Raw genomic sequence first — 72,089 nt, 5'->3', positions numbered from 1 at the left:
TCCAAGCTTTGGTGATCCTAATTCCCAATACTTCTTTGCACACACTCTTAGTAAAGGAGTAATCTCTTATTTTGTGTTTCCAGATTTCAAATAAATAAAAAGAAATCACGGTCTAGACAATTAATATAGTGCTCACTTTTTCCTGAAAATGAATCGTAGACTGAACTACTTATTGGTAATTAAAATGAAGTGAAGTGAAATTCAATATAAATAGCAGTTCCAAAATTTTCTTTCACGAATTTTAAGGGAGAAGATGAATAGTTTGGGCGAAACGTAATTTCTGACTAGATTGGCCTGACTCCAATTCTTTACTTGTCCTCTACCTTTTGGGCTTTTTTGCCAATATTTTTCAAGGGAAATTCTCTGTCATCAATGACAATGATGTCAGCCTTAGTAAGGACCATAAATCTCTTTATATTTATTTGGGAAAACTCCAACACTCCCTCTAGAATGATGTAATTGCACCTTACATCAACCTCACAGCACATTCAATCATGGAAAGCGATTAGACAATATCAACCTATTCAAGGACCTGACCTACCTTAAGATTTCAAGTTGAATGGTTCTTTGAAATGGCATCAGAGCCACTTTGATCAAGTGGTTTAGTGTTCGATCCTCATTACCCCATTATAATTAATTAAGTTTCAACATAAGATATGGGTGGCCTTGTGCTTGTTCACACTTCAAGCCCAATAGGCTTTCATGTGAGGGGGCATGTTAGAGAATGCCAACCTATTTAAAGACGTCACCTAAAAGTTTAAGCTTTTAAGTTGAATGAATTTTAAGAGAAATATAGTCTTGATGCACAGTAATATGGACATATGGAGTTTTTCTCATTTCTTTCCGTTGTTTGTGCATCTCTAAATATCTACTAAGCTTCTTTCCTTTTTTACCCTTTTATGTTTTTTGTCACTTTAGCAAGATATGTTTTCTTGGGTATTGTAATAGTCGTAGGTAAGCTACTTTCATGGTAATTTTCATTGAATGAGCAAGCTAGTACCTTGGGGTAAGCTCTTCTCATGTGCTTTTTAATATTATTCTTATTAACACTGATGTGATTTATTTGTTTAGGATTATTTACAACAAGAACCATTGAGGACTTCTCATGTCCTAAATGGATGACAATATTGAGGACTTCCTATAGATTCACAACAATCTCATGCCAATCAGGTATTCTTATGCAAGCATCAAGAAGATGACTAAAGGTTTTAAAGAGAATCTGGGTCAAGGAGGTTATGGTTTTGTGTTCAAAGGAAAGCTAAAATGTGGCCACCTTGTGGCAATAAAAATGCAGTCCGAATTTCCTACTCACTCAATTCAACAATCTGCTCTACTAACCCAATAGAACAATGTCACCTATACCTAAACATGCTTTAGAATCCTAACTTGTGCAAATAGTTAACAATTGTTATTGCCCTTCCATTAGACATCTTTTCCTAAAAAAATCTTTTTCTTGTGCACGATTTTTTTGTAATTCCTCTCACCCTCTCCTTTCTGGTGTTGTGATCGATGCATGGCCCATGCAGGTGTGTGATGTGGCGTAGGGAGAAGAGTAGCAGATTTCCTCCCTTTTATCTTCATTTTCTTGTTAGTTTATTTCTGTTCTATTTCCTTGTAACCTGTACGTAGGAATAGGTCAATAAAGCCAAGGTGTTGGCCTTAGGAAGTAGTAAATTTGGTTAAGTAGTTATTACTTAAGAATAGGTCAAGTTGTTAGTGGTTAAGTAGTTATGTTCCTATGGCTTAGGGATAGGCTAACTACTAGAGAAGCTAATCCCTTAATCAGTGGCTATGTTTGTGGAAGGAAGTTGAGAATTTTCTTGTATTTAAACACCACCCATCCAACATGGGAGGGCAGTTGAAGTTAAATAAATCTTATGGTTTTATTCTCACCTTAAGAAGAATAGTCTTTCCTTTCTAGCTTTGACTGGGACCTATCAATTGGTATCAGAGCCACAGGTTACAAAGAAATAGAACAGAAATAAATTAACATGAAAATGAAGAGAAAAGGGAGGAAATCTGTTGCTCTTCTCCCTACGCCATGTCACACACCTGCATGGGCCATGCGTTTATCATTGCCCCCGTTTTTCAGAGGGACCTTGTCCTCAAGGTCCAATTTGATGTATCTATTCCATAGCTCGTCGAAGGTTGGTGTGAGCTCCTTCTTTGTAATCTGTCTCACTTTCGTCATAATTTCCTTCAAGCAACAACAACTGCGGCCCTTTGCATTTTGTGACCCGGTACAAATTTTTCATCGCAATTAAAACAAAGGCCTTGAGCACACCTCCTTTGCATCTCCGTCCAAGTGAGTCTTTTCATTAGTGAAGCGAACTTCAGTTTCGTTGGATAAGAGTCGATAGTGGTCCTCTTGAATGGACATGTAGCCTTCTCTTGACGGTTTAGCTGTTCATCTTGCATCCTAGCTAAACTGATGGCTTCCTTCAAAGATTTTGGCTTAAACATCCAAATCCCATCTGCTATTTCAATTTTAAAACCTTTCATAAAGGTGCCTATCAATACCTTTTGAGTCCACCCTTGTACCCGATTTCCCAGCCGTTTGAACTCTTTTTGATAATCACGTAAGGAGCCCACCTGTGAAATCTTTGACAATGCTTCGTCAAAGTCTTCACATTCGGTAGGACCAAATCTTGCCCAAAGTTCCTCTTGAAAAATTTCCCATGTCACCTCTTTGCCTTCTTCCTTATAGGATCTTCTCAACCATTGCCACCATTGATTAGCCTCGCCTTCCAAATGGAAAGAATCCAAGGACACCTTGTGAGATTCATGAGTGTCTTGGTATTCAAAAAATTGATCTACTCTTGTGAACCATTCGGTGGGGTCATCTCCCGAAAATCGAGGAAACTCCAATTTGGCTAGTTTGGAAGAGAACAATTGTCATCCCACTTCGGAGTTGTCTCGAGATTCTTCTCTCATGTTGCGAGAATGCCCAGTAGCAGAGTTTGTCTTAAATTCGAGGCTGTTGGCAGTCGATGCAGCACGTTTGGAGAGTAGAGCTTCCGATAATTTGTTGATGGCATCTTCTAACTGATGGAACTTATCAGCTACTCCCGCCTCCATACGACTAAAGCTATCTTGGAGTCCTCTAAGTCCAGCCTCTAAGGTCTCAATTCTTTCCTTGTTAGTATTCATGGTGCCTAGCTCTGATACCAATTGATAAGTCCCAGTCAAAGCTATAAAGGAAAGACTATTCTTCTTAAGGTGAGAATAAAACCATAAGATTTATTTAACTTCAACTGCCCTCCCATGTTGGATGAGTGGTGTTTAAATACAAGAAAATTCTCAACTTCCTTCCACTAACATATCCACTGATTAAGGGATTAGCTTCTCTAGTAGTTAGCCTATCCCTAAGCCATAGGAACATAACTACTTAACCACTAACAACTTTACTTATTCTTAAGTAATAACTACTTAACCAAATTGACTACTTCCTAAGGCCAAGTCACACACCTGCATGAGCCATGCGTCTATCATGTTGCCAGAATTTGTTATATTCACCGATGAAGAACTGAAAGAAGTTTGAACATTGTACTTTGGGTTGGCATTTGGAGCCTGATTAATTATTTCAAGATCACAACCTTTAATGAAAACGGGTGGGATATTTAAGGGCTAAAGAGGGGGAGGATTTCGACACTGAGGTAGAAGACCTGCCACGATAAGTGTTTGAAGCAGTGGTCCTGCTTATATTATAGGCTGGAAGAGTCTCCCTTTTGGCGAAGCTGCTTTCCCTTAACCAGATTATCAATTACTAGAGAAGCCCGATCCACTTCTGTTGAACCTTTAGACACGATACCACTATTTCCCGCAAATACCATATCCATGGGGATTAACTTGTTACATTCTTGGACAAAGGGATGATGTTGCACGCCCGTGTTACTTGAATCAACAATGTTCATGTTTGTGAGCTCAGATGATGAAATTGCATCAATGAAGGAATCAACAGGGGAGGAACCATGGGAGTGATGATTGAATGTTTCAGAGAGACTATCAGACTCAGTAACACTTGGGAAAACAATGCAGATTTTAGTTGGACCTAATGACAGGCATTGTTAAGTAGTCTCTGCAACTGATCTTGTGCTTCATCTCTTTCTTGGCAACCTACCTTCAGGAGATCAAGCAACTTCTTTACATACTCCTCGCTTTTTCTCATCACCTCCTGTGCATTCATCCTGGTTTATTCTAGTTCAATGGTTGTGTAGTGAAGCTTATGCTTGAGGTCATCTAATCCGGTGAATATAACAAATTCCAGCAACACCAGAAAGGAGAGGGTGAGAGGAATTACAAAGAAATCGTGCACAAGAAAAAGAACTTTTTAGGAAAAGATGTCTAACAGAAGGGTAATAACAGAGTTGTTAACTATTTGCACAAGTTAGGATTCTAAAGCATGTTTAGGTATAGGTGGTATTGTTTTTTTGGGTTAGTAGAGAGGATTATAGAATTGAGTTAGTAGGAAATCTGAACTAATAAAAATGTTAGACCAATCCAAAGGTAATGGCCAAGAATTCACTTTTACAAGAGTACTTTATGAAAGTACTTTTATAAAAGAACTTTTATAAAAGTATTTTTACAGAAGTACTTCTATAAAACAACTTTTAAAAAAGCACTTTTACTAATGCACTTTTATAAAAGTATTTTATAGAAGTGCTTTTATCAAAGTATTTTTATATAAATACTTTTACGATTGCACTTTTATCAAAGTGCTTTTATTAAAGTACTTCTATGAAAGCACTTTTACAAAAGCACTTTATAAAAGTACTTTTATAAAAGTACTATTATAGAAGTACTTTTTCAAAAGCACTTTTATAAAAGTATTTTATGGAAGTGTTTTTTATCAAAGTGCTTTTATGAAAGCACTTTTGTAAAAGTACTTTTATAAAAGCAATTCTATCAAAACACTTTTATTCATTCACCTTGGATTGGATGTTTTGAAACTTTGAAAGAAAATGAAGGACAAAAGAGTCACAATTGCTTATTTAAGTGCTTATTGGTGAAAAAGACCACCAAATGCCTAATATAAAATAAGTTGTGTGCCAAATGCAAATAAGTACTTATTCGAATAAAATTTTGTTTTTAAGCACTTATTTTTAACATAAACACTCCCAAACATGACCAGACTGTTTAACTTAAATACTTAACAAACTTATTACCTAAATTAACTTATAAATAAAACAAACTACTTCAATTGTTTTATTGTTGTCGAAAAGAGGTTTATTGTTGTGGGGTCCTTCTATATATTTGATTTGATCAAGTCAAGTCAATCAGTTAAATTTCCATGTCTATTGGCCAAGCCCCTCCAAAGACTTTAATTTAGAGAGAATGACGGTTTAGCCCAGGGTCAAAATTTGTAGGGTCAAAGTACATTTGGGGTAGGTGTTAGCTTGGAATTGATGCCAATTCACAGGCGAATATGGGTGCGTAGAGTGTGGTTTTTTTATCTTTTGAATGTTTATAGCTCTACAATGGAAATCAGAAATCTGCATTGAACTTGTTCGTACTTCTCCATTTAATTTATAAAGTGATGGCCATCCGGTCAAGTCACCTCGTACCTATCAACCCCACTTGGGAATTCATATGGAAAATTTGGACCAGGGAAAACCGGTATGAGGGTAGGACCGAATCGATTAAATGATACTATTTTTTGATTTTTTTCCAATGGGTTTTCAATTGTCTATTCTGAACCAATTCAGACCTACAATAGATTATTTTATATAATTTTTATAATTTTTATCATATTTTAAGTTTGAAACGGTAATGTTATTTAAAAATGTTTAATATATAAAAAATATAAGTAATTTGGTATTTTTCTATTTTTTATAAAGGTTATGCTATCCAAATTTAAATGTTAAGTTATTATTACATGGGACGAATTTAATTTAAAATGTGTCTCTTCATTTTCGAATTTAATTTTTAAAATCAAAAAGCGTTTTCTCCTGTTTGTGTCTCTTCGAACAGTGCCTATCTGAAAGGGCACATCTATGTCCATTCGGGTCTGAGACCCATCTATAGAAGGGATATTGGTCGATCTAGTTTTCACACAAAATTTTCGACAGTCTTCTTCTCTGTCCTCTCTGTGAAATCTAAGCATCATTCATCTGTGGTTTGTGGAGGTATGGTAAGTGAGTGCACACCTACGAGTGGCCTATGGGCTATTTTATCTTAGTGACCTATTTGCAATCACTCGGCTGCACCATATGGGGAAAATGCGGTTTTAAGGAGAGTGACCAAGTGGCACGACTCAACCCTCCTTCTCCCTGCAATTCCTAGTTTTGAGTTTCTGCAACAACATTACAACACTGCAAGTTCGGTTTGGAAAGCGATTACCGATAAGTTCCATTTTGCCTTTTTTATTATTTTGGTGACATTCTTAAAATTGCATTTATGGAACCTATCTTTGCTAACCCCTTCATGAGGAACCGAATACTGTCAATAGTTCCCGATTTCTCTAATATTAAACCCTTCAATGGAACCAACTACAAGCATTGGAGACAACGCCTTCGCTTTGACCAAACCAAACCCACTAAGCATTGAGAAACCAACCCATTCTGTTGTTGCAGAGCCAAGGTTCAAAGTATTGGATACACTTAGCGTATCGTGAAGGCAATTTTAAGATACGTATTGAGATACGCTTGAGATACGCATGCGTATCGGAGAAAAATTAAGATATGCATAGATACACAAAGATACACATAGAAACACTATAAAAACTTCAATATAACACAAAAATACACCAATAACACTAAATATAAGGCTTTAACAATATATATACATTAAATTAATAAATTTTAATAGAATTTATAAGGAACCACATCATATTCAAGTACTCAACATATGTGAAGCATCTAAACAATGTTTATTAAAATTATAATCACTTCAATATTTAATAATTCAATTCAACACACACAACCTAATTCAACACAAAATATTGTCTAAAATTAAAGAAAAAACATCTAGTAATAGAAGTGTAAAGTTTACATTCATGAATGATGGTGTCCGTGAATAACCTATATAACATATAATTTAAAAATAATTAATAAAATAAATATTAAAATCATAATAAAAATTAATTATTTGATAAATTATTTACTTATATACCTGAAATCATGTGATGACAAGCAATAACTTAGTACCAGAGGGAGTTTCTTGCAGGCTCATAATTGCTTATATATACATTGTATCGATCTCTAATCAAAGCACAATATTCGCCCAACTCACTCTATTAGTGTATGATGTTGTATATATCTGTCTAAAATGCTCAAATTGCTCATAGTACAACATTGTTGATAATAGGGTTGAGTCTGATAATTTGATCCATATCCTTCAGCAAAACCACCAAAAAACCAAGAACTCATTGTAGTTCTAGGGGTTGTAGCTGTATAACCCATGTCATATGATTCATATCCATACTGAGAAGAGTTGTAGCCATAATTAGAAGTTGAACACAAACTCATCCTATTTAATCTAGGCATCATCTCATTACTTTCCATGAATCTTCCATAATGTTGGTTCCATTCATTTGATGTTCCATTACCATAAGAACCATAACTGGAACTATCCATTAATTGCATGTCTCTGTAACTTGGACGGTTTTGCTCTTGATTAGGTGGCATTGAATCATCCATAGGTGGTATATATTTGACAAAACTACTAGTAGCATCACCTTCATTGCGACCACTTGTTCTATCATAGCCACCTCTATCATATTCACCACCATTACCACCATTATCATCAGTAAACTCATTTCCATTACCAGTCCCACTATTGCCTGTCTATTTTCTGACCCAATCATCAACATTTATTCCCATTTGATTTGCAATATAGGGATCAGGTCTAAGAGGATTACCTGGATCATATAGGACTCTTGCTTCTATGTCTTTATCTTCTAACAAAGATATCACTAGATCTTCTTCATCATATATATCATCAAGATCAATTTGGTTGAAGTAACCTTTTGGATGCCTTCTATCTCTAATGAAATGTCTAACTCTTAGTCTCATGTTATAGTGAACATATACCAACTTCTCCAAAGTGTCATAGGATAGATGATTCCTTTGCTTTGTATGAATAAGGCCGAAGGTACTCCAATTATGTTCACAACTACGAGAAGAAGTCGTTTGTGATAATACCCTTATTGCTATTTTACGAAGATGTGGGGCATCTTAGCCATAAATCAACCACCATTCAGTTGAAAAAACAAATATATATATATATACATTTTAATATAAATATAAAATGTATAATATTAAAAATAAAATTAATTAGTTATCAATTTGATAATTAACATTAAAGAATAGACAAATCAAGAATATATTAAAATTTTAATTTACCTAGGTCAGTTCTTGTTCTTGCTTTAATGGCCATAGGATCTACAAAGCCATTTAATGCTTCATGGAATATTTTTGCCTAAATTAAAAATAACAGATATTAGTATCATATTATTAAAATATATTTATTATATAATTTATCAACTTACACAATCATTTACACTTTACCTCTTGTAAGGCAAGGGCAGCTCTGGTTTCATCTGGCTCCAGCGTTGTAATGACTTTTTTCAAAGATGACAATAAATCCTCATTCACAGCAAGATCATGATCATATTGAAAAGCTGGATTTAAATAATATGCTGAAATTTAAGAAAACAATAACATTGTTAATTGACATCTCAAAAACTCATTTAGCAATTAGCATAAAAATATAAAATATTGGAAATTAATGATATAATTAAATAGAGTAAAAAAATACCTACTTTATGTAAATGATGAACGAGCTGTGCATTCCATCTCTTCTTTATAATGTCCAGGATGTGTTTATTTAAATTTAGAAATTTATCTTCAATCATCTTCTTCGGTCTACACATTGCCTCATATACAATTCTCATTGTTGCCCTTTTTTTCACCATCAACAATTCGAAGCATTTTACAAGGGGCTCAGTCATCAAAGCATATTGTTGAACTAATTTCCAAAAGTTGTCATTGATAATTTTCTCAACTTCTTCCCCCCTTTTTGTTCTTGCTTGTGGCAGTGATTTCCATTCATCTGAGTCAATCATGCATCTCAATGCTATCATTTAAGAATTTAGATTTTCAAGAGCAATATAGTGAGTAGCAAAGCGAGTTGGCCCTGTACGTATTAATTCTCTATTGTTTGTAAAGCTCCTCATCAAGTTGAGAACAATTGAGTGATTATAAATGAAATTGGTAATCACTTTTCCCCTTTCAATCACTCTGGACACCATAGAAAGTTTAACAATGTCTTCTAACATTAAATCAAGGCATTGAGCTACACACGGTGTCCAATATAAGTGGTTTCTTTTTTTGTTTTAACATTCTACCAGTTGCTTTATAAGCACTTCTATTAGTAGTCACAACTTATACAACATTTTCTGCACCAACTTCATCAACCACTGCATTCATTAAATCAAACAAATACAATGCATTATGTCGATCACTAGATGCATCAATAGATTTATGAAACATTGTTTGCCCATTACAATACACCATAAAATCGATGGTCGACAATCTAGTTGGTCCTGTCCAACCATCACACATAATAGTAAGCCCATATATTTCAGCTTTTCGGAAGAATGTTTTGAAATGGCTTTTCAACTCTTCAAATTCCTTATCTAAGAACCTCCCCATAATTTCATAAGGTGTAGGCCCCCGTACACCTTTTCCTGCTTTTGCAATTTCATCTATCATGATTTTATAATATGGAGATGTTGCATAATTTGCAGGGATATGATTGTATAGAAAAAAAACTTTGAGACAACTCTTCTAGCACCATTTCCAAATCCATGGTCATAACACTCCTTAATTTTTTTTGCCCAACATCTTTGTCTCTATACAAAAATCTGTCAATTTCTTCTATATTAGGAGTGTCACTTTTTGAGGATTTTATGGACTTGAAGGACTTAAATATGTTAAATGCTTCTTTCCAACTCTTTGCTCGAAAGATACTACTCTTGCTTCTAGATAATTATGGTTGTGAAGAACCCCCCTCTTGATGTTGTGATTCTCTAAATTGGGCCCTAGTGCTATGGAATCTTCGCAATTGTTCTTATTCCCATTGAGAAGCTCGTGATGCATATCTACCCATATTGAATGCCCTTTTCACTGCATCATCATCATCATCATCTTTTTCTTCTTCCTCATCCCCATCATCCCCTCTGGGCCTCAATGTTCTTCCTATCATTTTTTCTCTCTTTGTTTTTGATTATTCAACATCTCCTATTCTTTGAGATGTTCTTTCATTGCCTTGGAAATTTCCATTGGTCACTTTGGACAATCATAAACGTTGGGATACCCTCTAGCAAAGTGATGTTTAAGACGGGTTACACCACCACCTTTCGTAATTTGCCCACAAAAATTACATTTAGTATGAAGTCTATTATTATTTACTCTAGTACCATATCTCCATTCAATATCTAGGTCTTCTTCCCTTTTAGGTGTCATATCGACTACTTGGTAGAGAGCACTTCATAATTCACGTAAACCATAACAATAAATTAGAAAACACTTCATAATCATATTCCTATTTATTCAATATAAATGTCATATTTATTCATAATCCACATTTCCAAATTATTATTCAAATTTAAATAAGAAAACCAAATGATCTACGAAAATGGTAAATTAGCCATATCTTAAGGATATATTTAGTGTTTATGATAAAAAATTACAATAAGAAATAAATAATTATTATTCATTTTTATTTTTAAAACTGATATATCAGGCATATATTAAGAACCTATTCAGTTTTCATGGACAAATCATATTAAAAATTAATTAATTAATATTTATTTTTAATTCTAAAAATTACAAAAAAATCATATTTGAATGATAAATGTCAAATAATCTTTGGATATGATAGATCAGGCATATATTAAGAATATTTTCAGTGCTTATGGACAAATCATATTAAAAAACAATTAATTAATATTTATTTTTAATTTTGAAAATTACAAAAGAAAATTCAAAAAAATTATATTTGAATGATAAATGTCAAATAATCTATAGATATGATAGATCAGCCATATATTAAGAATATTTTCAATGTTTATGGACAGATCATATTCAAAAATAATTAATTAATATTTATTTTTAATTCTAAAAATTACAAAAGAAAATTAAAAAAATCATATTTGAATGATAAATGTCAAATAATCTATGGATATGATAGATCAGGCATATATTAAGAATATATTCAGTGCTTATGGACACATCATATTAAAAATTAATTAATTAATATTTATTTTTAATTCTGAAAATTACAAAAGAAAATTAAAAAAAAAATAATATTTGAATGATAAATGTCAACTAATCTATGGATATGATAGATCAGCCATATATTAAGAATATGTTCAGTGTTTATGGACAAATCATATTAAAAAATAATTAATTAATATTTATTTTCAATTCTGAAAATTACAAAAAATTAAAAAATAAATAAATATTACATAGAAAATTTCAAATCATACATGGATATGGTAGATCACCCACAGGTTTCTAACATATTTAGTGATTACAATCAAATAAAAAAATAAACAATTTTTTAAAATTTTTTTCTTTATTTTTATTTTTCCATATTTCTTCATAAAAATCCATAAATCTACACATACAATAAAAAAAATGTGATTTTTGACATGGGAAATGCAGATCAGGTAGGTTTAGAGCATTTTCAAGCATTTAAACAAGAAAGAAACAGTAAATCAGAGAGATTAGATGAAAAAAATTTGGAAAACTCACCTGTTTTTGCAATATTATCCAAGACCTCAAGAATCTTCCCAAATCTTCAGGTTTGATGCATATTTTATGTTTTTTTTTTTTTGCAGATCTAGCAGTGTAGACATGTATAAGAGAGGTTTGGAGTTGTTTCGGACGATATGGCACCGAAACGCATGATAAGGCCCTGTATCAATACGGTACGGTACTTATACAGGCGAAAAGATACGGCATTTTTTCTTTCATACCATATCTTGTATCGTATGCTAAAAGATACGATGCGATACACCCAATACTTTGAACCTTGTGTAGAACATTGGACTACACCCGACCACCTCTACACCAACCATATCCTCAACTACTTGTCCAATAAACTATATAATGTTTATTCTTCCTATAACTTTGCCTATGAAATCTGGAACGCATTGGACAATAAGTATGATCTGGAAAGTGCCGGAAATAAGAAATATGTCATTGCCAATTTCCTGCACTTCACCATGAAAGAAGATCTGAATGTGTCTACCCAAATAGATGAGTTCTAGATTCTTGTGGGGGGACTAGCAAAAGATGGCATGATACTGCCAAATGAATTCATTACCGGTTCTCTCATAGAGAAACTACCATATACATGGAATGATTTCAAGACTAGTATGAAGCATAAGAGGAAGGACACTACTTTAGACCAAGTAGTAGTCCAAATTAAGATAAAAGAAAAGAACAGAAACAAAGATGAGGGCTGGTTTTCCAAAACCAATCTAGTAGAGGAAAAGACTGTTAAATCCAAAAAGAACTTGAATGTGAAAAATGAACAAAAATTCAAAAAGCAATGAAAGAAAGGAAATTGCTATGTATGTGGTAAAGCCAAACATTACAAGAAGGATTGTCGATACGAAAGGACTCTGGGAAACCGAAAGTCAATTTGATTGAGGATGTTATCACAACCATGGTAACTGAGGTAAACTTAGTTGATAAGCTAAAGTAGTGGATACTAGACACTGCTTCTACCAAGCACATCTGTAGGAACTGCAGTTCCTTCTATGAGTATACAACTCAGACTGAAGGAGAGCAAGTCTTCATGGGAATTGAAACTTACAAACTTCGAAGGTCATCGGCAATGGAAATGTGCTCCTAAAACTAAATTCAGGAAAAATTCTAATGCTGAATGATGCATGATGAATGTACCGGAGATCCGACGGAATTTAGTATCGGGAGCACTCCTCAACAAAGTGAGACTGAAACTCACATTTGAAGCAAACAAGGCTGTGTTGACTAAAAATAATGTATTTATTGGAAAAGGATACAATGCTGGAGGGTTGTTTGTACTAAATTTTTCTGATATTGTTTTGAATAAAAATGCTTCTTCTTTTGCTTATATTGTTGAATCATTTGATATTTGTCTTGCTAGACTAGGATATCGTAGTGCTCCTTATTTAAAATGATTATGTAAATTAGAAGTTTTGAATGTTCCTATTAATTTTACAAACGAAAAATGCCAAGTATGTGTAGAAGCAAAGTTCACTACGAAACTTCATAAAAGTGTACAAAGAGAAACTAAATTACTATAACTTATACACAGTGATCTAGGAGACCTTAAATGTCATGAAGTTAGAGGAGGAAAAATATATTATATAACATTTATAGATGACTTCTCTAGATATGCAAAAGTAGTTCTACTTAGATCAAAAGATGAGGCTGATCAAGCTTTCATAAACTACAAAACTGAAGTAAAAAACCAGAAAGAAAATAAAAAGACTTAGAACAAATAGATGGACTAAGTATGTTGGACAAATAATTAGAAAATTCTTTGAAGAAAATGGAATCATACATGAAACCATACCTCCCTATCAAGCTGAATCTAATGGAGTTATAGAAAGACTAAACAGAACATTAAAAAAATGATGAATGCAATGCTAATTAGTTCAGGTGCATCTCTGAATTTGTAGGGGTAAGAAATCCTAATGGTTTGTCACATATATAATAGAATACCACCCAAGAAGAAAGGACAAATACCCTTTGAACTTTGATATAACAAAAAACCTAGTTTGAACTATCTAAAAGTTTGGGGCTGCCTAGCAGAGGTTGGAATACCTGAACCTAAAAGAAAGAAAATAGGACTGAAAATCTGTGACTGTGTGTTCATTGGATATGTACAAAACAATGCGGCTTATCAGTTCATTATAATTAAAACAATTGAAAATATTATAGAAAACAACACAATAATAGAGTCCCGAGATGTAGAGTTCTTTGACATCTTTCCTTGGAGCAAAGAAACAATAAATAGGAAACCTTTCCAAAACTAAACCAGAAACCAAGAACAATTGAGTGCTCAAGGAGTCAATACTTCACTTAGGTAAGAACTAGACTTAAGGAGAAGTAAAAGACAAAGAAGAGAAACAAACTCGGGTGACAGAATGCTCATATTTCTAGTGGACAAGGACCTAATAACCTATCAGGAAGCCATAACTTCAAATAATGCAGTATTTTGGAAATAAGCCAAAAAAAGTGAAATAAATGCTTTAGTCACTAACCATACCTTGGAACTTGTAGATCTTCCACCTAGAACTAAGTCTTTGGATTGTAAATGGATTAAAAAAAAAATTAAAACTAGATTGTACAATAGACAAATTCAAGGCCAGGTTAGTTGCTAAAGGGTTTAGACAAAAGAAAGATGTAGACTTTTTTTATACATACTCTCCAGTTGCAAGGTTAACAATGATTAGAGTTTTGTTTGCTATAGCATCCATCTACTAACTAGTAGTTCATCAAATGGATGTGAAAGCAATTTTCATAAATGGAAAATTAGAGGAAGAAATATATATTAAGCAACCTGAAGGCTTTATAATGTCAAGACAAGAAAATAAAGTATGTAAATTAATTAAGTCTCTATATGGCTTAAAACAAGCTCCTAAATAATGGCATGAAAAAATTGATAATGTGTTAGTAACTAATGGATATAGCAGAAACGATTCTAATAGATGTGTCTACAGAAAATTTGAAAATAATAAATGACTCATAATCTGTCTATATGTTGATGATATGCTAATAATAGGAACTAGTCTAGAGGTAGTAAAAGAAACAAAACAATTTCTAATGTCCAAATTTGATACCAAGGACTTAGGTGAGGCTGATGTAATATTGGGGATTAAAATCCATAAACAAGGAAACTTTATTCTCTCCCAATCACATTATGTAGAGAGTATTCTTAGGAAATTTGGACACTATGACTGTAAACTGGTTAAAACACATTTTGACTATAGTATTCACTTAAGGAAACATATAGGAGAACCTGTTTCAAAAAAGGAGGTTGAGTGGATAAAAACGAATTGCTAGATGACTTGGGAAAGCACTATCAATTTGTGTCCCATTTCAGATGTTGAGGTAAGATAGTGCTCACTATAGTTTGAGGAGGTTGAGCATGAGGCTCTTAATCATTTAATAATGGTGTGTACAGTGCACGCTAATAACTGACCTAAGTGAGTGTGAAGTGTGGCCGCTTCTAAGAGAGATCTAGGGCTGTTTCTCCAAAACACTCATGATTCCAATAGGGAAACAAGGCTGAAATGTTACAAAACAAAAGAACCACTAAAGAACTAGTGAGTTGAGTTGGTTGGCCAGTTAGCTAGTTACAACAAAGAAGAAAGGTTAAAGGAGTCTAACTCCACCCGTATTCTATAACATAGCCTGTCATACCAAAGTGTTGATTGAAGTCCAAAAGACATCACCATGAATACTTTTCTCATTGTGATGCTCAGATTGTTCGATCTTCTTGTAATTTTGAATCTTGTGGGGGATTGTTAGAGGGAGATTCAAATTTTCAAGAACCTCTCTCCTCCCACTCTTGTTTTTTTTGTCTTTTCTCTTCCCACTCTTGTGTGCATGGGAAGACTCCTTATCCCACATTTTTTGGGAAAGGAGGGGAAGTTGAGTATATTTGTTGTTTTTCTCTCTATATGGGTAATGACCCATAGGAGGAGAGCACTATAGATATTCCATGCATGGGGGGGGGTGCTTTTCACACGCACGTGCCGAGCCGGGCCGGGTCGGGTCGGGGTGTGGGCATGAGCGCGAGGGCGGGGGCAAGACGGGTACGCGTGTGTGTACATGTACATGTAAATGTACGTACGCACGATGCACTAAATCATTTTGTTTTAACTGAATTAAACCTTTTATAATGTGTCTCTTCATTTTCAAATTTAATTTTTTTAATCAAAAAACATTTTCTCCTGTTCATGTCTTTTCTTCCTCATTGTGCCTCTTCGAATAGGTGAACTGTTTTGAAGAGGCTCCTATCTAAAAGGACACATTTGTGTCCATTCGGATCTGAGACCAATCTATAAAAGGGATATTGGTCGACCTAGTTTTTACACAACATTTTTGATAGTCTTCTTCTCTGTCCTCTCTGTGAAATCTGAGCATCATTCTTCTGTGGTTTGCGGAGGTCTGGTAAGCGAGTGCATGCCTACCAGTGGCCTGTGGGCTGTTTTATCTTGACCACCAATTTGCGATCACCTAGGTGTACCATAGGGGGAAAATGCGGTTTTAAAGAGAGTGACCAAGTGACATGACTCAACCCTTCTTTTCCTTGTAATTCCCAGTTCTGAGTTTCTACAACAACATAATAGCACTATAAGTTCGGTTTAAAAAGCGATTATCAATAAGTTCCATTTTACCTTCTTTATTATTTTTACAACATTTTTATAACTTGAATCCTACCATAATTTGGTTCATTGGTTGTACTGTCAATCCTGCAAGCTTTCTGTCATGGTAAAGTCGTTCACCATTGGAATATCTGGCAAAAGAGCAAAAATTAACAAAGAAAGAGCACATTAATATGGTCCTATTACAATATATAGAAACTACCATTGCAATTAATATCCAGCTGATTTTTAGGCTGAAGTCCACCTCTATGTTTTAAAACCTCATTGAATCCAAGAATTTAATTTTCTCAACTAGAAACGTCCTTACCCTTGAATTTAATTTTCGCAACCAGAAGCTATCACTACAATAATATCCAAACCCATTGTTTGGTCTCAATTCAATTGTATGAGTGATGTATAAGGGAGAACACTAACTAAATTTTGTTTAATAGAAAACTGTATTAAATGTTGTTTTTAATTTTTTTAAGGGTAGGATGGGTGTTATTGCTGCCAAATATGGAGCCAAGGGAAATTTAGTAATTTTCAAGGTTTGAAGGCTATGAGTCCCACTCGTCAAAAGTAAAAGAGCATCAGAGGACCTAGGAGTGTTCCTAGGGGTGAGGACTCCGATGGTTAAGTTAGCCGAGGACTCAAAGGGAAGCCATGGTCACAACAAGAGAGTAAATGCTACCTCGAGTATGTGTCAATGCACCTTTAACTATGGTGCCCCTTTATATAGCTGGAGTCACCGAGAGAGGATTGGTGAGCAGCGAGTAACTGTCATGTGAATTGCAGTCATGTAGAAGGCAACCAAAGAGGCATTGTCCGGTCACTCCCCCATCACATGTGTATCGGGAGTAAATGCGTTGAGAACATGGTGCCTATAATAAATGCTCCATTGAGGCACGTCTCAAGAGTTACCCCATCACCCTCGGAGGAGTGCAGAATGACAAGGGTATGATAATTTTGTATTTTGATGCCTTAAGAGCATCATTTTAGGGGTATTTTAGGCCTTAGAATAATCAAAATGTGCCATTTTCCCAGTTAAATTCAATATTGTGACATTTGAGGGTCCCTGTACAAATCCTAAAAAAAACTGGGGAAGTTTCAGGGCTGAAATGTAGTTTTTGGGAAGTTGGCGTGAATTTCAGTTATGAAAGGGGGTGTTTCTTCGAAAAATTGAGCACAAGAGCGCGCCTCCTACCTAATTTGCACAGAGATCCTTAGAGGTCACATAATTGATTTTAACTGGGAAAATGACAGTCATCTTGGGCCAAAAGAAGCAATCTCCTCCCTTCGTCAAGCTACTCTAAGCTCGAGAGTGGGGGGCAATTGATGAGGGTGGATTTGGCCCTCCAATGACATCTTGACACATGGCATCTTAGAATAGCTGATTGACACATAGACACCACCTAAGCAATGACTTGGAGTCTAGGCAAAGAGACCTCGACCACAACTCAGGTCGGTTAGAAGCACCTTGTTCAGGGCGACCTACAACACCTCGTCACTGGCCGAAGTGACCTCGACGCGAGGAGCGACCTCCCTCGAGGGCATGCCGGCCTAACTGGGGTTCAGGTGGCAACCTGCGAGATGTGCTTGCCGACAAATTCGGCATGCATATCCCGACACTCCCACGATTCTTGGAAGTTGGTCCACGTACTGAACGTTCCGAAGGGTGGTCAACGTGCATGATGTTTACCTATGAGGATTTCGGGCTGGTTAGGCACGATCTCCCGGAAATCTCGGATGCGGTGGGTGAGTCCCACATTGAATAATGCCTATATAAAGGCATCAACCCAAAAGACCTAGGGAGAGGAGAAAAAAGAGAGGTACGCACGATTATTTGCTCACTAGCATTCTAGCACTCAAGTATTCAGCTTGCATCCACAATACAGTACTGACTTAAGCATCGGAGTGACCCCGTTGGGTTAGCCACCCTGAGTTCTTTGATCCTTTATCTTGCAGCTTGATCCAGCTCGCCACGCGGCTAGGGTCCAAGTCATCTTCCAACTAGGAGTATCCAGATCGCGCACTATCAGAAGGGAATCTATAGAGTATATAATTAATATCTTCTGTACAGGTGTGGGACTTGAGTAAAAAATAGGAGAAATCATGATTTGGAGAAGTGAAAGGTTGCTGAAATGAATCTCTGATTGTATTTGAGATTATTCTAGGATCTGAAGAGTGAAGTCCAATCCCCGTTAGCATCACGAAGCCAGTGGATTCCATTGGATCTCCATCTATTTGTTGCAGATATATGGAAAACTTTTGTTTGTCTTTCTCCTTTTTGAAACCAGTCAACATGTTTCCTTTGTTTCCAATAAATTTCCTCAGCTTCAAGAAGTTTTTCTAGTTCACCGCTTAATTTGGACTCCTTAGTCACATCTAATTGAGATGTGTTAAGATGAAATTCAATTTCTTTGATTCTCTGTTTGAAATTAGGTTGATTCAAGCGGCTCCAAACAAACAGCTTATGATGAAACAGTTTACACATTTGTCTCTGAAATTGGTAGAAGATTATTCCAGAATTGACTAACCATGGTGTTGAAATCAGATATCTTAGTCCAGGCTGTTTCAAATCTAATATTTTTTCTATTGGATTTCTTGAAATAAGAGGTATAGATTGCAATCAGCGGATGATCGTTTCTTCCACTGTCAGGTGCTTTACATGAGTGTGAGGGAAATTTTCAAACCAAGAGGTGCAGCAGAGTCCTCAAGAAAACCGAGATCAGTTAAACCACAGATGAACTTTCATTCTGCATTCTAGCGCGTTTGTTCATTTGCATCCTGTCGATCGTCAAATAATTGTTCAATGTGTTTGACGAAACACTGTCTTCTTCCTTATGAGTGGATAAATGAGAAAATTTCCACTTTCCACGCTTGGACTGGATCACTATATAAATGAAAGTCTTTGGAGGTCCCCGTCGGCCCGTCCAATAGGCAAGGAGATGCAACCGATTGACCTGACTTTTTTTTCACTTCATTTGTTTTTCTTTTTTTTTTCTATTTTTTTTTTTTGTACCAACAATTGACTTGACTTGAGCAGAGAAACTATAGAAACACCCCACAGCCTTTTCTGCCTCTTTATGTCGAATGCAAAATCTTGTATGCAATGTATATCATGGTGTTTGGAAGCATGGGCGCTTTCTGGGACTAATTTTCAAGAAAAAACGCCCATGCTTCCAAAACCTGTTATTTACAAAAAATGCTTCTGCCACGTAGGTAGTAAGCAACACTATGCTATTTGGTAAGGTGATTTTTATCACTGTTTTCAATGTACGTGCTGACAGGTAAGCACCACATAAGATACACATCAGTCAACTGTTGGAGGAAACGGTTCACCGATGCACCAGTGGGGTCCCAATTTTTGAGGCATACCCGATTTATTAATAATCGGCTGAATCAAAAAATGAGATACGAGGGCATTTGTTGAAATGCCCATGTGGATCCAATGTTGCACCATTTTTTTAAAAACGACCACAGTTTCAAACATCCCCTATATTTGCACTGTGCATATATTTGTATTTGTACTCATTCAACAAATTACCTTCTTTGAACTAGCAGGAACCAAATTGAAATAATCAAAGCATTACATTCTACTTATAAGTTAGTTGAGGTAACAAATACATCAAGTATTTAAATTACTGTTAATAGCTCTATATATTAATTAGAACAATATTAAACATTTGGCAATGTCCCATAGTCTAACCGGACCCTGCCCTAAAAATGGCATAATGCTAAACCAAGCTATGATTTCTGCGATAATAAGCATTGGGATGAGTTTTGTGCTGGAAGTGAGTTTAGATGGAGCTTCGATATACTTCATATATTAATTAATTATAAGGATTTCTTATATCTTGCCTATTGAATAGAAGATGTAAAGAACTATGAATTAAACCATAGATTTAAGGAAGAAAAAAGAAAAAGAAAAAAAATTGGTTTTTTGAATCCCTAAAAAGACTCTATGGCTACCACAAAAGAGCAAATCTACTCTGTTTCAGGATAAATGTACTTTCTTCCTCTGTTTCTTTTACTTTAGGTTCAACAGTACTTGTTTTGTCTTATTTTTACATGGAAAAACTTTAGTGAATACACATGAAATCACAAGCCTCACAAGAAAATATGCATGCCATTTGGATTTTGAACAACCTGACAGTTATGTTAATTTTGATGCACCACTTAGTTGACTTAAATCAATATTAATCTGTTATTGATACAAATACTTGAGCAACCCTCATCCGTGGGTTTTGTTGGGACATCACTTGAATCACCAAGATCAACCATTTGATCTATTGGCCTGTCAATGAAGTTAAGCTAAAAAGAATACATGCAGTTATAATAATATTGGATAAGTAAGGTCTATAGCATTATGCTTAGTTTTCTTTTACTTTAATAATGGTAGTAGATGACGCAACAGAATTACAAGATTGTGATTCCGATGGATAAGTAGTTGATGTTTCTGAATGACTTGTATCAAATGAAGTATCATCAATGGGCAGCTCTGGTGAAGATAGAAAGGGTCGGGGTGGCATTTGTAGAACTTCAATATCATCTTCCAACATGTCTACAACTTTGCTCATGGAAGGACGATCAACAGGATTCATTTGTATGCACCATAGTGCAACTATGACCAGTTTCTTTGCTATCGTCTTTTCATCATCTGTTGCATCTCCTATTTCGATGTCTTCTCCATGACAGAGTCTGTCATATATCCAGGATGGGAAATAAAATTGGCTTGAATGATCCCTTAATGCATTTATGGCTTTCTTCCTGCCTGTAATCTCCAACAATAGCATTCCAAAGCTATAAACATCAGCCTTATTTGAGACGCCACCAATGTTTTTATATATCATTTCTGGAGCTATATAGCCTATTGTTCCTCGTGGAGCTGCAGTTAGACTCACAATGCTGTCATCTGTTGAAAAGAATTTTGCAAGCCCAAAATCTGATATCTTTGGAACAAAGTTCTCATCAAGAAGAATGTTATGGGGCTTGATATCAAAATGCAGAATTTGTATATTGCATCCTCGATGTAGATATTCAATACCACGACCTACTCCTAGGACAATGCCAAGCATCTTCTCCCAACTGAGAGAGATGATATTTTCTTCTTGGCGAGCAGATATATACTTGTCTAGAGATCCATTGGGCATGAATTCATAAATAAGAGCCCGTTTCGAACCTTCTGAACAGAACCCAATTAGTTGCACCACATTAACATGATGAATCCTTCCAATGGTGGCAACTTCATTGATGAAGTCTTGGCCATTACCTTTTGTCTGGTCTAACATTTTTATTGCCACATGGTGGCCACTTTTTAGCTTTCCTTTGAACACAGAACCATAACCCCCTTGACCCAGTTTCTCCTTAAAACCTTTAGTCACCTTCTTGATGCTTGAATAAGAGTACCTGATTGGCATGAGATTGTTGTGACTTTGTAACAAGTCCTCAATACTCTCATCCATTGATAAGTGGCGTCGTCGTAGTTTATAAATCAAAAATGGGAAGAAGCACATGATACCACATATATTTCTTGCTGAGATTATGAATCCTAGAAAAATAAATCACATCATATATTAGTAATCATATACCCTCAAAGTAGTTGCTCTTTCAGTGAGACTATGCTAATGTGGAGTTTTTTTCTTTCCCCGTAAATTGCTAATGTGGAGATTATGCTTCATTTACATCAAAATGGCTTACCTGCCATTACGAAAATGCCCAGGCAAACATTACCCATTAGAACTGTGACAAAAGAACCAAAAACAAAACAAAAGAACAAGGAGATGTTTAGGAAATAATAGGAGATGCACAGGCAATGTAAAGAAATATAAAAAGATTCATGGTCCTTACTATTTCTTTTGTCGAAGTCGCTTATGATATTTAATTCTTCTAGAAAAATGCCACCAAAAAAAGAGAAAAGGTAATGGAAGAAGCCTGCATTGCCAAGGCAGAGAATCGCAGTCATGCCTTTAAAATCAAGTAACAGAAGAAAATAAATTACATTAAATCCAAATGAAATCGAACCCAAAATTATTCCTCTTCCCTCTTTAATAAAATTCATACATAAACATACATAAGCCATCTTCTTCCCTATTTAGTATATAATTCTCCTTATTCAGGAATCCTCTCCCTGCCATATCCAAATTACATTTTCCCCTTTTTATTGTCCCTGTTCACATCTCCATTCATGAACATTATTGTCTGAACTGTGATTTTTTTTTTCTGAATACACCGCAACTCTGAACCAAAAACAGAGAATACAGTAAAATTTCAGTTGCCACATGAGTGTTATGCAGTGAAAATAGATTAAATTAATATACATTAATTCGTGTTTAAAATGTTCTCATTTAAAAATGTTTAAATATGTTCTTAAATTCTTCAAAATATGTAAAAGTACAAGTTCTGAGTTTCTGTAAAAATATGTATTATTGTTCTTTGCCCCATATAATTAGGCATTTTCAATAAATCTGGTACTAGCTATAGTCTGTGAAGTGTGAACTAACAAAATGGAAACATTGAAGTATGAATTAGGGAGTAACAAACTGCAATATATTATTAATGCGTTTAATTGAATGTGTTAAAGAGTGATTTAGCTGTATTAACAGTTAATATACTTTCTCTACTAGGGATGGGGCTATAGAAATTTCTTACGCACAAGAGAAGGACTGAAATGCTGATCTGCAGCCAAAGTAAATGCAGTTGGGGTTCGATTTGTCACTAACTCCACTCATATCACAATAGCCTCCTGTAGCTTCGCAATCTGAGCAATCAATGCGAAACCAGAGAGGAAAGCCCATTGCCATCCTATGATGGATGTAATGAAAAGAAAAGTTCTCTAACTTCTCCAATGCAATCAATTCCCTGTTGGTAGACAAATCGTCCAATACAACTGGAACAAATAAATTGACGCTGCAGGAGTCTGGGATTTCCCAAATACGAAAGAGATAACCCACTAGAGCATAGGAATAATGTTTCTGCCAGGAGGCGATGGAAGAATCCACTGAACCATTGATGCAAGGTGACATATCTAGCACACAATACTCATCGCTGGAGGAATGATCACGACCACAACCAACTCTCCTCACTGGAGCCTCGCAACTAAGATGAGCAACTTGGAACCAGTAGTTCCAGTTCCTTTGTTGATCAATAGCAAACTCGTATGGTTCTCCTCTGTCACTGAAGGTAAAACGGCTGAGCGAATAACGAGGCATAGAGGAACAATTGTCATCCTCCAGACCGGAATCGACGACTCGAATTGTACGATTCTCGTATGAGATCTCCTCCACATAGTACCTCCCTTGATGCAAGTATAAAACAGTGCGGTTGTTCTCGCAAGCGAGTTCGTAGCGAGGGTCACCGCAGTTGATGCGAGGATCGCCCTTCAAACGAAATGGGTAATGTATGTTTTTGATGTTGCCGCAAGAAGAAGGAGAGCAGTATTCGTTTTTTTTGGCTGCAGTGGCAGTGGAAGTGGCAGCAACAGCAAGAGCGTCACAAGCTACAAAGCAAAGAACGCAGAGAATGGCAGAATTGATGATCACCATTAACCCTACAGCATCGACTGTTTTCCTCAACATCTGAGCAAGAGAGGAAGAGAGAGTTCTTAATACTATAGTATTTGAAGTCTGGTTTTTAGGATTTTGAGAGGGGGAAGATCAATCGGATTTTGGTTCATTTGACCAATATACTCCTGTTCTTTTCTTTTTTCAGATTTATGTAGGGATAAATCTGATTTCATCTAATCAAGCAGTTTTAAACCTCTATTCCTACAAACCAAACAGACCCTTATATAGACGATAATCCTTTCTTACCATCTTACGAGTCTCTTTCAACAAAACAATTAGTCAAATTACGTTCCATTCCTGGAAGGACGCAATAATGGAGTGGAGTGTATGTTAAGATCTAAGTTAGTTACGTTATTGTGATGCCCAACTCAGATGTGATCCACTTGAATATCTTGACTTGGCCAGATCACGGTGAAACCGGGAAGTGGGGAAGACAATTCCGTCAATGGTCGTTCGTATGTTACAAGATCTTATATTGGGTTAGACAGTGTAGAAGATAATGAATGTGGCAGGGTTCATTTCTAGCCCAGATTTTATCATCAGATTTGTAATTTATTTCGTTTGGATGTGGATTTGGGTCCATTTTCAAATACGCATCTTGTATAACAAGGTCCAGTCACCAGTGATACAAAAAAGGGGATTAGGAATCTCAGCGTAGTGCATTAGTGCAGCTCCGGTTAGATCCCGGAGAAGTGCTGCTCGGAGATGGGCGGTGGTGGTTGTAGGAGTAGTAGCAGACAGACACAAGTGGTTCCTGTTCTATACTTAGTCCTCTCTTTACTACCGCTCATACTCGCCTCGGCATACGCAGTAGCAAACCAAGACGACTGCAACGATTCAAACTGCAAGCATCATGGCCCTGACATCCGATTCCCCTTCAGGCTAAAAGAAGACCGGCAGCACAGTCGGTGTGGCTATGCTGGGTTCGAGCTATCATGTACAGAGAAGAAAGAAACCAAACTGGAGCTACCATTTTCGGGTGCCTTCCTTGTAAAAGCCATAGATTACAGATCCCAACTGATGGAAACCTATGACCCTCAGGGCTGTATCATCAAACGGCTTCTACGCCTCAATTTCTCGGCATCACCCTTTCATCAAACACCCTCTCCACAATTATATTATGGAGATGGTATACCGGCTCCGGATTTTGTGCACTTCATTATCATATTAAATTGTTCATCAACAGAATTAATAGGGAAAGCGCAGCGAGTCAATTGCCTTGAAGTCTCCGGTTACCAAGTTTATGCCGTTCATGTTTCCGATGATCAGTGGTTGCAGGGCTATATGCCACCGCCGTCTTGCCGCAAAGTGAGGACCATCTCAGTCCCATTTTCCGATCATTTCCTATCTCATATTAATGACCCAGATTTAAGCATCTTCTTCAGCTGGAAATCACCAAATTGTTCATATTGCGAGGAAAAGGGCAAGAGATGTACTTGGAAGAACCACACCAGTGGATCCCGTATTCAGTGTCTTGACATTCCCACTAAAGGTATTACACTCTGTTCATAATTAGCAAATTTGTGTAACTTTTTCTTTCAAGAAAAATACAAATTGTGGCAAATCTTAAGAAATATCTTCCAAGTTCCGACAGCCCATATTGCCAAAAGAATAAGATCAGAAAGTTTTGGTTAATTAAGATTTTAAAAATTCATTAAAAAGTTTATTTACTGTGCAAAAAATAAAATATAAAAAAAAAAACCTCAATTGAAGTTTCCTGAAATTTGGTGGTTTCAGTCCTTTCAGATCTTTTTTATTGTGTTTAGGTATACCCAGCAGCTTTGTATTACCAAAAAAAAGACCGAAAGTCAGTCTTCTAACCATGCTAAAACCTAGAAGACTATGTGGAAAGGTGGAAAGTTGAACCAAAACATCGCCTAAATTAGGAAGGCCAACAACACACCCTGAATTCAAAGAAAGGGGAAAAAACTCAAAGATGCTTCTACCTCTACCTCTTCTACCCTTTACCTCGTGCTGAGTGCCCCTCCAGAAGAGGCTTAACTACCGAAGTATCATAATAATCCACCAATAACTTGGATTTTCTCTTCCCAGACAGGAGCATTGAAACCCGACCAAGAGCTCTCTGTCTCGGCATCTGTATCTAAACCGGAAACAATGTCATTCCGAGAGGTATAAGAACTAATATAAATTTTTTCCTTAAAAGAGAATTACTGAAGGTACAGGACATTAGTTATCCCGAATCTGATGAAAAGTTTATTTGATAAATCATGATTTTTAAAAACGAAAACCGTTCGACCTGAATGGCCGGTCTGTTTTGACAAAAAATAAAAAATTTTAAAAAATTGGAAAACAGTCAAAACCGTTCGAACGGTTTGAACAGTTAATTGGTCGGTTTCAATGGTTAGTTGACCAAAGTCAATTGTTTTGGGGAAAAAGCAGTTTTGGAAGAAAACAAAACCGGTCATCCCAGTTTTTCTGGTCTGAACGTCCAGTCCGGTCCGGTTTTAAAAACAGTGTGATAAATGGACTTTTCCTTGCTAATTTCAAAGCTTAGCATACTTACCATTCAAGTCTTGAGCTTCTGAGTTGATTAAAAAATTCTGTTTTAACTCCTATTGATATTACACTTGTCTCTTTGTATAACTTGTTAGAATGCAAATAAGCCTCGAAATAATTAATATAATTAAATTGATTATGCCTCTATATTCAATGGTATTAATAACTAATTTGTTATGGATGTTTCTATTGTTTGTAGGTGTAAGCATTGGGGAAGTCGTGACAGGTAGTCTTCTTTTCTACCCTCCAAAACCTAACTAAATAAGTTTTTCTTTTCTGTAGTAATACTTAAAAATGCTACTAAAAGAAAAAAAGATAATTACAGAAAATGAACAGCTATTCTAGAAAAATGGGTTAGAAGTAAATCTATTCGTTAGCTAAAATTAGGCCTAAATACCACAACCACAAGAAAAACAGACCACAAGAACACAGAGTCCCTCCTAACTATTAACAATTAATTCCAGCCAACATAAACCATGAACTACCTCTCCCTCAAACATTTCTCCCCTTTGGGTTCCAACTGAACCATTATGTCAACCTATAAATGTAAAATCAACCATCTACTCATGGTCGGGTAGCGCTGCACAAAAATCGTGAATCACGTCCGTTGATGTATATATATTGATGTGGTCCACCTTGAATTGAATGAATTGACCTAAAATAAAATATACGGAGAAGTATGGATACATCCAATATTTAAAATGTCTAAAAATCATATTCTATGCATTTATACCTACCCGTGAATTGGTGTCAATTTCGAACTGGTATCTACCTAAATGTACTTTGAACTTACAAATTCTGACACTGGGGGTATCGGTCATTTTCCCTAAAATATAATGGATTAATAGTAATACATCAAAGGCTGTGATTTTACAGTTTTAGTCCGGTGCCAGTTCAAGTAGAGTTGATTTCTCCTCTACAAATTCCTTCATTCCAAGGAGATTGCAGTTCTACAACTCTCCTTTACAAAATTTGGCATATCATTAACACTGCATTCTTCCAATAAATCACATATAACATTCATACCTTGTGTTAAAACTTAATTAATTATAATGAGATGATAAGAATCGAACACTAAACCACTTGATCAAAGTAACTGTGATACCATCTCAAAGAACTATTCAACCTAAAAACTTAAATTATTAAGTAAAGTTGTTGAATAGGTTTTTCTTAATTTATTCTCTAACAGCTCCACCTAGAAAGAATAACCCCATCTTTTAGCATCTCCAAATCTCTCTCCACTCTCCTCCTGGCTCCCGCCTAGAATTTTTCCATTATTGTTCCCCACCACTGTGATGGTTAGTGGCAATGCTTCTTTCGGAATTGAAGGTACATTACCCGTCTCCCCATCTAATATTTACTCAAAGAATGTCAATTTCTTTAGGAACTCCAGTCTTCACCTCTTTCCTAATTCTTTACGTCGAGAATCATTCTCCTTCATGGTCACCGTCTTTCTAGCTCTCCTGTTGACTCTACCTACCACATTGACCTACTACTAGATCTTGGACTACCTAAGCCTCCAACAATTGAATTTGCATCCTCTTGATACAGGGTTGAGAAAATTTTGGAACCCTCCAATAAAAAACTTCCACTTCTTTATTTAACATGAAATTGAAACTTAACGAAGTTTAGAATTAACATTATTATGGTCTCAAAAGAAATAAATTTTGTTAATCTACCCAAGATATTACTCCCTTTTAACCTCTCTCTCTCTCTCTTTCTCCCTCTTCTTCCCCTTCACCGCCATTGGTACAATGTTACTTATCATTTCGCTTTTGTTCCTCTCTTGCATCCTCCTATAAGAATAATAAGAGAGAGAGAGAATTGAGAACAATGGTCGAATTGCCTTATTTGCCTTTCACTACTGATATTCATAGAGTACAAGAGTGGGTAAGTCCTATCCTAGTTAGAATAGGTTAAATAGAATCCTAATTGGGATAGAACTTATCTGACTAGGATAAGTTTATCCTTTACAGAGATAATCTACAGAGATAAGAAATATCTACAAGAGGAGAGAAGCACAGTAGGAGAGGTAATTACAATAGTCTACACGGCGGAGAAGGAGAAAGAGGAGGTCCACGTGTATGCGCCATGTGTGTATGTGCCATGCACGTTATCGTTTACACCCCCCCCCTCAAGCATAACTGGGGGAGACACGGTGAGCTTGTGACGAAGGGCCTCAAATTGTGGAAGACCAAGGGGCTTGGTGAGAATATCTGATATCTGATCCACCGAGGGAATATACCGTACATCAAGAAGCTTAGCTGCAACTTTCTATTCAATGAAGTGAATATCCAACTCGATGTATTTGGAGCGAAAATGAGGAGTAGGATTATTAGCAAGAAATTTAACCCCCATGTTGTTGCACCATATTAAAGGAGTCACAGAGAGAGAGATACCTAGTTCTTGGAGGAGCATATGAAGCCACAAAACCTCAGCAGTGGTAGAGGCTAAGCTATGATATTCCGATTCAGTGCTGGATCGAGCCACTGTATATTGCTTTTTAGAGCTCCAAGAAATTAGGTTAGGAACAAGAAACACATAATACTCTAGGAATGTTGATTCATAGCACAGTCACCCCAATCATCATTAGAGGAAGCAACAAGAGAGAAGGTATGACATGGTCGAAGAAGCAAGCCATAAGTGATTGTGCCTTTTAGGTATCGAAGAATCCTCTTTGCAGTAGCCTAGTGGACCATAGTAGGAGATTGCATGAACTAGCATACCTTATTTACATTAAAGGCAATTTCTGGACGAGTAATGGTTCGTACTGGATAGCATCAACAATGCTGTGGAAGAAAGTTGGATCAGTGAGAGGTTCACCCTCTAATTTGGTGAGACGAGTGGAGGCAGACATAGGAGTGGAGAGAGGTTTGACATCATGAAGTTGTGCTTGATGTAGAAGGTCATCAATATACTTATGCTAAGAGAGATGAAAACCATTGGTTGATCGGTGAAGTTCAACACCCAGAAAATAATGTGCAGAGCTCAAATCATGAAGAGAAAACTGAGAAACAAGATGTTGAATTAGGGTGTTAGTAGCAAAGGAAGAGGATCTTGTAATAATGATGTCATCCACATAAATAAGAATTAAAATGATGTCAGATCCAGAACGGGAGATAAAAGGGAGGCGTCAGCATGGGATTCAAGAAATTTGAGAGAGAAAAGAAAGTCATGCAACCTTGTAAACCAAGCTCGAGGTGCTTGTTTCAAACCATAGAGAGATCGATGGAGACGACAAACATGCGTTGGAAATCTGGGATCAACAAACCCAACTGATTGCTTCATGTATATTTCTTCTAAAATGTGGCCATGTAGAAAGGCATTGCTAACATCCAATTGGCGAACATCCTAATTAAAGGAAATAGCAAGAGATAGTACTATGCGAATGGTGGTTGGTTTGACAACAGGGCTGAATGTCTCATCATAGTCAATGCCAGCTTCCTGATAGAATCCTTTGGCAACAAGTTACTCTTTGAAATGCTCAACCAAACCATCAGGATTGCGCTTGATTTTAAAGACCCATTTGTTGCTAATAATATTCTTATCAGGTGGGACCGGAACAAGAGTCCAAGTTTTATTTTGACGTAAGGCCTTATACTCATCAGTCATTGCAAAAACCCCTCGAGGATCCTTGTGAGCTTGAAAATAACAAGTTGGTTCAACTTTAGGAAGAGGACTAGCAAGTAAGGCATATCTTGGATTGGGCCTAAATATACCATGACGAGCCCGAGTGGTCATCGGATGCAAGGAAGAAGAAGGTAGTAAAGCAAAAGCAGTAGATTTAGTAGTGGAAGCTGGGGACACAACATCCTGAGGAGACGATGGAGAGGATGAAACTTTACCTGGCGATGTAGATGGTATGGACAACCGGAAAATGATCCTCATTAAAAGTAACATCATGAAAGATGAAGATCCGTCCCGTAGAGTGATGCAAATAAACATATCCTTTCTGAGAATTAGAATACCCAAGAAATACACATAAAAGAGAGCAATGTTGTAATGTGTACTTATTATATGGCCAAACATGTGGAAAGCATTCACACCCATAGGCATGGAGCTCGAGGTAGTCTGGAGGATGACCAAATAATTTCTCAAACGGAGAGAACGACCCAAGAACCAAAGTAGGAAGCTGATTAAAGAGATAGGCGGTAGTGGAGAAGGCTTCAAACCAATATTTAGGAGGGACTCCAACATGAGTCATAAGAGCAAGACCAGTCTCAACAATATGGCGATGTTTGCGTTCAGCTCACCCATTCTGTGCCTATGTATATGGACAGGATATACGGCGATAGATATCCACATGATTAAAATAATTTTCAAAGGTCTTGAATTTAGAGTCACCATCACTTTGAAAATATTTAAGTTTAGAATCAAACAGTAATTCAACAATAGCTTTGAATTTCAAGAACACATTAAAAGCATCAGGTTTGTAGGTGAGAGGTAAAATCCAACTATACTGACTGAAATCATCAACAAAAAGAATATAGTAATGATATCCAGAAGTAGATGTCACTGGAAAGGGTCCCCATAAGTCACAATGAATTAATTCCAAAGGAGATTTGCTAATGGTATGTTTTTGTAGAAAAGGAAGTACATGACTTTTGGCTATTGAGCAAGGTGAACAAAAATGAAATGCAATACTAGAAATTATCGATAAATGTTGACAAGAAATAATTTCTTGAGTCACTCTAAGAGCATGGTGATCTAGTCAATGGTGCCAAATCGCAAGGCTAGCATGAGTACCTACAAATGCAAGAGGGGGACGAAGCTAGTATCGTGATAGGGAGATGAAGCTGATATAAACCATCTTTATTTAGCTCTCGAAGAAGTATCATCCCGGTGCGTCGATCCTTCACAAAAAATTCATGAGGATGAAATTCAAAGTAGACATTATTATTAGTAGAAAATCAAGCCACAAATAAGAGATTCAAGGAGATTCAAGGAACATGTAGAATATTATTCATAAGGAATGATCTGAAAGATAAGGTGGAAATAGTAGAAGGGCTAGAATGAGCAATCTGCAAACCTGAACCGTCACCAATAGAGACTTAATCAGATCCATCATAGTCAGAATGGATTTACAGTTTACTAAGATCCAAAGTGAGGTGATGTGTTGCTCTAGAATCAAGAAACCATATATCTATACTCTGCTTGTTAGGTCTGAAAGTAGCCGTAAATGACAAGGGTTGTGGTCATTTAGGGTTCTTTAGATTCTCAATATGTGCAAGGAGTTTCTAATAGTACCTAGCAGAATGATTTCGTCCTCCACAAATTTGGTAGGGATTATTTCTATATTTGGAGGGCTTGGTGGATCCGTTACCCATTTGTGGTAGATCAACTTTATTATATTTCTTGGAATCCTTCCCTTTAGAGGCAAGATTCACAAAAGGAGAGGTAGCCTGTGCAGTTACTGAATGAAGCAAGCGATTTTCATGAGTGAGAAGCATACCTTGTAAGCTAGCAAATGATAATTCATCTGTTCGGATAATTATAGTTGTAGAGAAAACATCATAGTCTAGATCGAGGCCATTGAGGGCATGATGAATTAGTTGCAAATTTGTCAGAGGCTCTCCAATTGCAGTTAGTTTGTCACCAAGTACCTTGAGTTTTTGCAGATATCGGTCATGGAGAGATCATTTTTTCGTAGTGCTTCGAGTTCGTTTCTGAGACCAACGACACTAGCTGTTCCTCAAGGAGAATAAAGGCTCTCAAGAGTTTCCCAAACATCCTTACTGGTTTTGCTTCCCATTACCTACGCTATTGCTGTTTCCATCAGAGAAGATAACAACAAGCTGAAAATATAATGATCCTGCTTAACCCATTGTGTATAGGGTTCTGACATCAAGCAAGATGGACAAGGGGTTGTCCCATCGACATATCCAAGGAGTTCATGGCTCAGAAGGACATTTTCAACCTGAAAGCACCAAACAATATAATTGGAACCATCCAACCGAACCGAAATCAACTGAGGAATGTGATTCCCCGATGCATCGAAGTTTATTTGATTGATTGAACTGGTAGACATGCTAGAAGATATGATGAAAATCTGAAGAAGAAAAATTGCTTGAAATGAGAGAGAAAAAAAAACTACTTATGGCTTTGATACCATATGAGAATAATAAGAGAGAGTAGAGAGAGAGAGAGAGAGAGAGAGAGAGAGAGAATTGAGAACAATGGTCGAATTGCCTTGTTTGTCTTTTAGTACTGATATTTATAGAGTACAAGAGTGGGTAAGTCCTATCCTAGTTAGGATAGGTTAGATAGAATCCTAATTGGGATAGGGATTATCTTACTAGGATAAGTTTATCCTTTACAGAGATAATCTATAGAGATAAGAAATATCTACAAGAGAGAGAAGCATAGTAGGAGAGGTAATTACAATTCAAATTGAAGTGGGAGTCTACAATTCAAATTGTATGCGCCATGTATGTATGTGCCATGCACGTTATCATTTACACCTCCTTTTGTTCCTTCGTATCAGAAAGCTATGATGAAGTTTTTATCACCAAATGGCAGGGTTAAAGTGTTAAAGTATGTTTTGGTGCCAGAGCCTCACATGAAAGATGGACATCTTCAACGGAAGAACCATCTCTGATGTGTTCAAGGACATGGAAAAATGCATCTGCGTCAACCACCCAGCCAGTATCTTGGCACGTAAGGTTGATGCAAACTTCACCATAGTTAGAAAGTTAAGATGGTTAACACGCCATTAGAGGCAACCGTAGTGGTTTCTGTCTCATCTTTCATTTTCTCCTCATCTTCTTTCTGATCTTGCATCAGTTTTATACATTCTTTCATCACATGCTTGGATTTCTTATAGTAGTAGCATGTGATGCCTTTTCTTGACTTTGATCTATACATTGGATTTGTCATGGTGGTGAGAAACCCTATTCTTGCTTCTCCCAAGATTATCTATAACAAGAGCTTCTTTTTGAGATGAGCTTGAGGAATTTCTCTTTGTCTCTTTATTTAGGAGGCTAGTTGTGTTCTGTTAGAGAATATCAATATATTCAAGAACCTCACCTAACAGCTTAAGCTTTTAGGTTGAATGGTTCTTTGAGATGGTATCAGAGTCATTTTGACCAAGTGGTCTAGTGTTCGATCTTCATTGTCCCCATTATAATTAATTAAGTTTCAGCATAAGGTGCTTGTTCACACATTAAGCCCAATGGGCTTTCATCATTCGGAACTATCTTCATGGAAGAGAGATGGTTAATGATACTCTACCATCTCATTTAGGTGCTCAGCAATGGAAGTTCATATTTTCTTAAACTTTAGGTTAACAAGCTTATGTATCAACAAGGCCTTGTTCACAGCGGTCTTTCTTTCATATAAGCTCTATCTCTAGCTACTTTTAAAGAGAATGCACTAATAGGTTTCTAAACCTGATGAGAAATTGTGCCCTCAATCCATTTCCATGACTCCGGCGGCCCTTCTATCAAGCTTCTTCCATTATTCGAATGATGCGTTTGATGGGTCCTTATAAGGCTGTTTGAGAACACTTAAAAGAAGTACTTCTTTTAAGACATGGGACCACACATTAAGTGGTTTTTAAGTATTTATGGGTGTTTGGAAAAAAAGTGGTAAAAAAGGGATGGTAAAAAAGGGATGAGAGATCCATCCTATGGACGCCCAAAGATTGCAGAATAAGTGGCGAATTTCAAAAAATTTATCTCTCCCTTCAACTGGGAATCGTATTTCCTATTTAGAAAATCATATTTTCAATGATCAATCTTGAACCATAAACTGAACCAGATCTGAACCAAAAGGAGTGGGAGAGGATTATACCTGATACGGAGAAATACTATCTCCCAATGGAGGTGTTCATGCCCAAGGAAGGATCCAAAATCTGCTCCCACTGAAGATGGCGCAGTGAAGGATGGAGCAGAATCAACAATGTTCTTCAAAAGAACTTGACCCTTCGCAAGAATCAACTGGACGGCTTATGAGTACAGCTCCAACCAATCTTTTCCCAAAAGATTGAGATCAAGATCAAATCTTGATTGCTCCCAAGAACTGGAGATCGAACTAAAAGAATGGCAATGGCAGGAAGGTGGCGGCAGGAGAGAATTCGCAATATGCAGGAAATCTCTCAATCTCTCTTTCTTCAAAGAGAAGAATGCTGTTGATTTTTTTAATATTTAAAAGGCTGCCACCCCCTTCCCCTTTTATAACCTCAAAGGGATCAGCTCCTAATCCGATTAGGAGTTGCTAATCCAAATCATATTTGGGTTAGAAGTCCCTTAGTGATAAGGGATAATCCTTATCTTATCTGCAGATCAGATCAGCCATCTCCTAATATAATTAGGAGGTTTCCAGATCTAAATCTCATTTAGATCTTGGACTCTTTGAGTGGATAGGGTCTAAGCCCAATCCTTTTAGCTGACCCACTTCAGAATTCGCCCCCTTTAAATGACTGATCAAATCAGCCTAGTTCGAAATGGGCTTAAGGCCCATTTAAGGTTATGTACTCAAAAAGCCTTCCAAACTGCTGCCCAGTTGGGCTTCCTTGTATGGCGTGGGACCCAAGCATTGATCTACACATCAGCCACATGGGTTCAGCCCAGCCTTTGTTACAAGGCCTGGCCAAATGCACTGCTGAAGACAGTGTACCCCCTGAAACCCATCAAATGGGCTCTATGGGCCCAACACTTACACTAAGTGGTCATTGGGCCAAGTCACCTTGTAACACCCAAGGACTGTGGGCAGATGCAAGATTATCCCATCAGGTGTTATCCTCAATGGTCTCACACTTAACCTCTCAGCCCATAATGATCATACACAGCCCGACAAGAGAGGACCTCTCCCTCGGCTGCAAGGAACAGTGTTGCACTCTCCACTCATATGGATCCCGGGAATTAAAACCTTCTTGCAAACATTTTAGAAACCATAATATATATACTTTTATATCTTATATAAAATATATTTTGCAAAACAAATCTCAACGGTTGAAATCGGCTGCCGGCAGTCTTGGTTTCCATCAGTGAGAGTGCATCCCCGATCATTACCTTTGTCCGACAAAGGGGCTGATCCTGTCACTATGATCACCCACTCAGATGAATTCTCGGACTATCCCAACATACCCAGGTGTTGACCCCCGCTAAGGATCTCACTGATTGGTACATCAAAGATAGCCCAATCCGACACCTAGTGCAGTATCATAATCGAGTCTAGGGGTCGGGTGTAACTTTCCAGTTTTGCCCATCAATCTCCAAGGTCCAGGGCAATACTGGAAATCTGGTCCAGTTCAAAGATTCAATTAATCCTACACTGTATGTGCCTAGGGTCTCACCCTGGCAGCTGAGATAGGCCACCCCAACCGACTTGGTGGCACCACAATGTCAGCCTTGTCAGGATAGGTCTCCCCAGACCGACCCACTGGCTGTGAACATTCTAAACTAACACGAGTCTCATTAAGTGTCCAGTTTAAGGGTATTACACAGAAACATACCAAGGGAACATGAATCAAATATGTATCTTTATTCATTTACAATAAACTCATAAAGTACATCATTTTGATTGAAGCTAAGGGCATACAAAACTGTCTAACAGCTCTCACTTGCACTTAGGTCCAATCAGGTACTAGCCGGAGTCCCATGCTTTCCACGTGTTTCTCAAACACTTTCTGTGATAGTGACTTTGTCAATGGGTCTGCTACATTTTCCGCTGACGCTACCTTCTGAATCAGAACGTCCCCTCCACCAACAATCTCCCGCAGTACGTGGTACTTCCTCTCGATGTGCTTCGACTTCGAGTGGGCTCGTGGCTCCTTAGCCTGAGCAATGGCTCCATTGTTGTCACACAACAATGGGATGGGTGATGTGCTGGACGGAACAACTCCCAACTCGTGAACGAACTTCTTCATCCACACAGCTTCTTTGGCAGCCTCATTTGCGGCAATGTACTCGGCCTCGGTCGTGGAGTCTGCAGTGGACCCTTGTTTGCTGCTTTTCCAGCAAACAGCACACGATCCTATCGTGAAAACATATCCAGATGTAGACTTTCTATCATCTGGGTCTGACTAGAAATCGGCATCTATAAACCCCTGGATCTGTAGTGAGCTACCGTCGAATATCAGACAAAACTCTTTTGTCCTTCGAAGGTACTTAAGTATGTTTTTCACAACAGTCCAATGCTTCTGCCCTGGGTTGGCCTGAAATCTGCTTACTACACTCACTGCCTGAGCAATGTCAAGACGAGTGCACAGCATGGCATACATGATGCTCTATACGGCAGAGGCATAGGGAACGTCTTTCATGCCATCAATCTCCTCAGAAGTCTTGGGAGACATCTTCTTGAAGAGAGTGACTCCGTGCCTGAAAGGAACATTTCCTTTCTTGGAGTTTTCCATGCTGTATCTCTTGACTATTTTATCAATGTAAGCAGATTGGGATAATCCTATTATCCGCATTGATCTATCTCTATAGAGTCGAAGACCCAGTATATAGGAGGCTTCTCCAAGATCTTTCATGGAGAATTGTTGTGAAAGCCATACTTTCACCGTAGTTAACATTCCTACATCATTCCCAATGAGTAGAATGTCATCTACATATAGAACCAAGAAGGTAACCTTATCTCCACTGAACTTCCTGTAGACACAGGGTTCATCTGGATTCTGCTCGAAGTCAAACGATTTGACAGCAAAGTCAAAACGGATGTTCCAACTTCTAGAAGCTTGCTTGAGTCCATAAATAGATCTATTAAGTTTACATACCATGTTTTCCTGACCTGCAGCAATGAAGCCTTGCGGCTGCTGCATATTGATATCTTTAGTAAGATCTCCATTCAGGAATGCAGTTTTGACATCCATCTGCCAAATCTCATAATCATGGTATGTTGCTACAGCTAGCAGGATCCTAATGGATTTAAGCATGGCTATAGGCGAAAATGTTTCCTCATAATCGATGCCTTTTTTCTGAGTGTACCCTTTCGCCACTAGACGAGCCTTGAAGGTCTCAATCCTGCCATCGGGGCCCTTCTTCCTCTTGTAAATCCATTTTCAACCGATTGCTTTTACCCCGGAGGGTGGATCTACTAGAGTCCAGACTCCATTGGCCTCCATTGAGTCCATCTCTGCTCTCATGGCCTCCACCCACTTCTGGGAATCTATGTCCAACATAGCTTCCGCGTAAGTCACGGGATCCTCCTCACTAGTCAAGGTTTCCACCAGGTAACTATCCTGATCATAACCATAACGGACTGGTGGCCTAGATGCCCGAGTAGATCTTCTAAGTTGGTCACTACCTGGAAATTGTGGGACATCTCCCACTGCTCCTGAGTTCTCCTCATCAAGAACAACTTCTTGACGATGGGTGTCCAGGATATAGTCGGTTTCCAAGAATTGTGCATTTCGACTGCAGAACACCTTCTGCTCACTTGGGTCATAGGTAAGGTAACGTACAGAGCCTTTTGGGTAACCTACAAATAGGCAACGGCTGGTCTTAGATTCCAACTTGTCTGCACTCGTTCTTTTAACGTGTGCTGGACAACCCCAAATCTTCAAGTGTCTGACACTTGGTTTCTTTCCGGTCCAAAGTTCATATGGAGTATTCGGAACCGATTTGGTTGGAACCTGATTCAGCACGTAAATCGCAGTCTCTAATGCGTAACCCCAAAAGGATGTGGGTAACTCTGAGTGTATGAGAAGCGACCGGACCATATCTAATAAGGTCCTATTCCTCCTCTCTAAAACACCGTTAAGTTGTGGTGTAGCAGGAGGAGCTAATTGTGATACTATTCCATTGTCCTTTAAGTAGTCCCTGAATTCGTCAGAGAGATATTCGCCACCTCGATCTGATCGAAGGGCTTTAATTTCTCTCCCTAACTGTTTCTCGACCTCTTGTCTAAACTCTTTGAACTTTTCAAAGGATTCAGACTTGTGTCTCATTAGGTACATGTAACCATATCGTAAAAAATCATCTGTAAAGGTGATGAAATACACGTGTTGATTTCGTGTCCTAACACTCAGGGGACCACATACATCAGTATGTATTAGGTCAAGTGTGCCCGTACATCTTTCAGGCTTACCGTTAAATGGCCGTTTTGTCATCTTGCCTTGTAGGCAAGGCTCACAAGTGGGAAGATCTTCTATAGTTAGAAAATCTAAAGGACCATCCTTTACCAATCTTGTGATTCGGTCAACACCGATGTGGCCAAGTCGGTAATGCCACAGACACGTGGGATTAACTGTATCACGGGCTCTCTTCTTGGGGTTTTCAGCCGACGTAGTTTCGGTTATGTTAGTTTCTAGAGAAGGATATAGAACATAGAGACCGTTCTCCAGTTCCCCGTATGCGATGAATCTGTTGTTTCTTTTAATAGTAATTGTATTACTAAAGAAGACAGAATAACCATTTGCACACAGTTTTGATACAGAAATCAAATTTCTTCTTAAATTTTGTACATAAAGACAATCTTTCAGTATAATTATTCCTTCTCTAAAATATAATTCCACGGTTCCTATGGCCGCGGCTACAATAGTTGCAGTAGTCCCCAAGTAGAGTGTGACTTCTCCTTCACTCAGCCTTCTGCTTACCTTGAACCCCTGCAGTGAGTTACACGCATGAGTTGAAGCCCCGGAGTCAATAAACCAGGATGCAAAAACTACCAACAAATTGGTTTCTATAACACAAGTTTTGAAGTTACCTTTCTTGGATTCCAGGTAGGCAGGACAATTCCTTTTCCAGTGGCCGGTCTTCTTGCAAAAATGACAGGCATCTGATGCCTTGTCCTTCCTCTGTTTCTTGGGTTTGGCAGCCTTTTTCTGGGGCTTTCTTTTTGCCTTCCTTTTCTTGCCCGATTTGCCAGTTTCAACAAGCATGGCAATGGGCTCATCCTTTTTAATCAATTCCTCGGCCCTCTGCAACATATTGCTGAGTTCTTGCAAGCTGACGTTCAGCTTGTTCATGTTGTAGTTCATGATGAATGGATTAAAGGATGGAGGCAGAGAGTTGAGAATAACATCGATCTGAGTTACCAGATCCAGCCCGGATCCAAGAGCCTCTAGTTCGTTGATATAGCCCATCATCCGGAGACAATGGTCGTGAACTTGTTGGCCCTTGGACATCTGCGTGGTCATGAACTGTTTCAAGACCTTCTGCCGAGTAGAACGATTCTGCTCTTCGTACATTGTCCTAAGACTGTCCAATACGTCTTTAGCAAGTTCGATCTGATCGAACTGCCTCTGAATTGGATTGTCCAAGGAGGCAATGATATAGCAGCGGGCAAGGGAGTTTTTCTCCTCCCATTCTTGGTATTCTCTTCTTCGGGCCTTAGAAGCCCTATCTCTCGGACGATCCGGGGAAGGATTCTTTGCTACCTTGTCCAATTTCTCAGAGGTTAAGACCAACATAAGGTTCCTGTACCAGTCAGCATAGTTTGGGCCTTTCAACTTGTTGTCATCAAGTAGCTTTGCAAATGATCCGTTTGCCATTTTCTGATAAAAGAGCAAACATGAGTCCACAACCTAATTTGATTCATGTTCATTTCATAGATATGGATTTTAATCTACGATCCATTTCCATTTATTCGTCTCTGAGATTTCCCTCCTTTCTCAGTGACGGAGACTACGGGTTGTCTCTGGAAATGTGGGAAATCACATAGGGTGCATGAAGCCAACTGTTTCAGCTGCATAACCCCACCACCTTTCTGTGAAGGATCATATCCACTCATCATATGAGTTTTCCCTTTGGCCTCTGTCAGATAAGGTTCAGAGCCGTTTTTAGGTAAACTTTTCTGTCCAGTGAGTGTTTACCCATTATATTCGTGAACGCCAAGGTACCGTGAGAGAGTTCCCATTTTCTGGTGAAGCCCCTCCCACATCGGTCTATGACGCCCCTATCATCTTATGAAACACTTAGACAAGCCCAACAGCAAATGGATAGCCCATTTTCTGGTGCGTTTCCTCATTACTGAAGGACCCATCCTCGTGCTAATGATGGAAGGCCTTTAGAGAGTTCATCATATGAATCTCCCTATCACATGCACTCATATTATCTCGAGGGAATAGATAATTACGCCCTAGTTCTATCTTTAGGTCAAACCAATGTGGCTCCCACTGACTTTCATAAAGTCAGATTTTGGTGGGCCTAAATCGGCTAGGGTTCCGCATGAGACCTCATGATGAGGTGTGGGGCCCACCACTAAGGGAGGTCATCCAATGATCAAAAGGGACACCATGGCAATGATGTGCATTCAGCCATGGTGTGCGAAAGAGCCACTGTCGATTGAGCATGGGCCAAGTACTTATGGCCCATGTACGTAGCACATCACACATCCATACATCACATGCAGGGATAAATTGATCCATTCAATTAATTATCTGTAAAGCCCATTTGAAGCCCATTTGAAATCCATAATATTAACCATTATTATTATCTAGGTATATGGGCCGAATGGTTCAACCCATATAGCTTTAAGGGTTAAGTGGGCTTTTAGCAGTTTTAACTATTTAAAACTGGGCCTTTACAGGTTGGGCCGAATTAACCATTTAATTAAATATCAATCCTCAGGCCCATTAGTGGGAAAATTAGGGCTGACTTTCAGCCTTGATTAAACCCTAGATTCGGTCCAAATAGTTTGAACCAATCTTGGTTCGAATGGGTCTAGGGTTTGATCTTTAATTAAATCTTTAATTCAAGAAAATAATATAAAATTAATTACTGATAAAAGAAAATCAAGAATCAGTCAAACAGGGCTGTTCGCACAATCCATCCTGCAAAACAGAGGTTAGATTACAGAATGCAGTTTTACAAACTGCAAATCGCAGATAGCGATTCTCCCATCTGCGAAATCTTCTTCTCTACGAAATCTCCCTTTCTGCGCTGCCATCTTCGATCCAAAATTAAAATAAATAGAAATCCTATTTCTATTAATAATTACATCAGATCAAATACCTATACATTGAGTCTAGAAAATAAGAAAAATTATTTACAGACCAAATGTAATAAATAAATCAAGAAACTGCAAATCTTGCAGGTTCCCTGCGCAAACCAAGATTTCGATCTCCTCTTGTACGAACAGCCCATAAATTAAGAAAATCATAAAGAACAATTCTAAATAATAATCAGATTTATATAAAATTAATTTCAGATTATTCGCCCATTAAATTTGGGAACAAAATTTCCCAAAACCCATATCTACGCAAATCGGGTAGAACACCTTCTGCCCATTTGCGCAGGTTCAGATCTGAAACTAGATGGTTCAAGATTTGAACCATGGCTCTGATACCACTGAAGGGATGAGAGATCCATCCTATGGACGCCCAAAGATTGCGGAATAAGGGGCGAATTTCAAAAAATTTATCTCTCCCTTCAATTGGGAATCGTATTCCCTATTTAGAAAATCATATTTTCAAGGATCAATCTTGAACCATAAACTGAACCAGATCTAAACCAAAAGGAGTGGGAGAGGATTATACCTGATACAGAGAAATACTATCTCCCAATGGAGGTGTTCACGCCCAAGGAAGGATCCAAAATCTGCTCCCACTGAAGATGGCACAGTGAAGGATGGAGCAGAATCAACAATGTTCTTCAAAAGAACTTGACCCTTCGCAAGAATCAACTTGACGGCTTGTGAGTACAGCTCCAACCAATCTTTTCCCAAAAGATTGAGATCAAGATCAAGTCTTGATTGCTCCCAAGAACTAGAGATCGAACTGAAGGAATGGCAATGGCAGGAAGGTGGCGGCAGGAGAGAATTCGCAATATGCAGGAAATCTCTCAATCTCTCATTCTTCAAAGAGAAGAATGTTGTTGATTTTTTTATTATTTAAAAGGCTGCCGCCCCCTTCCCCTTTTATAAACTCAAAGGGATCAGCTCCTAATCAGATTAGGAGTTGCTAATCCAAATCATATTTGGGTTAGAAGTCCCTTAGTGATAAGGGATAATCCTTATCTTATCTGCAGATCAGATCAGCCATCTCCTAATATAATTAGGAGGTTTCCAGATCTAAATCTCATTTAGATCTTGGACTCTTTGAGTGGATAGGGTCTAAGCCCAATCCTTTTAGCTGACCCACTTCAGAATTCGTCCCCCTTTAAATGACTGATCAAATCAGCCTAGTTCGAAATGGGCTTAAGGCCCATTTAAGGTTATGTACTCAAAAAACCTTCCAAACTACTGCCCAGTTGGGCTTCCTTGTATGGCGTGGGACCCAAGCATTGATCTACACATCAGCCATATGGGTTCAGCCCAGCCTTTGTTACAAGGCCTGGCCAAATGCACTGCTGAATACAGTGTACCCCCTGAAACCCATCAAATGAGTTCTATGGGCCCAACACTTACACTAAGTGGTCCCTGGGCCAAGCCACCTTGTAACACCCAGGGACTGTGGGCAGATGCAAGATTAGCCCATCAGGTGTTATCCTCAATGGTCTTACAGTTAACCTCTCAGCCCATAATGATCATACACTGCCCGACAAGAGAGGACCTCTCCCTCGGCTGCAAGGAACAGTGTTGCACTCTCCACTCATATGGATCCTGGGAATTAAAACCTTCTTGCAAACATTTTAGAAACCATAATATATATACTTTTATATCTTATATAAAATATATTTTGCAAAACAAATCTCAACGGTTGAAATCGGTTGTCGGCAGTCTTGGTTTCCATCAGTGAGAGTGCATCCCCGATCAATACCTTTGTCCGACAAAGGGGCTGATCCTATCACTATGATCACCCACTCAGATGAATTCTCGGACTGTCCCAACATACCTAGGTTTTGACCCCCGCTAAGGATCTCACTGATTGGTACATCAAAGATAGCCCAATCCGACACCTAGTGCAGTATCATAATCGAGTCTAGGGGTCGGGTGTAACTTTCCAGTTTTGCCCATCAATCTCCAAGGTCCAGGGCAATACTGGAAATCTGGTCCAGTTCAAAGATTCAATTAATCCTACACTGTATGTGCCTAGGGTTTCACCCTGGCAGCTGAGACAGGCCACCCCAACCGACTTGGTGGCACTACAGTGTCAGCCTTGTCAGGATAGGTCTCCCCAGACCGACCCACTGGCTGTGAACATTCTAAAGTAACACGAGTCTCATTAAGTGTCCAGTTTAAGGGTATTACACAGAAACATACCAAGGGAACATGAATCAAATATGTATCTTTATTCATTTACAATAAACTCATAAAGTACATCATTCTGATTGAAGCTAAGGGCATACAAAACCATCTAACACTTTGATTACTCTTTGATTACCGCCTTATACCCATTTGTAGAATTGCGGCTAATTCTAGCATTCAGAATTGGCATCCTCTTCTTGTAACAAGTTGAATTGATGAATGAAGCAGCCATGCAATAACAGTCATCCATGAGTGCCTTCCTGCAACCCTCCTGTGTTGGTGTTACTCTTCTCAAATCTGCATCATCGATCACTTCCACTGTGAAATTCGTCAACGATGGCTTCTCTATACAACGATCCGGCTTGATCTTTGGGTAGCATCCCTTAGCAATGTTATTGAGATCTAAGGGGCGATAACCCGGGAGGGTGTCACAGCTGATTGTCTCATTATCTGGTGAAGAGCAAATCCCGTACACCCCACAAATAGCATTCACTGTGCAGGGCTTGGTTATTACTCTCCACACCATTTTCCATTGGCCGTTGTTCTTCTTCTGGTACACGTGTTGTTGTAAATTTCCATGGTCGTTCAGCGTCACTCTGTAGTAGTAGTCCTCGGTGGGCTTTGGCACATCCTCCATTAATGGGAGGATGATGTTTGTGGTATTTTTGAGGTACATGAATGCATTTTTCCGGTTGAAAACCAGGCTCACATTATTAATGTTTATTGTGTTTGAGACCCAGTAACCAGGATCTGCGAAATGATAAGCAAAGAGCACCAGATTACTATCATTTGTGCTTCTCCAACATGAAATTTCCGGTTGAGTAGTCGACGGTCTCATTTGCATTGGAATATAGCTTTCTACCTGCAACCAAAACTTGGCCCGGTAAGGGAGTGTCCATCGGTGAATCAAATGTTTGCCAAAGAACACTTGAACTGTTCAAACGCAGGTGACAATAGGTTATTATTAATTGGATCCACATGCCAGTCCACCTACGGGTTCATGTGGGTTTTCAGTTGAAAGTATAGTATAGCATGTGAAAAGTATTGTATATATGTATGAGTGAAGTAAAGGCTAAAATTGTCATTTGAATGAATATAAGCACTTATGGGAAAAATAGCTTACCAAACATTCCCACTTCAATAAGTACTTAAAAACATAATAAGTGATTTGAAAAGTGAGTTACCAAACAGTCTAAAGGGTTGTTAAAATAAATACTTCTAAGAAGCACTTGTAAAACAAGTACTTAATCATCAAATAGGGCCCTAGTCCACCTAGAACTTCTACTATTTCACAAAAACAGGATTACTTAATAAGAAGATGGAATATTATTCTCTGTACAAGAATATAACCTTGCAACTACTATTAGTCACACCATTTGTCCTAAATGAACTGCACATTAGGCTTTGTTTGGTTGAAGTGCAATTTTATTTGCACTAGCACAAATGCATGGGAGTGCAAACATAAAAAATGCAAATTCTTCTTTAATTTTATTTTGGATTTTACTTTATTCTGCTTCATGTCTTAATTTACTTCATTTGTACTGCCAGATTTTGAAACAAAATAAGCTAAAATTTGAAACAAAAATAGGTCAAAATTTATACTCAAATCAATTGCACTACCATGATTTTGCATCAATGCAAATTTATTTGCATTGCAACCAAACACAGCCTTATATACAAAGATGACAATTCATATACCAACGTTTTGAGAATACCATGAGCAGCAAGTGGTAGAATGAAAGAGTGTCACGAGGTGCGAGAACCATTGGTTCATGGGAATGAAAAGGGCTGAGATGGTGGGTAGGTTAGCAAAATTTATGGCCTCTGTTTGGTTCGTGGGAATAGGGTCTAGAATCAGACTAGGAGTGGCCCAATATTGTAACTCCAACAGTTTTGTTGGGCAGAATCAAAATCTCATTCCCATCCATGGTAGAATGACATTCTCCCATTCGAGGGAATGACCATTTTGTCCCTCTCCTTTGAGAATGAAATCCCATTCCAATTTATTTTAATTCTCATGCATTCATTTCCTGTCTAAACCAAACAAACTATAAGAATAGACCATTCTAATTCCAATTCTAGAAAATTACAATTTTAATTCTAATTTTGATCCCAACTATGAACGATTTTTGGAGTCCAGACTAAATGAAGACATGAAAGTTTTTGTTTCAGGATCCAAAAAACTTTCTATTCCATGGGTCCAGAGGATTCGAGTTCTCAACCATTTGACTTATGAATCATCCTTAATTAGAGCTTGCCACATGGTTGTGAAATTCGAGTTTCTCAACCATTGGACTTGTGAATCATCCTTAATTAGAGCTTGCTAAATGATTGTGAAATTCTTTTATGTGCATGGGCCTTCTTGGGCGCAACAACCTGATTTAAAAGCTCTCAGATATATATTCGAAACTGGGATCAAAGCTTGCAAATTTTGAGCAATCCGACTGATTTGACTTTAAAATAGGCTTTAAATCCAGCTGAATTACGTGTCACGGTTGAACACTAGTACAGCTGGGTCCCAGATGGCCACAGTGAGCACTGGTATGCTCAATTGTGATAAATAGTTCAGGCTGGTGTGTATAATTTTATCTCCAATTCATCCGGACTGTCAAATCAACTAGGGATTAGGGTCATTACCTCCCTTATATTATTCAAAAACAGCCCAATATACGAAGCCGGAGATGCTCAGTTCAGATCCGGTCCACTACAAATTCGACTAAGAGCCCAAAAACAATCATGCAATGTTACCCAAAAATTATTTAATATTTGTAAGTGTAATCGTTGGGTTATTTCTTCTTGTGGTAGCAATATTAACATTCACAAAATTCTACCTTGTTTACAATTCAGATAATAGTAGTAGGTATACTATTATAGTAGTGGTGGTGATGTACTTCAACTTCCTAACTTTATCAATTATTTTTCGACTTACCAAGTTCTAATTTACTTCCTAATAATAGATCTCGATTTGTTAAAACTCAATAAACAAATAAAACTTGCTAATATCATTAATTTGAGAATTATGCCTATGCATTCAGTGACATTAATAACGACTAATTAATTTACTACTATTGTTATTATTGTTTGTGGGTGTACATATAAATTAAGGGTGTCAATGGATTGGTTTTGGATTGGATCCCATTCAATCTAGAATCAAATTGAATGGATTGGATGGACCAACAAGACTTATTGATTGGATCAATTTGGTCCAAAATATTTATTATAGAATGGATTGGTCCTGGTCCATCCATAATAAATTTATATTGGATTGGGCTGGATTAAGCCAATATCTGATCCATTGATATAAAATAAGAATATAGGTGTCAGTGAAATAGGTATGGGTTGAAACCAATCTAAATCAAAATGAATTTCAACAGATTGAACGGTCCAGATATTGAATTGGACCGGTCCAAAATGGGTCAATATATTCATTAGATTGGATTGGACCTGGTCCATTTATAATGGACTTGCATTGGACTGGATCGGGTTGGACCAAATTCAGATCAATTGACATCCCTGATATAAGCAGCAATCTTCAATTCATTTGTATTATTAAGTAATAATGTGGTGTAACTTCAAATTTATTAATGTCTACAGGTGTAAGCGTGGGATTATTGCTTCTTATGATAGCAATCACAATCTACCTTGTCTACAATTCAAAATTAAGCAAACAAGATCAAGCCAGAATTGAAAAGTTCTTAGATGACTACAAAGCTCTTAGGCCCACAAGGTACTCCTATGCTGACATTAAGAGGATCACAAATCAGTTTAATGAGAAACTGGGTCAAGGAGGTTATGGTAGTGTGTTCAAAGGGAAGCTTTCCAATGAAATTCTTGTCGCTGTTAAGGTCCTCAATTACGCCAAGGGAAATGGAGACGAATTCATTAATGAAGTGAGCACAATTGGTAGGATTCACCATGTTAATGTGGTTCGCCTAGTGGGTTTCTGTGCAGATGGGTTCAGGCGAGCTCTTGTTTATGAGTTCCTCCCAAACGAATCTTTAGAGAAATTTATCTTCTCAAAGAATACCAATAACCCTTTTCTTAACTGGGAGAAACTTCAGAAACTTGCAATTGGTATAGCCAGAGGGATGGAATATCTCCATCAGGGGTGTGATCAACGTATCCTTCACTTCGACATCAAGCCCCATAATATCTTACTGACGATAACTTTAACCCAAAGATCTCTGATTTTGGTTTGGCAAAGTTGTACTCCAAGGATAAAAGTATTGTATCCATGACGGCTGCCAGAGGGACCATGGGATATATTGCACCCGAAGTGTTCTCTAGAAACTTTGGGAATGTATCCTATAAATCAGATGTCTACAGTTTCGGAATGTTATTGCTTGAAATGGTTGGAGGAAGAAAGAATATTGATGCTACGGAAGAGAAAAGTAGCCAGGTGTACTTCCCTGAATGGGTTTATAATCATCTTAGTCAAGGGGAGGAGATGGAAATTCGGGTGATTGAAGATGGAGATGCTAAGATAGCAAAAAAGCTAACAATCGTAGCACTTTGGTGCATTCAATGGTACCCGGTCGATCGTCCTTCAATGAATGTGGTTGTTCAAATGTTAGAAGGAGAAGCGGAACGCTTAATCATGCCACCCAATCCTTTTGCCTCAACCACTAAAGAGAACACTAATGCAGTTAATCCTAAAAATCCTTTTCACATAGGATTAACAGTCATTGATGAATGATGGACTTCTTTTTAAAGCCTTTTCCATGCCCAAGGTGCTTAACTTAAGCCATGCAAAGCATTTCAAAGTTTGTAAATCTTGTGTTTTTTTCCTTCTATTACAAAGTCTTGTAGTTGTTTAACATGGACATCTTTTTCTAAATTTTCATTTAAGAAGGCTAATTTAACATCAAACTGGAATACTTGTAGTTTTAGTTGAACAGTAAGTGCAAGCATTGTTCTAAATGTTTCCATTCTTGCAACTGGTGCAAATGTCTCATGAAAATCTACCGCGGGTTGTTGGGTATAGTCTTTAGCTACTAACCTTGCTTTGTGTTTTTGGATTGAGCCATCTTTGTGAAACTTTGTTTTGTAAACCCATTTCAGTCCAATTATTATTTTTTCCTTTAGGTTTATTAACCAACTCCCATTTCTTGTTTTTTTCAATGATTTCAAATTCTCCATTCATATCTTTCACCCAAACTTATTCTTTTGAAGTTTTTTTTAACTTTTGTAGTTTTAGTGCAAAAAATACAACATCATAAGAATCGAAGATTTATTGAAGTGAAACATACCTTTCTTGGTAGAGTATCTGGATCTACTTCACTTGAGTTTACTTGCCATGGACCTTGATTTCTTGAATTTAAAGGATTCATTCTTGGACTGAAACTTGTTGGGCTTAATTATCTTGTATTTGTTAGACTTACATTTAATGTAGTTGTGTTATGCTCATGTCATTACATATCACTTCTTCATTTTTTATTAGATATTTCTTGGTCTATAAGGAATTCTTTTCAAAATCTTCTATTAGATATCTCTTGAAATTACCAACTCATTGTAATTGAATTTAGTAATCGGTAACCTTTGGATTCATCATTTTAGCCTTTTGGGGAAGGATTTCACCTTGCATCATGCTCCATGCCGTTTCTTCTTTTGCAATTTGGACCCAATTCACATAGCTTATGGCTGCAATTTTCATGTTTGCTCGTGCTTGATTCAGATGACATGTACCAAGGAGCACCTGGCAATCAATCATTGGGAATAAGTGCCAAACCTGTTACCAAGTCTTAATAGAACAATTCCAAAACTCCATTCAAATAAATGCATCAGTAAGTTAGTTGTGTCATACTTGAATTTTGAAAGTAGAGTTAGAACAAAAAAAGGAAGCGTCTTTTAATATGATTTTGCAAAGAAATTTTGTATTTTCTATACCAATGATACTTTTAAGTGGTAAGAGTGCAACAGCCATTGGGGCTGTAATCGGGTTAGATTTTGGATTGGATCCAATCACATCCAAATCCAATCCAAAATTTGATGGGATGTAGGGATCTCATATCAGATTTGGATCTTGTCGGGTTTCAGATTGGGTCCAAGTCCACCTCATTATCTTCAAAAGAAAGAACAAAAAAAAAAAAAACTTAATTGCTTATAACTTATAAATACAAAATAGATTTTTATATTTGGTATTTTTTTCTTATTGAACTGCATATGTTATATGATTAATGACTAATTTGTTTAGTATTTTTGTTAATATACTAATTTAATTTGATGCTTGTTTGATTTTTCAATGCTAAACTGAATACCGAAATATGTTTTTTTTCTTGTTAATATAAACTTGAATACTTTGGTCTTTAATTTTGTTGGATTTATAGTTTCTATTAACTTTTGATTCTTTTTTGTTGTGTTAGCGTTCATTATTTCTCAAGATTTTGCTGCTGAAGCTACTGAGGGTGCTATTGATGATGCAGCCAATGTGGATGCTTCTATATATTCCTCAAATTCTAACAAGAAAATGAGGATTTTTGAAGTGTGGAAGGAGTTTGATTTGGTAAGAAAACCATCTATAATTGAAGATTTTGTTTGTAAGCATTGTCACCAATCATTTGTTAGGACAAGCACAAGTGGAACAACTCACTTGAAAAACCATCTTTTGAGGTGCAAGGTGATGAAATATAAGGATCTCCACCAACATATGCTAGTATACAAAAAGAATGCTAATGAGAAAGCTATCCTTGAACCTTTCAAGTTTAATCATGAAAAAAATAGTTTAAACCTTGTGAAATTTATCATGTCTTTTGGTTGTCTATTCAATATTGTTGAGAATTAGTTTTTTGAAATATTCACTTCTAGTCTCAACCCATCTTTCAAGATGATTTCAAAGACCACAGTTAGGAATGATTGTTAGAAAGTGTATAATCAAGATAAAGAAAAGTTGTATAAGCATTTTGATACACTTTTTGTTGGTTTAATATCACTATGGACATGTGGACTTCAAGTCAAAGGTTGTCTTATTGTACTCTAATTGTTAATTATATTGATGATGGTTGGGAATTGAATCATAAGATTCTTTCTTTTACTACTGTGAAATCTCCTCATGATGGAAAGACCCTTATTGGAGTCATTTTGGATGTACTTGTGGGATGAAATCTTGATAAGAAGTTGTTTTCCATAACAGTAGATAATGCTTCCAATAATGATGTTATGGTTAAAGAGCTTAATATGCATCTTAGTAATTGATCTTATCTCCTGTTTTCTGGTGAACTATTTCATATTCGTTGTAGTGCACATATTCTCAAGCTCATTGTGTAGGATGGGTTGATAGGTTTCAAAGTTATTGCATAAAATAAGGGAGAGTGTTAAGTATGTTAGATTCTCTCAACTTCCAGAGCAAAGGTTCCAATATGCTAAAAATCAGGTAAAACTATTTCCTACGCAAGAGGTTTTTGTTGATACACCTCATAGATGAAACTCTGCATATGAAATGTTGGATTAGGCAGTGGAAATGAAAGAAGCATTTATTCGTTTATTTGATATTGATAGCTAGAGATTATAAGATATGTCCATCTTTAGAGGAGTGGAGAATAGGGTCAATTCTTCATGTTTGTTTGAAAATTTTCTATGACACCACTAATGCATTTTTTGTAAAATCAATCTCATGTTACAGGAATAGGAAAATAGTGGGTGTCAATTTTTAAGATCAATGGGATCCAAAATAAAGGAAAAATTTGATAAATATTGGGAAGATTGCAATATGGTTTTAGCATTTGCAATTGTGCTTGACCCTAAATTTAAGGTGCAGATTGTTGAGTTCTATTATAATAAGATTTATGGTGTCGAGGCTTTCAGATATATTTCAAAAGTTAGGATGCCTTTATTTGATCTCTACTTCGAGTATGAAGCAGTGTTGAGTAGTTCATCCTCATTAGAATCACATGCTTCCCTCACTGAAAGAGGTAGTGGCAACTTAGGTTCAAATAGTGAGGTTGAGACTAATGACATAAATGGTGATGATGCTAATTTTGACAAATGGTATGTGGATGTGGGTTTATCTTTTGATACAATTCTTGTAAAGTTAGAGATTGATTTATAATTGGAAGAATATCCTTGTTTCCTCAATCCAAAGAATTTGATATATTGGGATATTGGAAGATACATTATAGCAAACGTCCTAAGCTTGTAGTTTTTGGCCATTCCAATGACTACTGTGGGATCTGAGGCAACTTTTAGTACTTTTGGTAGAGTCATTCATAAATATTGCACACATTCAAGGCTAGAAATTGTAGAGGCTCTAATGTATTAGCAGTTTTTAAGATTGTTTGGCTTAGCCTAGTTCACACCTTGAGTGTAATAATATTTGTATAGGCTTACAGGATTGCCCATGTTAATTATAAAACTATGATTTTTTTTTACAAATTAAAATTCTTATTTAATTCTAGTCTAATATAAAAAAGTATACAACATTTCTATATTATATAAAATTTGCTATCTAAATATTATATAATGATATTTACCATATATGCATATACTTCCAAGTTGAACTTATTAGGGGTTGTTTAGCTTGGGCCCTATCTGTTAAACCAATTATTGAACTCTAAAAGTTTGTTAACCAATTAGACTTTGAATCTGATTATTTCTGATAATGTGTGGACTTGGTGCATATCTCAGTTAGACCTAACTCAAGAGAAAATAGTTGCTTGAGCTTGGAAATTTATAGATCTAATTAGGTTAGGTTAAGTAATAAACAATTTGTTACTTTTTATTCTTAATTTTAATTATCATATCAATACTAATTTTTAGTAGTTGCTAGATAAAACCTAGGGGTGAGCATTTAGTTAAAAATCGAGCCAAAGAAACCGAAATTTTAAAAACTGAACTAAAAAAATAAAAACCAAAACTGAAGCCAGAGTTTTTGGTTATTTCGGTTAAAACACAATTTTAATAATATACTCTATTATATATATTATAACATATAATATATATTATATGTTACATATTATTTATTATATGTTACACATTATATATTATATCTTACATATTATATATTTGATGATGTGCGACTTGGTGCTCCTTGCTGGAGGATAGCTTGGACGTCGGGCTGATGAGGTTGCTTGGTCGAGTTGCAAGAGAACAATATTAGAGTGTTAGGGTTACTTTACCTAGGGTGGGCACTCCGATGCTTAAGTCAGTGAAGAGTGTTTTGAGAGCTAGAAATCAAGTAAATTGAGAGTTGTGATATCTAAATCGCACATACCTTGTGAGACTTGGGGTGAGGCCTTTATATAGGCGAGCTACCATGGGCCTCATGAAACGTGTTCGAGATCTCCAGCCTGTCAGATCCAGAGGTGGTTTCGCACCCAAAGAAGGACTTCGTGTAAACTGATAACGCTTATCCGACTCTATCCGAATTAGGCGGGGAGAAGATCAGCTCCGCTGTTGTGGCATCGTGATCCCGAAGAGAAAATATTTGCTTGGGATTGGTGTAGATATGAGCTAGACCTAGCTTAGAAGAAAATATTTTCTTGAGCCCAAGGTTGACTCCGTGTAAACTGATAATGCATATTTGGCTCTATCCGAATCAAAAGGGGAGAAAATCAGCTTCGCTGACATGGCATCGTGATCCTGGGGAAGTCGGTGGCTCACTTAAGATGAAGGCTTCCTGTCATGTCACGTAGCTCGGTACCCAGGTTTGACCTATTCGTACGCTGACCTGTCGAGGTAGTTCCGTGGTGTGCGAGGTACTTATCCAAATAATCCTCACTCCTAATAAAACCTATTAAAATTTAATTATCCTATCAATAATTTATACTTGGGTTTGGTGTAGATATGAGCTAGATCTAGCTTAGAAGAAAATTTTTGCTTGAGCCCAAGGTTGAGCTAGGTTATAAATGATCATCCCTAAGTAGGAGTCTTATGACATTATGCAAATGGTTTAATATTTTATTTTAATTAAGTTTTAGTTTTTTCAGAAATTTCGGATTTTTAGTTAGATTTTTTGTATTTTTCATTATTATTTAGTAATTTATGCATATGAGTATTTTTCAATAATTTTCTGTATTCTCACCATTTATTTTTGCATATTAGTTATTACAAAATTAATTTTTATTTGCTTTTAATAAAATAAATTAAATAAATAAATAAATACCATAGTTAATAAAAAATATAATTAATTTTCAATACTTTTCAATAATTTCTGGTTTGTGTATTTTTCATATTTTTTGGTATTTTTTAATAATAAAATTCTATTAATTGTACTTTTTAATTACATTTTATTAAATATCCTTATTAATAAAAAATACTGTTAATTTTCAATATTTTTTAATTATTTTCAGTATTTTAATTACGTTTAGGTTTTTTCAGAATTTTCATTATTTTTGTTTAATTTATGGTATTTTTCATTATTTTTTAGTAACTTTTGTATATGAGTAATTTTTGCAATAAAATGCTGTTAATAAAACGAGTTCTGCATTTTAAATTTTCATTAATTTTTATCATTTTAATGAGTTCATTATGCATAATAAAGTTACCAAATCATAAAAATTATTAATTAATTAATTAAAAATGCATTTAAACAAAGTTATCTAAGAATATTATTAAAACTATCAATTAATATTTTTATATTTAAATTTCATATTTTTATTAGTGTTTATTAAGTTTGATTTTTAAGTGGAATTGAAACACATTTTTAATAGTTACTAAGTTTTGTTAATATTTATTTTAAGTGAAAGTTTAGTGGATTTTTAAATTATAATTTTTATTATTATTTAACCTCAAGCTATTTATATTATTTGATTTATATTATTACTATTCTCTCTCTCTCTCTCTCTCTCTCTCTCTTTCTCTCATAAGTGTAATAATAACATGCATTAAAATAAGAGGCCTTGGAAAACCCAAAGGTCTCCCTTTCTCTCTAATACTGTGCAACTTTATTAATCTAGTCAAAATGAGCAATGATTATTTTTTTATATTTTTAAAACAAAAGAAAATAGAAAAAATGCAAAAAAAAGGAGAAAATAGATAAATCGTTTCTCTCAAATGAGAGACATGCTAACATGGACTATCTATCTATCTATTTATCTATCTATCTATCTATCTATCTATCTATCAATATATATATATATATTCAATAAGTAGGGTCTATAGCATAATACTTAGTTTACATCCAAAGCAATAGTAGTATTAGGTGACTCAACAAAATTACATGATTGTGATTTTGATCGATAAATAGTTGATGTTTCTGAAGGACTTGTTTCAAGTGTTGTATCATCAATCGGCATCTCTAGTGGAGATAGAAAGGGTCTAGGTGGCATTTGTAGAACTTCTATATCTCCTTCTAGCATGTCTACAACTTTTCTCATGGAAAGATTATCATTAGGATTCATTTGTATGCACCATAGTGCAATTATCACTAGTTTCTTTGCTATTGTGTCTTTTCATCATCTATTGCATCTCCTATATATTTCAATGTGCTATGGTGAGCTACAATGTACTTATCTGATTTTTTTTTGGATTAATACACCGCGCTCCATCTCAAAATTCTGAATTCTACTGCAGACCTATAACAATTCAAAATGTCAAACACCCCACCCTAAACACCAATACTTGTCATGTATCGGTATCAATTCCGAGCTGGCACCTACCCCAACTGTATGGTGGGCCTAAGAATTCTGGGGGTGGACTGAGCAGTCATTCTTCCTTTGTTTATACACCTCTCCCTTGAAACTCCCAACCTACCCTTGATAAAAATTAAGGAAAATTTTCACTTTAGTACCTTGAACTTTGGGGGTAGTGTCAAGTTAGTACCCAAACTTTCAAATGTGTTGTTGTAGTACCTAAACTTTCAAAATATGTCAAGTTAGTCCCTATCATTAACTAACTGTTAGTTATCTATTGAAAATGTCAGGACTACCCTTCAAAAGAAGACATTGTTCATTGCTGTGTAAGGGTAGCTAGTTAGCCACTTTTGGTTCAACGGTTAAGGATTTTAGGGTTTGAATGTTTCTCCTCTCATGTTCTTAGTTTCTCTGCAATTTTTTTCACATATGCTATTCTCAAAAATTGGTGATCAAAACCATGTGTGATTGTTAATTTTCAACCTTCTCTCTTCTTCTTTTTCTTCTTTTTCTTCTTCTTCTTCTTCTTCTTCTTCTTCATTGTCGTCGTCATCACATCATCTATTCTTCTTCCTCCCCATTTCAGCAAACTAGGTGAACACGATCAAATTTCCGCCTTTGATCTGGGAAAGGAAAACTACAACTGAATGAGGATTAGGAGTAGGAAATTTGCAAGTCCAAGAGAAACATGTGATTTCGAGCTATGGACACCGAAATAGAATCATGGGGGATCTGTGTTTTCTTCCAGATTCATGGTTTTCTGGAAGATTTCCGCCTTTGCTCTAGGAAAGGGAAACTACAACTGCATGAAGAACAAATTACCACACGAAACAGACGATTTTCGACTTTACAAGATAAATATATTCACCGTGTGTGTGAAACTGACAATTTCTGCCTTTGCAAGATAAATAGATTCACCGCGCGAAAGAAAGGATTTCCGCCATTTCCCATTTCATCAAACCATACTCACTTCGACATGAGTATATAATTTTTTTTTGCAATTTATATATATATATATATATATATATATATATATATATATATTTGTTATCTTTTCCCTTATGTTTTATTTGCATTTCTAGTGTTTATAATATATAATTTCTTATGTTTTTAATTTTTGATGTTTTTCCAATTTCTACATATTCTTGTATTTTCGTGTTTTTTTATAATTTCTATCTATTTTTATAATTTTTGTTTTCTCCAAACTTTTGTAATTTTTTTTTCATTTTTTATAAAATTATGCAAAATTTCTATAAATTCGCATTTTCTCTTTTTTTTTTTCTAATTCTCTCCAAAAAGAAACTGCATCTTCTGCATTTTTTACAAAAAATTATACAAACTTTTGCATTTTTATCAATTTCTTCAAATTCTGTATTTTTTTCAATTTACTAATATTTGGGTACATGGGTTAACCCAATCCGGAAATGTTGTGTGGCTTTCAAAATAAGGAACATTGGAACGAAAGCTTGGGTATTTTAAATCTTTGATATTTGGGACTATGGGTTGACCCGATCAGTATCCACATTTATAGGTGAGGATAAGTAGGTTAGCAATAGGTGAGAGTGGATAGGGGTCAATACGGATGGGTCAAGTGGGTCAATATGGGTGGATCAGGGTCAGGGTGGGTTGTGACCCATTAACAAGGATTGATGATGGGTCATAGTGTATTGGTGGGTCAATATAGGTGGCCCACCCATTTGCCACCCCTAGATTCAGTCCTCACAATATTATATTTTCAAATGCAATGCTCCAAGTTTTGTGAGGGCGGTGTGAACACGGTTTTGTGAGGATTGAATCCAATCTCTCTCGTGAAACCAAATTAAACACTCTTTGGAGGACCAATTTTCATGAAAACAATTTTATTTTCTTGTTGTTTGGTGTCATCGGGTGGTAGGTCCCCTGCTATTTGTAGGAGAGGTTTGAGATCGAGTTCCGCTTGCATCAGGGTTGGAGTTAGGAGGTGGTAATTTGAGTTTTCTTGTTGTACTCATACTACATGAATCTTTATAAACACAACAAAATTAATCAAACATATCTTTTCAAACATAAAATAAACATTCAATCATTTATTACCAGAAATAATAATAAAAAACATTCAAAATCATATTTAACAACCATAATATTTCATCCAAATATACATACACCATGCAGTCATTTACTAGAATATATACCTTTTATAGTTTAACTGATTTACTTAAACCTATCCTATGGTTTAAATTTTACTAAAACATCTCTTATAGTTTGCAATATATACCTTTTTGGTTTTGTGGGCATTTATTGGAAAAATGCTGTCACATCAGCGCTGCATAGGCATTGGTGTTTATTGCATATGAAACCACTGTTTGGTTTCACCGTTTTTCTAATAAACACTAAAATACTGAAATGCATTGATCTATGTGCATGGGGCATTTGGGGAAATGTCAAATTCATGTTTCCCCCAATGCCTGGGCATTTCTTGAAATGAAATGCTAGTGTGGTACATTTAAGCTGAGGAGGAAAGCATCTTTATGGGGTGTTACTTGAAGCACCCCATAAAATGTCTTACCAAATTAAAAAATAAAAAAAAAATGATTAAAGTAAAATCTTTCAAATAAACGTTTATCTGAAAAAACGTTTCAAGGGTATGGATCTATGGCTGTTTATTCCAAAAGTACCTCGAACACTTTTTCATATAAAAAATAAAATTGACCAAATAGAGAAAAATATAATGGTTGTTCGTGTTTTATTAGGGACAAAAATGGTAATTTTGTTTTTACTTTCTTCGTATTAAATTTATTTGAATATGTATTAGGGATAAAACTATCATTTTCCACTTTCATCTAATGGAAGGTTGATTAAGTAAATTGATTGCAAATTGTAGGGTATGTTTTAGTAAAACACAAACTATAGGGTAATAATACTTGAAACTAGGGTGAGCAAATGGAAAGGTTCTTCCTGGAACCGTGTGAAGCTGACCTCAAATCCGCCTTGAACTGGCCCTACCTAATATGTTATAGGGTAGGGTCTAGTTCCAAATTCATGGAACCGATCCCCACCTAGGTTGGTTTTAGGGTTTAGGTGTTTACCCTACCCAAACCGATTCGATGGAATCGGCCTTGGTTGGCCTTGGAACCAAACTTGTCTTGAAATAAATGCCAAAATATTTTTTAAGGATGTGAAGATTTGAGCCCAATCACTCATGGTTACAAAAGCCATGGTCTCACTTAACCATCGAATTACTTAAGTGATTTGATCATTTCTTCTCATTTTAATATTTGTATATGTATAATAAATAATTTAAAAGGTAATATTTACAAAATTTAAATCATAATGACAAATTTTTAGCTATATATTAATATACTATGATAATCAATTGCATTTTCGTCATTGATAAAATTATTATTGCATGTTCGTCATTGATAAAATTATGTATAATACTTATTTTTGTTCAATATAATGAATGCATAATATTATAGGTGGACCCAATATTTTATTTTTTGATAAATATATAACATCAAATATGTGCCCAAATTGTTCTCTAGTTTTTATCTTTATTTTTATGATTTTTTTATTTTTATTTTAAAAATTTTATTATTTGACTATGACATCATTTAATTTAATTTCAAGGCTTATTTTAGATTTATAATTCCATTTTCATTGTTAATAAAAATATTTATTACATTTCATACTTAATTTTATTTAGTATAATGGGTACATAATATTAGAGATATGCTCAATTCTTTTTCTTTTTGTATTTTTACATATTATTTATTTTGATTTTTCATTATTTAATTATGGCGTTATTGGTTAACCCATTTGACCCAAATGGTTGAATTGCTTACCCACCACCGGGAGGGAAGAAAATGGTTTTGTTTTCAAATTATTTTTCAAAATATTTATTTTTATACTGTTAAAATCAACATTGTGGATTCAATTAATAGAATCTAATGATGAGGAAAAATATCTTAAATATAGGATTTAATGAGAGAATATATGTTAGATATAAGACTTAATGAGAGAGAAGAAGAAAATAATTTTATTTCCAATTGGTTTTAAATTTTATATTTCTTTGCATTTTATCAAGTTTTAATTTTTTATAATTCAATTGTGGCAACAATGCAACATAGGTTGGCCCATTTGACCCAAAACTGTTTAATTTCTTACCACCACCAAGATAAAAATACTGCTTTTCCAAGTCAATCTCAAAAGTAAAATTTTTATGTTATTACAATTATTTATGTATGAATTTAATTAGTGAAATTTAGTAGTAAAAAGAAACAAAAATGCCTTGAATGTATGGTTAAATGAGGGTGAATGGGAATTAATACCTTAAATAAGATTTAATGAGAAGGAATTAAATGCAATGAATAATAATTTTTAAATTACATTTTTTGCCCTCGGAATAGATGGGGACCTATTTCAAAGAGTGATATTTTAGTCCAGAAAAATTCCAAAAATCTTATAGCCTATTCTGCTTTTGGTAGTAGTATAGATATATGAGATGATATTGATACAAATATGATTAAAGTAAACTCAAATCCACTAATTTCGTTTGGTGTTCATAAGTCATGTCAAATACAAAGTTAAAAAGAGAAAAAAAAAAGTTCTCTTTGTGAAAGAACATAACCAGCGGACAAGTCAGCACAAGATAGGAAGACATATAGCATATTTAATAGATTGATTTGACTTTTTCCACCTAAATTTGACCCAAATCCACTAATTTTTTGTTGTGTTCACATGTCAAACATTATCAGTCCTGTGGATGGACTACGCGGAGTGTTTAGCAATGTAGAGTTAAGAAAGAAAAAAAAAATCGTTTTCTTTGTAGAAGGATATATATATACATATATATATATATATTGGTGGAAAAGTCAGCACATGAGAGAAAGAAATACCTTATACAAGCACAAGGTATTTGACTGATTGTTTTCACTTTATCCACTTAAGTGTGATCCAAATCCACTGATTGGTTTCGTTTTTAGTGTATGTGTATTGTGTCAACTCTATTTACATCTGGAAATGGACTTAGCATTATGGAGTTAAAAAGATAAAGAAAAAGTTGTTCTTCAAAAGTCAGCACAAGAAAGAGGTAGTTGACTAATTTAATTGACTTCATCCACCTAAGCTGAGCCAAATGTAAAATAATTTTGATAAAATAGGGAATCTTCTTTGCACACTGATAGCTAATTAAATAGTCGATTGAATTTGGATATTAATTGAATCGAATTAGATGATATTCAAATTTGAATTTGATTAGTTATTTGTTATGAATAGATTATTCAAATTTGTCTGATTAGATATTCAAATTATCTAAATTTGATTCGATTATGTCGAATTTCGAATTTAAAATTGAATTTTCAAATACCGTTGAGACCCTTAAAAATGCCATATATATGAATATATTGTAAGGAAGCAAGAGATTTTTAGTCTCTCCCTCTGAAACTGGAGATTCAAGTGGGTAATTAGGCTACTTCAAGAAAGAAAATTTGAGTCTCTCCCCTAGTTAGATCCCAGAAAGTGCAGCGAGGAGATGGGTGGTGGTGGTTGTAATATTAGTACCAGATAGCCACAAGTGGCTTTTGTTCTATGCTTGGTCATCTCCTTAGTCTTGCTCAAACTTGCCTCAGCATACACAAACACTAGAACTACGAGTGTCAATCAACTGGTTTTGGTTTGGGTCCAATCCGATCCAAACCTTATCAAATCGGATTTGGACGGTCCATTATAATTATTGGGTTGGGTCAATCCAAAATAAATTGGTCCATATTCTTATAGGTTTGAATTAGACCTAAACCAAATTTCTAATAATCCAATCATAAGGCCAAACCCTTGTCCAATTTGAAATCAATCAAAACTGAAAACAGTACAAAATCACTTTTATGAAAATACTTTTATGAAATCACTTTTACGAAAACATTTTTATAAAAGCACTTTTATAAAAATACTTAGATGAAAAGTATTTTTACAAAAGCACTTTATAAAAATACTTTTACAAAAGCATTTTGACAAAAGTACTTTAATGAAAGCACTTTTATAGAAGTTTATAAAAGCACTTTTACAAGAGCACTTTTACAGAAGTACTTTTATGAAAGCACTTTTATAAAAGTACTTTTACACGAAAGCACTTTTATGAAATCACTTTTACAAAATACTTTTACGGAAGTACTTTTATGAAAACACTTTTATAGAAGTACTTTTATAAAAGCACTTTTGTGGAAGCACTTTTATAAAATCACTCTTATGAAAGAATTTTACAAAAGCACTTTCACAAAAGTAGTTTTTATAAAAAATTTTTACGAATGTACTTTTAGAAAAGCACTTTTACAAAAGTACTTTTACAATGTACTTTTTGAAAGTACTTTTATAAAAACACTTCTACAAAAGTACTCTTTTAAAAGTACTTTTGTGAAAGCACTTTTATGAAAGTACTTTTATAAAAATACTTTTACAAAAGCACATCTACAAAAATACTTTTATAAAAGTCTATGGAAGTACTTTTCAAAAAGTACTTTTACAAAAGTGCTATTATAAAATTACTTTTATAAAAGTATTTTTATAAAAGTACTTTTATAAAAGCACTTTTCCGAAGTACTTTCAATAAAGTGCTTCTGTAAAAGCACTTTTATGGAAATATTTTTATCAAATTACTTTTACAAAAGTGTTTTTTCAATGCTAAATGTGCTTTTATATGATTTTTTATATTTCATTCTTAATGGATTGGATTGGATTTGGTTTGTATTGGATTTGGATTGGATTGGGTCCAATCCATTTATAAGTGGACTCACATTGGAATGGATTAGGTTAGTCCAAATCCGTCCAATTGACACGTCTAACTGGAACAAAGTAAGTTGACTGCATGGTATCAAAGTGCAAGGCTCATGGCCCTACCATCCGATTCCCCTTCTCGCTAAAAGAACCCTGGAAAGACTGGTAGACTACACACTGTGGCTATCATAGGTTTGAGCTATCTTGTACAAAGGAGAGGAAAGAAACCATACTGGAGTTACCATTTTCAAGTTCCTTTCTTGTAAAAGCCATAGACTGCAAATCCCATTTTCAAGTTACTTCCTTGTAATTTCCTTGAAGTCTTTGGGTACCATGTTTATGTCGTTCATGTTTCGAATGATAACTAGCTACAGGGTTATATGCCCCCACCGTCTTGTAGCAAAGTGGGGACCATCTCAGTCCCATTTTGGGATCATTTTTTATCTCATATCAATGATCCTGATTCAAGCCTCTTCTTCGGTTGGAGGTCACCAAATTGTTCATATTGCGAAGAAAAGGTTAAAAGATGTAGTTGGAAGAACCACACTAGTACACCCTATATTCAATGTCTTGACAATCAGATTAAAGGTATTACACTACTATTCTATCCATGTGACTTATGCTCTGTTCAAACTTTGTAGGAAAATTTGCATAAGCTTTTTGTAAGAAAATGATCCGAATTGAATATTAGTCCTTGGACCTCTTTCTTTATATGTTTTCTCTCTAACCGCTTGAAGAACAAGTCACTGGTTATCTCGAATGCGATAAGAACACTCTTTTCAGAGCTTTGGCAAACTAACATCCAAAGTCCAATTAGATTGATGTACAAATATATTTAATGTAAATGAATGAAAGTAAATTATTGTTTCATGTTGACATTGGTATGTTTCTGTGTAATTACCCCTTAAATTGGATGCTTATTAGACTAGTGTTAGTTTATAATGTTTTCAGCCATTGGATAAACTTAGAGATATTATCCTGCCAAGGCTAGCATTAATGTGCTACAAAAGAATTTGGGACAACTTGTCTTAGATGCTAAGGTTGGACCTAAAGCACATGCAGTGTGTGTTTCGATGAATCACTGAACCCGAACCATTTTTCAATTATGCTTTGGACCTTAGAGATTGATGGGCAAAACTAGAAAGTTATACATAACCTTTAGACTTAATTATAGTATTGCACTAGGTGTTGGATTGGGCTATTTTTGATATACCAATCAGTGAGATCCGTCAAGGGTCAAAACGTGGGTATGTTGGGGAAATCTAAGAATTCATCTAAGTGGGTGATCATTGTGATAGGATTAGCCCATTTGTTGGACAAAGTGAATGATAGGGCTTACACTCTCTCTGATGGAAACCTAAACTACTAGTAGTGGACTTATACTTTTTAAACTATGTTTGAGATTTTGTTTTGCAAAATATATATTATATATTCTATATTAATGTTTTCTGAAAAATGTTTGCAAAAAGGTTTTAATTATTGGCATCCATCTGAGTAGAGAATGCGACATTGCACCTTGCAATTAGAGGAGAGGTCCTTCTTTGTTGGGTAGTGTTTGATCATTATGGGCCGAAAGGCTAAGGGGTTCACTACGTTTAGTAGTAAATTCGGCTAAGCCTTTTCACAGAGTCCAGGCCGAACCCATGTGGACTTATGTGAAGTCATTGTGGGGTCCCATGCCATACAAAGTAGGCCTAAGTTAGCTGTGCAACATCCTTGGGTTGTGAGTTTTATAGTCGATGGGCCTAAGGCCCATAATTAATATGATTAATTAAGCTGGCTTATCATCTACCATGCGGAGAATTTGGGTTTGGATCTTGGTATGGAGCACCCTATCTTATAAGAATATAAGCTTTATCTTTAATTAGAGTCACTCTCTCCAAAGTAATGCCACCTAAGACCCCTAAGGATATAGGGGACATGAGAGAGGTTCCCTATGCCTCGACCGTAGGGAGCATCATGTATGCTATGTTGTGCACTTCACCAAACAGTGGTAGTCCACTAAAGATGGTCGGGTATTATTTTCAGTGGTAGTCCACTAAAGATGGTTGGGTATGCAAATGTTGACTTCTAGTCTAATCTAGATGATAGAAAGTTTACATCTAGACCTAGGCCAAGCACATTGTCGTAAGTGAGGCTACCAAATAAGTAGTATGAATGAAAAAATTTATCTAGAAATTTGGAGTCATACTACATCACCCATTCCACTGTTGTGCGACAACACTAGTTCTATGGGAGATTGTTGGCAAAGGAGATATCTAGATTCAAAAGGTAGGATCAACAGAAAATGTGGCAGACCTATTGACAAATCCACTAACACAGAAAGTATTTGAGAAACATGTGGATAACATGGGACTAAGGCTTGTACCCGATTGGACCTAAGTGCAAGTGGGAGTTGTTAGATTGTGTATGCCCTTAGTTCTAATTAGATTGATGTGCAAATACATTTAATGTAAATGAATGAAAATATATTATTGTTTCATGTTGATATTCGTATGTTTCTGTATAATTATCCTTTAAATTGGACACTTATGAGACTCATGTTAGTTTAGAATGTTCTTAGTCATTGAATAGACTTCAAGAGTTTATCTTGCCAAGACTGACACTGATGTGCTGCTAAAGAAGTTGGGGCAATTTGTCTTATCTATTAGGGTTGGACCTGAAGCACATGCAGTGTATGTTTCGATGAAACACTAAACCCGAACCATTTTTCATTTATACCCTAGATCTTGGAGATTGATGGGAAAATTTGGAAAGATACACATAACCCCTAGATTTGATTATGGTACTGCACTAGGTGTTGGGTTGGGTTGTCTTTGATATACCAATCAATGAGATCCATCGGGGTCAAAACCTGTGTATGTTGGAGTAGCCTGAGAATTTTTTTTAAATAGGTGATCATAATGATAGAGTTCATCTCATTCGGCCATCCCTATGATGGATCCTAATCCCTCTAACACTAGCAGTATAATTAATTCATTTTGATTATGCACTACAACCAGTTGTATTAATAGCTAAATTATTATTAATGTTCATACTATTTGCACGTGTAAGCCCTAAGCAAGTCGTGACAGGTAGTCTTCCTTTCTAGCCTTCAAAACTAAATTAAATTTGTTATTGTTTATTAGTCATGTAATGTTACAAAAATTTTATTACATCTATAGTTGTAAGGGGAATTCTAAAAGATGCTTTAAGTTCTAGTGGCAACTTTTAGGGTTGCCGGTACAAATACAAAACTGTTGCTAAATATACTTTTAGCGGCAGTCACAAATACCGCTAATAATAAACTGACTGCCACTATAAGTCACGTTTTAGCAGTAGTCAAGACATCTTTAGCAGCAAACGTGACTGCCACTAAAGCCATTTTTTTTCAATAACTTATGTTTTTATTTTTTTTGTAATTTGCTTCAAATAATTTGTTTTCTCTATATTCACTTAAATTGAAATGAAATACAAAAATAAAAAGAAAAAAACATCGATTATAAATAAAATTTAAAAACCCATTCTCCATTCAAAATATTTGAATAACAAATACATCTTAATTTCGATTTGATAAATTCTTGATTTGTACAAGAAATATTCTTTTCACAATGATTTTGACCATGTTTTCTATCACTTTTACATCTAGGTCGTATGTATTCTTTTCTATAAATTACACCTTGATGGACTCATATTTTTTGCCCATTGTACCACCTTTCAGTTTCTGAAACTGGATGTAGCACAGGCTGCTGGCAAAGAAATCATTTGTAAATGGATCTGGTGTTGTCGTGTCACTTTGCATACAGGGGCGGAGCCAGGAGGGACCCAGAGGAGCCATGGCCCCCTTATGGTTCAGAAAATCTCTACTTCCTATGTAAATTTTTCTCACCTTCACTCTCTACCTCAATGGTTGGTCCCCTATAGGTCCATCCATATTTCATTTAGGTTTTGGCCTCCCGCCTTATAAAAATTTCTTGGCGACGCCCTTGGTTGCATATCGGTTTTCATTAACTCAATTAGGTCCTGGATTGCTGCACTAGAAATATGTGGATTGCCCTTTTCAAAGAAGTAGAGGTACTTGAAATTACATAAGAGGAGGATTACCAAGTCCATTATAACAGACCAAGCAAAAACGTCGAGCTTGACACAGGTTTGAGCCTAGGAACTATCATTTTGCACAAAAATAAAAAGAATAAATAAAAGAAGGCTAGGTCATCAGTATACTCCCAAGACCCTGGATAACTAGGTCTATCTCTGCATTCTAATACTGTAGAGTACACACTATGTCAGTATCCCATCATGCAGATATAGTACCATCTAAAGATGTTCCATCCACCTAAGTGCTTGGCAAAAAACAAAAGCAGATCAAAGGTTTTCAACTCAAAATTGGTTTGGCCAAACCAATGCTAAAAAGAAATCAGGCTCATAAAATTCTACAGACTTGCACAAACAGACAAAATCCCTATATCTTTCCAAATAAATACGTGCACAGACATGTTAACTCATCATGATGACTGCACAAATGCACATCTACGTTTCCAGATAATATTGGGTGTATTGGTGGAAACTTGTTTAGCAAGAAAACACCTTTTTTTGTAGTATTTTTTAGAGATAATATTAGACCCATGATTGATAGATAAATTATTAATTATTTAATAACATATTAATAAAATAATTTAATAAATAATTAATAATAATATTAATCAATAAAAAATAAATTAATAACGAATTAGATATAAAATATAAAATAATAAAATACTATTAATTATCTAATTAATTAATAATTGTTGTTAGGGTTAATTTTCCCACTATTTTCTCTTCCTTTGAAACCAAATAATAAAATGTGAAAAGTTTCCACCCATTTTCCCTTTCTTATCGCGTCCCATCCCACCAAAATCATTCCTCTCTCACTGCTTTCACCGATGCCAATTGGGCTGGATGCCCTGATGGCAAAAGATATAGGCTTACCTCTTTGCTCAAAGAACTTCATCTCTCATTCTCATCACCACCCATTGTCTGGTGTGATAATGTTAGTACCACATACCTTGCTGCAAATCCCATGTTTAAGACCCACACTAAATACATTGAAGTAGATTTCTACTTCCTTCACAATATGGTCCTACACCAATAGTTGGATGTTCGGTTTATCAGCTCTCATGATCAAGTGGCGGATATTTTCTACAAAGGCCTGTCATCTTCCCGCTTCTCTCAGTTATGCTCCAAGCTCAACCTTACCCTATTGATCTTGCGGGGAGATGAAAAAGATAAGGATGTGAAGGATAACTCTTGAAACAATTGCTTATCTTAGGAGTCCTCGGGATAACTTTTGCTCTACTATAATGTCAAATACTCAAATCAATGGATTATCTATTTATCTCTTGCCCAACCAAGTATGATCATCCTCTCCTGTTGGACTTTGTGTTGATCTAGGCAGTGATCTTTCCTAGAATATTGCTTATCTTCTGGGTTGAATCTAATGACCCCATGAGGTGAAATTGTTATCAATGGTAGATCATATCCTCATAGGGTCATTAATTGGTTCCATTATAGCACACATTAATGATGTTTTTTCGGTTAATCAACTCAGATATGGATTCCAACGTTCATCCTGAGTGCTGAGTTTCTGCTGCGTTCATCCTGAGTGCTTCATCCCCCATGGCTGCCTACTACTGAACAGATTTATTTTGAAGGGGTTTGTTATTTCCTTAATAGATTACACACATTTGTTGTTTCGTTTTCAATGTGAAGAAGATTTCTTGAAAGTTTGGATCCGGGAAATAATTTATCTTAAAGGCTTTCTTTTCAGATTCTTTAAATGGACACCTTTCTTTAACCCTGGAAAGGATCCTACCATCCTACCAATTTGGATTAGTTTGCCCAAATTACCAGTCTATCTCTTTGGTGAAGATTTCGTAAGATCAATCGCGGGTAATGTTGGAAAAGTGTTGAAAGTCCATTTAGCGACTCTGCAATGTACCATGGCTAAGGAAGCCAGAGTTTGTGTGGAAGTAGACATTACCAAGCCGTTGATTGATCAGGTGTGGGTCGGTATAGGAAAAGATGGCTTCTTCCAAAAAGTAACTTATGAAAATATTCCAGTTTATTGTGAGAAATGCAAGAAAATTGGTCATGAAGCCAAGGAATGTAAGAAAATGCAAAATGAAAGCAGAGTTAAGGTGGAATGAGGAAAGAATAAACAAGAGAAAGATATTAGGATAGAGGCAAGACCTGTTGGAAAATGGGCACTGTAATTTTGGAGGGAAATCTCTGATGCACGTCTGAAGACACTGTGTTTAGAACGTTATTTGCCCTCACTCAGTTTCATTGACTTTACTGTTGGGTTACAAGCAAATCCGTTCCCAAGATACAGCAGAGCCTTGGGCGTGAATCTGCAACCAACAAAGTTGAAGAATCTCCAGAGAAACTTTCTGTGAAACTATAGCAGACCGGACTGAGAGAGAGAGAAAGTGGATTTCGAAAAAGTGTGTTTTTGGAGTTTGATTCATGCTCCTTAAATAGTTTATGAAGAAGTATGAAGAAAAGGTAGGTGCTGGTTCAGAGATGGCACCTTGAATTGTGCCTTTTGATCACACCCGATCGAATCGTGATTGTTGATTGAATTGTGCGCCTCATTGCGCCACACACACATGCGCACGCGCGTTGCACGGTATCAAACTCCCATACTCTCCTCTACTATTTCTAAGGAGTGTAAATCAACTCCTATTAAAATACTGAAAACAAAACTTATAATTTTCCCACAAGTTCAAAACTAGGTTTTGTAAAAGAAAAAACTAATTTTTCAATCAAGTGTGCAGGTACAATTTCTCATGTAATTGACCAATCAAACCCATTGGATTTAATCTCTTATAAGATTAAAATCCAACAAGACCTTCAAAAGGGGTAAGAATGGAGTGGAGGTCAACGGGTGCCATTAGTAAATTTGGGGAATTAACCTCCACAAATAATAAAGAAAAACCTCATCTGGTCGAAGTTTGGTCAGGACATGAAGCCATAAACATTGTTAGTAATCAAGATTTAATTACAACTGAAATACGTCAAGCCATTGAAGATGCGCTTCAAGAAGCTTTTGGAACACCCTCTCCTTATGCAAAGTCTAAAGATGATTTGATTCCTACAATGGTAAAGGAATCTTATGGTATTGTAAGACCATGGTCAGCGGATGGATTGAAGAATAAATTTGATAATCAAACTAGTGACACTTCAGTTTTTAATGCTTTTCATGCTAGTTTGGAAAAAAGAGTTGGTGAGCAATCCACCAATGAAGAGGAAGGCTCATTTGTTGAAATTGAGGACACCAATGAGTATGAAAGTCCGATCAGGGAAGAAGAACATCAAACGGTGGTGGAGGAGACACCGGCATCTCGCATGGAGGTCAGACAAAACATTGAACCGGGAGCTGAACAGGATGAGTTGGTGGTTCGTGCAAAGAGAGCAAGAAAACCGACCGGTTATGGAGGTGAGATCCCAACTAATTCTCCTACTTTTTAGCCATGTTAAATGCTCTTTTTTGGAATACTAGAGGAATTGGAAACACAAAAAACGGTTCACCGTTTAAAAAAATTAATTCAAATCCATAAGATTTACATAACAATGGTAATGGAGCCTTTTATATAAGCTTGTAGAGCTTCTCAAATTGCAACGAATCTTGGTCTTAACAGCTTTCTTACGGGTGATAGTAATGGCTGTACAATTTGGGTCTTTTGGAGTTCAATGCTTGGATGTGGAGCTAGTTGAAATTTCCAAGGAATTAAAAGAATGGAATTAGAGTGTGTTTGGTGATGTTTTTGACAATGTCCATCAAGCTGAATGGAAGGTGTGTGAGGCAGAAGCTAAATTAGAGAGAGACAATTCTGATGAAAATAAAACTACTCTCTAGAATACTAGAGATAATTTAAACCAAATGTTAGCTCAAGAGGAGATATTTTTAAGACAAAAGTCTCGCGAGAAATGGTTAAGAGAAGGGGATCGAAACTCTAAATACTTTCATTCCTCTATCAAGGTCCATAGAAAACATTCACATATTAATAAAATTTGGGTTGATGACGAAGAAGTCTCAAACATTAACAATATTAAAGCGAAGGCAGTGGATTACTTTAAACAAATTTTTAACTGATGAGGGTAGTGAAAATCATGATTATTTATTTCAATCTATTCCTCGTCTAATTACTGAGGAAGATAATGAAAGTTTAATTCGTATCCTACTGATGATGAAGAGATCAAATCAACAGTTTTTTATATGAACCATGAATGTGCTCAAGGTCCAGATGGTTTTGATGGCTCGTTCTTCATTAGTTGTTGGGACATTGTTGGCATGGATGTAATTAAGGCCATTAAAGAAATATTTTACACTAAGTGTTTTCCAAGGTACGACACTTCAACTTTTATTGTTTTGATCTCAAAGAAAGAAAATCCCAAGTATTTTGCAGATTTTAGACCAATAAGTCTTTGTAACCTTTGCTATAAGATTTATGCAAAATTTCTGGTAGATAGATTGGCAGGGGTGCTTCCTAAGATCATTTCAATAGAGAATGGGGCTTTTTTCAAAGGTATAAATATAAGTGATAACATCAATTTGGTGCAGGAATTGGCTAGGAAGCGGAATAGAAAATCAACAGGAGGTAATATTATTTTTAAATTGGATATGGCAAAAGCTTATGATAGAATGATGACGGGTTTGTTGAAGTCCTCAAAATTAGTCATAGTCCCACAATCAAATAATTGCAGTAAAAAGTGGTACTAGGTCGAATCCCACAGGGAGTAAATCAGTAATCTCTTAGCCGAATGGATAAAGTAATTGAGTGGGAAAATAACTAAAATTTAAAAGAATAAGGAAGCAATAACAAACTAAACAAACAAGAGAAAATCAGTCTTACCGAATTCTGGTTCAAGGGTTCGGGTTGAATCGATTGGCCATCGATCCTAGGTAAATTTCAGCATTCTTGCAATTCAAGCATTTAACCTTAGATTTATTAGGATAGCGATAATAAACCTTGTGTTTTCCTAATTCAGTTGACCAAACCCAGCATTCGATCAACACTTATCACCACTCAACTGGGTACGATAGCGTTCCATATTAACTGGTGATAGCATTAAGATTTGTGAAAACAGTTAAACCAAAACAAGAATATGAGAGTTCCAAACGAGTTTCTCAGTAAACCCCCACCTCCTCCTTTACCAGGATTGCCGCGACAAGCCCCATCCACATTCATCTTGTAAGCAAAATTACTTGGAAATTTCCAGCTAACCCATCTGTATTTGTTCCGTTTTGAAGCTTTCAAAGGAATGTTTAGCACTTGAAGTGAAAGAGGGTCATTATCCATATTTGAAGGATCATTAGTAAGAACATTGATGTCCTTCAACCATTTCTTAATATTTTCTATAAGTAATAAGGATGAGGAACCCTTACCTTCATATATACGTTTACATCTTTCTTTCCATATGGTCCAAAGGATTATAGACGGAGTGATGCAAATAACTTGATTCACTTGAGTAGATTTTTTAAAAACATTCCACCAATGAAGAACTCAATCCACTACATGTTGAGTAGGATAGATGGGAATGTTAAAGAGATTACTAAAGTAAGACCAAATTTTAGAAGCCATAACTCCAGTGGAAAATAAATGATTAAATGATCCCACCCTTGATTACCACAACAACCCTTGGAAGCCAAACTAACACCTCTTCGTGATATGATCTCATCAACTGGAACAACACCATGCATAAATCTTCACATAAAAATGGTTATTTTAATTGGGAGATTAACCTTCCAAATATATTTAAACCAGTAGATGTGTTGCCCATGATTCCTAATGATATTCCAAGCAGATTTTCGAGTGAGAGAGCCACTTTGATTAAATTTCCAAATTAACCTATCATCTCCATTGCTTAAACAACAATTTGAGTCTATAGCTCTCTGTTGAATGGCATGAGGAATAGTTCCAACGTCATGAAAATACCATACTCCCTCCTGGTTTAAAACTTTATTTAAGTAAAATCCACAACTTCAACTTCACTTTCATCAATTTGACAAATCAAAGGCCCAGAACCCAACCAGTTATCATACCAAAAGGAGATTTCACCTTTCCCTATTATCCATTGACAAGAATTAATAGCAATATCTTTGATCTCCAACATCTCTTTCCAAAATCTACTACTAGAGGAAGGAGTAGTGAACAAATTTATAGGTGTGGACTTTATTTATTTTGATTTCATAAACATTGCTCACATGCCCTCTTTTTTAATGATTTTAAACCAAGA

The 72,089-nt window shown here is 36.1% G+C and overlaps 1 protein-coding gene and 2 pseudogenes across 2 annotated transcripts; 2 read left to right on the top strand and 1 right to left on the bottom strand.

Moving 5' to 3' along the window:
• Positions 1-20,528: 20,528 nt before the first annotated feature.
• LOC148872246 (rust resistance kinase Lr10-like) lies at positions 20,529-24,249 on the bottom strand. The gene is made up of 4 exons (XM_088968028.1): positions 23,028-24,249; positions 22,223-22,306; positions 22,073-22,114; positions 20,529-21,923 (listed from the first exon to the last, which is right to left on the bottom strand). The coding sequence occupies exons 1-4, from the start codon at positions 23,947-23,949 to the stop codon at positions 20,746-20,748; spliced, it is 2,226 nt and encodes a 741-aa protein (XP_088824154.1). The 5' UTR covers positions 23,950-24,249; the 3' UTR covers positions 20,529-20,745.
• Positions 24,250-24,498: 249 nt separating this feature from the next.
• Positions 24,499-49,307, top strand: LOC148872245 (rust resistance kinase Lr10-like; annotated as a pseudogene). The gene is made up of 4 exons (XR_016106761.1): positions 24,499-25,429; positions 26,654-26,680; positions 47,119-48,254; positions 49,199-49,307. The product of XR_016106761.1 is annotated as a rust resistance kinase Lr10-like (transcript).
• A 105-nt stretch (positions 49,308-49,412) lies between these two features.
• LOC148872244 (zinc finger BED domain-containing protein RICESLEEPER 1-like) lies at positions 49,413-51,778 on the top strand (annotated as a pseudogene).
• The last annotated feature ends 20,311 nt before the right edge of the window (positions 51,779-72,089 follow it).

The sequence above is a fragment of the Nelumbo lutea genome, chromosome 2 (assembly GCF_056320005.1).
Source record: "Nelumbo lutea isolate HS-2025 chromosome 2, American lotus-T2T, whole genome shotgun sequence".
Classification (NCBI taxonomy): domain Eukaryota; kingdom Viridiplantae; phylum Streptophyta; class Magnoliopsida; order Proteales; family Nelumbonaceae; genus Nelumbo; species Nelumbo lutea.
This window is presented reverse-complemented; position numbering and strand designations above follow the sequence as displayed.

Coding starts and splice junctions, on each gene's coding strand:
- LOC148872246 (XM_088968028.1), bottom strand. CDS start 23,949: ATGTTGAGGAAAACAGTCGATGCTGTAGGGTTAATGGTGATCATCAAT. Junction 22,115..22,222: donor CGACTTCGACAAAAGAAATA/GTAAGGACCATG, acceptor CTTTTGTCACAG/TTCTAATGGGTAATGTTTGC. Junction 21,924..22,072: donor GGGCATTTTCGTAATGGCAG/GTAAGCCATTTT, acceptor TTATTTTTCTAG/GATTCATAATCTCAGCAAGA.